The sequence below is a fragment of the Bubalus kerabau genome, chromosome 1 (genome assembly GCF_029407905.1).
Source record: "Bubalus kerabau isolate K-KA32 ecotype Philippines breed swamp buffalo chromosome 1, PCC_UOA_SB_1v2, whole genome shotgun sequence".
Lineage (NCBI taxonomy): Eukaryota > Metazoa > Chordata > Mammalia > Artiodactyla > Bovidae > Bubalus > Bubalus kerabau.
Window position 1 is genome coordinate 16,777,707 of NC_073624.1, and position 66,397 is coordinate 16,844,103.

Here is a 66,397-nt window from a genome sequence, read left to right on the forward strand (position 1 = left end):
TGCATTCGTTTCCTGGGGACTCTCCAGGGTCATGGATCACTGATTGTGTCTTACTGGTGCAGTCTTTCCTGTCCCTCCTGTTCATCCCTAGTGCTGACACCCCAGATGCCAGCCCATGGCTGCCAGAACCTCCTGACATGACAGCTGGGCAGGTGGTCATGTCACCATGGGGTGGGTGGGTGCCTGGAGAAGACTTTGAAGCCCAAGTGCCCCCACATTGCCCCAAGTGACCACTCTTGCTTGTGGACTCATTCTCCTCTCTCAGTCTCTCTCTCTTTCTCTCTCTCTCACACACACACTGGAAATGGGAATCAGGAGTGAGGCAAGATGCCGACTCCATTGTGCAGAGAAGGGGTGGCAGGCAGGAGTCCAAATGGGTTTCTATTTTGTTGCTCAAGATCTCCTGGAAAGTTCCCCAACCTCCCTCACAGAACCTCCCAAAGCCTCAGGACGCCAGGACTTGGGCAGGGCTTCCCATTTCTCTCCTCATGTAATTTGACACAGCAAACATCTCCTTTGGCCTCATTTGGACCTTCTCTTTCACACAGAAAGCTTGTTTTCCTCTTAAGTCCATTCTCTGCAGTGAAAACTGATGAGCTTCCTGGAAAGTGCATGATGGAGAGCCAGACCCTTGAGAGAAGCTGTAGAGGCAGAGACGGTAACCAAGTGATCAAGAACCAAGTGTCTGCATCCTATTACTAGACCAGAGACCTGAATGCTCACCTTTGTGTCTTCTGGGAAGGTGGACATGCACACACACACACACACCAGGGCTCTGACCACATCAGGATTCCACCACACTGCAACCTTTCCACGATCCTAAAACCTGCATTTCGGCAGCTGCCAGCCCCTGCCTTGGGGGCTTTGCTGGGACAGGTCAGGCATGACATGTCTGCTCCCAGTCTCCTAGCACCCGTGAAAGAGCTCATATTACCTTCTCTGCATGTTGTCCCCCCAAAATATGTCCTCTGGTTCCCCTCGGGGTTCCTCTAGACCAGTCGACTGGTGAATCACCTAGACCCTGGCCTTTCCTGGTAGCTCAGATGGTAAAGAATCTGCCTGCAATGCATTAGACCTGGGTTGGATCCCTGGGTTGGGAAGACCCCTTGGAGGAGGGAATGGCAACCCACTCCAGTATTCTTGTTTGGAGAATCCCATGAACAGAGGAGCCTGGTGGGCTACAGTCCATGGGGCTGCAAAGAGTTGGAGACGACTGAACGACCAACACACACACACCCCCAGACCCTAGGACCTTTCCAGGGTGCCTGTAGCATGAGCTGAGCTTGCATCCTTAGTGCTCCTCGGAGCACTGTGGGCTCCGGGCGTCTTGGACTCTGCCTCCCCGGAGGCCCGCTTCTCACCCAGCGACCTGCTGAGGCCTCCCGCTCCGGGGCGCCCCCTCCTGGAAAGACAAGGAGCGGCAGGAAGGGAGCCGGTGCGGAGGGAGATGGGTGAGTCCAGGCCGGCAGGCAGGCGCATCTGAGAGACCGGAGGAACTGGCACGCTTATTTTCATCGCGCTGGTGTCGCTGCGTCTCCCGCGGCACCACGCTGCTGTCGCTCCCTAAAATAACCTCGTTCTACAGGAAAAGGACAGATGAGGTTTAAATTTAGCAACGGTGGGTGGGAGGGGGTGGGGGAATGCAGACTCTGGGATGTGATGGGGCTGGCTTTGTCATTGAAGGAATTGGAAGCCGGTGATGCCTGCCTGAGGATTCTCACCCACAGGATAAGGGAACGTCCAGCCTGAATGTAATGTCCAGTCTCGAAGACCTGCCCTAAATATCCGAGGTTCTCACCCCAAGTCTTCAGTCCCACCCACCTCCCCAACAGACGTGATCTTTTCCCTTAAATAGCTGAGTTGGGGTTACGCTGCCATTTCTCCATGGGCTTCTGCGTGGCTGGTTCTTTGGGAAGAGGCTAAGGGCAAAAGCAGAAGTTGAGAAAACTCCTGATTTTCAGTTAGCCTAATAAAGGGAGAGGAGTCTTCCTGGCCTCAGGGCGCCACAGACAGGGAGAAGTCCAAACGGCACAGGAGCTGTGGAGAGACGGTGACGTCACTTGCAAACGACAGAAGGGCAAAGGCCCAGGGTACCAGGCCCAGGCGACTCAGCTGCCTAGTCCCCCTGCAAGTCCGGCGGCCCCCCACAGACCACCCAGCCAATGACCCTCCACCTCGGGGCCCTGCTCTTCCTGCATCATCTTGCTGTTTTGAGGAAATTCCAAAGCACAGGGGGCACTCCTGCCAGGGATTGGATGGGGAGGAGGAGTAAGGGAGGAGGGAAGAGGGATTGAGGAGCCCCTACCCCCACCCCCACCTCCCACCCCCATGTTCACATCTCAGCAACTTAGTGTTCAGTCTTGGTCTTCAGCTTCTCTAAGTGATGGCTCATTGGCTGTCAAATGAATTGCTTACTCCAAGGGTTCAGTGAGGCTTTAATAGGATCACTTTTTCTGGCCCACGCCATGAACAGCCTAGGGGAGGCTTGCACCAACATGAATCGCGTGCACCCACCAGTACTTCAGTCACTGGTTTGCCAAGAAGTTCCTCAGGGCGCACTGCTCCAGGGACCCATGCATTGACCTCTTCAAGCACTACCATCAGTGTGTTCAGATCAGAAAGCAATAAAGGAGAAGGAGATTCCTGCTGAAGGACTGGAGTTCATGGGTCATGGCAAAGAAAAGCCTGAAAGCTCTTCTTAACCTTGACAGTCACCTTGAAAATGGACATCTCAAATCAGGAAATTGAGGACTCTGGTTCTTGTCAGTTAGAACTGAAGATGGCATTGATTTGATTAATTTGGGAGGGAAGAGTTTCCTTCCCTCCTTGATATTTTTCTCTCACTTGTAAAAGATGATAAACCGTCACTCTTTGCTTTGAGATTTCTGGCTTTGGCATCTCAGCAGGAACTCGGTGTTCTAAATAATGGGATTTTGGGGGATTATGGTTGTAATACTTGGTCTGGGGTCAGTTTTAAATGTGTCTTGTATGAAAACACTCGTAACCTTGTCAGGATGTCTAAGATTGCCTGACCTTGAGTCATTCTTTGAAGGACATTACAGACACTCTCCTGGGGTTATTTTTTCTTGGAAGACACTGGTTAAGATCTCTTTTCTCTGAGGGAACTAGTGCTCCAGTAACGGTTCCCAGCATAACAGTTGTAGTCAATGCTTGGGAGCGCAGTTTTATTTTTATATACTAATTTAACTGTTAAGGTTTCTGGTGGACTGGGTTAGCCAAGAGGAAGATGGATTTCAGTCTTCCTGTTAAGACAGTTCCCTATCTTAACAAGAGGTGTCAGAGCTCATATTAAGATGCAAAAGCTTCATGAATGCTGCGTTTCACAGTTCATGGTGTAGTTCAGGAATTAAAATTCTTGAAGTGGCTATGGAGAAAGATCCTCAATTACAAAGATTTGGTGCTGCCAGCTTCCAACCTATGTCAATGAATTAAGTCAAGCCGTATATCGTAAAAATGCCAAAATGCTGCCTATGATTAAATGGGGGTGGGGTGGGATGGAAAAGAGGTTGCTTTATTTGCCTTGTTTATTCACCCTGCCCTGTGATGCCTGTAATCATGAAAATGGAATAAATTGTAATATTTAGTTTAAAAAAAAAATCACTTTTTCTGACGCAACTCAGAATCGGCATAATATACGTGAGCTATCATTATCGTTAATTATTGGGAGATGGGCAGGCGATGAAGGGGTCTTTAAAACATGGCCTCTAGGGGATGGCAGGATCGCTGAAATTCCTTGCCCCTCCTCCACTGCCCCCAGACTCTGGCAGCATGGCTTGTAGAAAAAAAACAAATGGTGATTGTATTTATTTCTAATGTGTATTTATTTATTTTTTTGACTGTGCTATGCAGCATGTGAGATCTTAGTTCCCCCGATTATGGATGGAACTCTCAACCCCTGCATTGGAAGCTCAGAGTCCTAACCACTGGACTGCCAGGGAAGTCCCCGGGCTTGTGGTTTTGAACACGTGCTTTGGAGCTAGACATGCCTGGGTTTTTCTTCACTTGGCAGCTTACAGAAGGTTATTGTGGCCAATGCCCATGGGAGAGTGGCTATTTTCATAGTTTTCAGGCTGATTTAAATAAGCACAGAGTTTTTTTTTAATAGGCAGCAGATCTTAGCCACAGGAGTGGCTAAGATCTCTATAAGCAAGAGCTCACTGGCTTTCAGGTGCTGACTTCATGGTCAGAGGTGACCTGGTACTATAGATAAGGCAAAAACAGAGGTTAGTTCACCAATAGATGGTCTTTGCTCAAAATGAGCAGGATCTTAGCTATAAATGCTTTCCAGGTAAGACTCTGGTGGATGGAATAGCTTTTTGTTCTGTAGTGGTTTTCAGTCAGAATTTAGGTTGAGCTCAGACCTCAAAAGGAGCTGAGTTTCATGTTTCACTCCTGACTGTGTGTCCGTGAGCCTTATGCAGGCCCAGGTAGGCCATACCTGTCCTTGTGAACTGTGTCAGTGAGGGACAAGGGAATGAAATGTGGAGAGTTCAATATCTCAGGTCATTAGGCTTATCCACAAGCTCTCAAGAGATACCCACAACTATCTCCAGGTAGCTCTGGAATTGTAACCTTTATCATCCTTTGGTCAAGTATATAGTCCTTGGCCAAGAATTTGAATTTTGGACTGTGGTTTTAGCTACCAAGGGTGGTATGTTTTTTTTCCAATGAAGATATCAAAAGGAGTGAAGATCGCTTATTTAACAGAGGATATGCCATTTTCATGGAGAATGTTGCTCAGATGATAAAGCGTCTGTCTACAATGCGGGAGATCTGGGTTCGATTCCTGGGTTGGGAAGATCCCCTGGAGAAGGAAATGGCAATCCACTCCAGGACTAGTGCCTGGAAAAGCCCATGGACAGAGGAGCCTGGTAGGCTACAGTCCATGAGATCGCAAAGAGTCGGACACGACTGAGCAACTTCACTCACTCACTCACTCATGCCATTTTCATGTGAACATAGAAAAATAATTGAACTTATTACCCTTATATACAAGGGCTTGTGAAGGCAATTCAAGAGGGCAGTGTCTGGAATATTCTGAGTCTAAGAAGCATGCTTGCTCAAGGAGTCAAGAAAGAACTGCTTAAAAACAGCAACAACAAAATAACAATATAGGATTTGACCTTTCTCCTGGAATAAGAAAGGTGAAACTTTTGAAGGAAAAATATTGGGTTGGCCAAAAAGTTTATTCAGAGTTTTTGTATAATGTTACAGAAAAAATTCGAATGAACTCTTTGGCCAATGCAATGCAAGGCTGATTGAGCTGGAGGAAGATGTCGATTTCTTTGGAAGAAAGGTCTGTGGTCTTTAAAGACAGGCTAGGCACATATGGGAGGAGTGTGAGGTCTTAGAGGTCAGGCAGGTTTGAAAAGGAATAGGAGGTTTATGCGGGTGGGTCTGATGACCCTTAATTAGAGGCTTAGAGAAAAGAGGCCATTGAGAGGATCAGGTTAAAAAAAAGGGTGCTCAGTTGCATCTGACTTTGCAACTCCATGGACCTCAGCCTTCCAGGCTCCTCTGTCTATGGAATTTTTTAGGCAAGAATCTTCCCCACCCAGGGATCGAACTCATGTCTCCTGCATTGCAGGCAGATTCTTTATTGCTGAGTGACTGGGAAAGCCCCCAAAAGAAAAATACAGTGGATTTAATAAGTGAAGGAAATTTGCTGACCTCTAGGTGGGAGTGTGGTAGCAGTCCATCTGCCCAAGGTGGGATAAAGATGCCCTGCTGCTGTGAATGGAGAAGGCAATGGCACCCCACTCCAGTACTCTTGCCTGGAAAATCCCATGGATGGGGGAGCCTGGTAGGCTGCAGTCCATGAGGTTGCAAAGAGTTGGACACGACTGAGCGACTTCACTTTCACTTTTCACTTTCATGCATTGGAGAAGGAAATGGCAACCCACTCCAGTATTCTTGCCTGGAGAATTCCAGTGACGGGGGAACCTGGTGGGCTGCTGTCTATGGGGTCGCAAAGAGTCGGACACGACTGAAGTGACTTAGCAGCAGCAGCTGTGAACTGTGAGCTAGTCCAGCTAAAAGCTCACCCTGCGGTCAGCAGAGGTAACTCCACCTGGAGAAGTCTCAGTAAGTTCACGGGGGTGGAGGTAGGGGGTTACTGTGACTGCCTGTAGCCCCGGAGCTCTCCTGCTCTGCTCTTCAATCTGACAGCCAATTGTTTACGGCACTAGTTTTTTGACCTACTAACCTCAGCCTTTCCAACAAGGTCAAACTGGTCTCCTGAGGAGGTGTAGAATTTAGTATAGAGACTGTGAAGTAATTGTAATATCTTGATGTTAAGGTAAGCTTTGTGTTTCCAACTTGAAATATCTGTTAATTTCAGAATTATGATTTTTAGTTGAAAGGTATAAGACACTGCTCAAGTTTATAAACAAATAAATAAATAAACAAATTTAAACAAACAAAAAAATAAACAAATAAAGTATTAGAACATTTAAGAGAAATCAAACTGTAGAACATAGTGAATTAAGTACTTAGATTTACAAGAGCTGCATATGTTATAAGAATGTTATAAGAATGATTTTGTGAGTATTTTTAAGTCTACCTTGTCATGCAATTGAAGTGCACAAGAGGGGAAAAAATCAGATATATCAAGCATATGAATATGGTGTAAAACAGTTATGGAAATTTTACTAACTTTGTAGATGAAACTAATTGCTAAAGAAGTGTAAATCTGTTCAAGTTGATTTAAACATCAATCAAAGAACAAGTAGAAGCAATTAAAAAAAATTAGTACATTTAGAAATAGAATTTCAAGATTTGTAAGTTGAATGTCAAGGTTTGAGCAAAACTGTGTTTTATACTCACAATTTTAATAAATTAAACATTAATTTAAACCCCAGGTAACTGGTAATAGACTTTTCTATGCACATCAGACATCACAAATATTCACAATTAGTGGGTATTTGTGGAGCTGGTATTAGTGATTGGGTCAGAAACTGATTGGAGAAGGCAACGGCACCCCACTTCAGTACTTTTGCCTAGAAAATCCCATGGACGGAGGAGCCTGGTAGGCTGCAGTTCATGGGGTCGCTAGAGTTGGACACGACTGAGCGACTTCATTTTCACTTTTCACTTTCCTGCATTGGAGAAGGAAATGGCAACCCACTCCACTGTTCTTGCCTGGAGAATCCCAGGGACGGGGGAGCCTGGTGGGCTGCCGTCTATGGGGTCGCACAGAGTCAGACACGACTGAAGCGACGCAGCAGCAGCAGCAGAAACTGATGGACCCAAAGAAATCTTTGGAGATGGAGAAGGCATGGCCCAGACAAGACAGGGTGTGCCAGAAGGGCGCTCCCATCCAGGACACAACTGAGTGCTGTGCTGTGCTAAGTCACTTTAGTCGTGTCTGACTGCAACTTTATGGACTGTAGCCTACCAGGCTCCTCTGTCCATGGTACTCTCCAGGCAAGAATACTGGAGTGGGTTGCCATGCCCTTCTCCAGGGGATCTTTCCCATCCAGGAGAGGGTCCCTCAGATCTGCAGTACAATTCACAAGAGAAAAACTGAAAACTAGATGATCGAAACAGCCCTACCAACCTCTTGGTTGGAAAATCCTTTCAATGGAGTTTAATTTCATCATCTCTGGTACAGCCTCACAATGGTAACCAGAAGCGTGGACTGTTGTAGAGATCGTCAACTTCTCACCAAACCTTAGTCCAACCCACTGTAGGCATCAGCTAAATTATATTTCTCAGCCTTCTCTGCTACTAAGGTGGTCAAAAGGCTGAGCCAATGGAGTGTGGGCTTGACATCACATCAGCCTCCTGATTGGAGAATCCCTTCAACAAAGTTTAATTTCATTGTCACTGGCATAGCCTGACCCTGAAATCAATATTTCCCCCATTATTTATTTTCTCTAATTACTTCTAAACCTTTATTTTACTATGGGATTTGGCTGCATAGCCACAGAGTCTCTCACCTGCAATCCTGCAATCCACAAAATTTTGAAAACCAAAAGTGTTTTTAGGTAGTCTAATGCCAAAATTCATCCTGCCCTGAACAGGTGAAACTATTTATAGGCTTCATTTCAAAGTAAATATTCATATTTTTCCAAAGAAGTATTTTAATTAATTAATTTGATGCTTTTGAACTGTGGTATTGAAGAAGACTCTTGAGAGTCCCTTGGACTGCAAGGAGATCCAACCAGTCCATCCTAAAGGAGAGTCCTGGGTGTTCATTGGAAGGACTGATGCTGAAGCTGAAACTCCAATACTTTGGCCACCGGATGCAAAGAACTGACTCATTGGAAAAAGACCCAGATGTTGGGAAAGATTGAAACCAGGAAGAGAAGGGGATGACAAAGGATGAGATGGTTGGATGGCATCACTGACTCAATGGACATGAATTTGAGCAAACTCTGGGAGATGGTGAAGGACAGGGAGGCCTGGCGTGCTGCAGTCCATGGGGTCGCAAAGAGGACACAACTGAGCGGCTGAATTAATTTGACTGCGCCAGGTCTTAGTTGTGGCAAATGTGATCTTTAGTGTTGGCATGTGGGATCTGTTTTTTTTTTTTCCTTCAGTTGAGGCATGGAAACTCTTAGTTGCCGCATGTGGGATCTAGTTCCCTGAAGGGATCAAACCTGGGCCCCCTGCATTGAGAACGAGAAGTCTTAGCCCCTGGACCACCAGGGAAGTCCCCAGAAGAAATATTAATGTGCTTGATTCTGAGAGGCTGTCCCAGAGCTGGTCAGGGAAGGTATGTAATTCACATAGACTGGTGTATAATACATAGCCTATGTTTACCTCAATAAAATCTCCAGAGATCGGGATACTGAAACATGTGCTGCGCTGTGCTTAGTCGCTCAGTCATGGCTGACTCTTTGCGACCTCATGGACTGTAGACCGCCAGGCTCCTCTGTCCATGGGATTCTCCAGGCAAAAATATTGGAGTGGATTGCCATTCCCTCCTCCAGGGGATCTTCCCAATCCAGGAATCGAACCGAGGTCTCCCGAATTGCAGGCAGATTCTTTACCATCTGAGCCACCAGGGAAGCCCTACTGAAACATAACTGGACCCAAGAGTTTAAGATGAAGGAATGTGGACCTGAGCAAATATACGTATCTGGATTGTATTATGTATTATTCCAAATTCTGAAACACTGCTTTGCTTGGTCCAGTCATTTTGAATTAGAGACCCAGGCTGTATCCATCTGTGCCTCAGCCGTTTCCAACACAGGATTTCCAAGATCACTGTGTACGGTTGGCTGTACCAAGCTGGAAAGAGCAAGTATCAGAGGATGGCACGTTGGGGGATTTCACAGACCAGGCCTGGAAGGGGTGATTATCATTCTGCTCAGTTTCCATTAGCGACTGTCCAGTCATTTGGCCACCTACACAGCTGGGGAGGCTGGGAAATGTAGTTCAGCTGTGTGGCCAGGATGAGGTGGAGTGTTTCAGTAATCAGCTGGCAGTCTCTGCAGCAGTCCATCCTCCTGGTGTTTTGGGTGCAATATCCATTTCACCCTTCTTCCCACATGGAGAATACACACCCCTCCTTCCCAAGAGACACATTCGAGTCCCATCCAGGATTTCTAGATGGTGTATAGTCTTCTCCATATGACTCTTCATTGTCTGGTGACTTATGAGCTGAAGACACAAGTGATCTGAACACTGTCTCTTCCCCACAACCTTTGCCATGACTGCATTGGAGTTCAATTTTTTTGTTTGTTTGTTTCCAATTTGGGAATATTATGGCCTTCCCAGGTGGTGCTAGTGGTAAAGAATGCACCTGCCAAGGGAGGAGATGCAAGAGACTTGGGTATGATCCCTGGGTCAGGAAGATCCCTTGGAGGAGGAAATGGCAACCCCGTCCAATATTCTTACCTGGAAAATTCCATGGACAGAGCAGCCTGGCGGGTTACAGTCTATGCGACCACAAAAAGCCAGACATGACTGAGAGACTGAGCACTACTTGAGAATACTATAGGCAATGCCATTGTGTACATTTTTATACCTGTGTACCACCAGACATATATGTGTAAGAGTGTTCCTAGGTAAGCATGATAGAAGTTTGGTCATGTATGCCTTACTGTGTAATGATAAACTGACTTTTTTTTGTTTGTTTTTTGGCCACACCATGTGGTATACAGGATCTTAGTTCCCTGACCAGGGACTGAACCTGTGCCTCTTGCAGTGGAAGTGTGGAGTTTTAACAACTGGACCGCCAGAGAAGTCCCTTGACAAACTGATTTCTGCTCAGTAAATCAATTTATCTGTTTGTCAGTACATTAATTTATCTGTTCTTGTATCAAATACCATATTGTTTATAACTCTTAATATCTGGTGAAGCAAATTCTCTCACCTTGTTCTTCCTTGTGTGTATCTTTATTACTGGTTCACAGGGTTAGAGTATGCTTAATTTTGTCTTCCAAAGTGACTATACCATTTTGCATTTCTACCAGCTATGAATGAGAGTTCTTTTTGCTCCACTACCTCAGCAGCATTTGGTGTTCTCAGAATTTTAGATGTTGGCCATTCTAATAAGTGTGTCAGTTCAGTTCAGTTCAGTTGCTCAGTCGTGTCTGACTCTTTGCGACCCCATGAATTGCAGCACACCAGGCCTCCCTGTCCATCACCAACTCCCAGAGTTTACCCAAACTCATGTCCATCGAGTCAGTGATGCCATCCAGCCATCTCATCCTCTGTTGTCCCCTTCTCCTGCCCCCAATCCCTTCCAGCATCAGAGTCTTTTCCAATGAGTCAACTCTTTGCATGAGGTGGCCAAAGTACTGGAGTTTCATAAGTGTGTAGTAGTGTATTATTGTTTCAATTTGCATTTCCGTAATGACATTTGATGTTGAGCATCTTTTCACATGCTTATATTCCATCTGTATATCATCTTTGGTAAGGTGTCTCTTCAGATCTTTTGCTCATTTTAAAATTGGGTTGTCATCTTCCTATTGAGTTTTGAGTGTTCTCATATCTTAGATGCTTCTGTTCTGCAGCTTAGTCCTGTCTGACTCTTTGAGACCCCATGGACTGTAGCCCACCAGGCTTCCCTGTCTGTAGGATTTCCCAGGCAGGAATACTGGAGTGGGTTGCCATTTCCTTCTCCAGGGGATCTTCCTGACCCAGGGATCGAATTCAAATCTCCTGCATTGACAGGGGGGTTCTTTACCACTGGATGCCACTCCTTTATCAGACATGTGTTTTGCAAATCTTTTGTTCTAGTCTGTGGCTCATCTTCTCATTTTCTTGAAGTGATACTTTTTACAATCAGTGAATGCCTTAGGGGCCTCGATGGAAGTCAGGTTGGGAAGCTGGGTGGGAGCAGACTCTTTTAGGATGCTTCTAAGGGCAGGAAGTGTTGTATGTGGTGCTGGTGGTGGGATAGGAAAGGTTAAGGCCTGGGAGCAGGATTTAAAGGTGATGTAAGTATCTGGTCAAGGCCTTTTACCAGTGTAAATAGTAAGGAATTAGGGAATTAGCATAGGGGCTTGTGTTTGATGCATATTTACTGAAGTACTGAATTAAAATGGACGATGACACTGGTTTTTACATAGGACATTTGACATTATTCACTGAATGACAGTCACAGCCTAACATCACAGATTTTCTAGATGGAGGCCTTTTAGATATCTAACGAGTTCTATCTCCCCCAGGCTGTAAATGAGAAAATGAGGGGTCAGGTCAAAGTTACTGCAGCTCATAGACAGTGAATATAACCAACCAGCAGGAGAATTGTGATTCAAATCCAGGTTTCATACTTTTAGCTAGTGCTTATTCCAAACAGCAGTGCTATAATTTTGTTTCAACTGTCAAGCACATTTTAGAAAACCCAAGCCTATTGTATTGATCCGTATTTTTGCTTAGTGTATTCTTTCTTCTTTTATGATGTTCCAAGAGTTTTTCTTAGAGAACTCCTTTTAGCCCTTCATTTAAGGCAGGTCTGTGGTGACAGATTCTCTGTAGTTTTCCTTTATTGAGGTTGTCTTGATTTTCCCTTCTTTAGAAAAAGAATGTATGTATTTATTTAGCTGCTCTGGGTCTCGGTTGTGGCCATGTGGGTCCCTTCACTGTGCTGCATGGACTCTCTAGTGGTGCCTTGGCTCAGTAGTTGCAGCACGTTGGGCTCAGCTACTCCATGGCATGTGGGATCTTAGTTTCCCGACCAAGGGATCAATCCCACGTTCCCTGCACTGCAAGGTGGATTCTTAACCTCTGGATCACCAGGGAAGTCCTGATTTTCCCTTCATTTCTGAAGGATATTTTCAATAGTGTGGTGCAGAATCATGTCTCCTGAAAGATGTCTGTGTCATAATCCCTGGAACCTATGGATATTTTAGGCAAAAGGGGAATTAAGTTTGCAGAATCATTAAAGTTGATAATCAGCTGATCCTAATATGGGGAGATTATCCTGGATTATCCAAATGAGCCCATGGCATTCACAGAGGTCTTTATAATTAGAAGAAGGAGGCAGAAAGGAGAGAAAGAGGGGTGGTAGTGTGAGAAGAACTTGGCATGAGCTTGCTGGCTGAATGGAGGATGGAGGGAGGAGGCCATGAAACAAATAATATGGGTAGCCTCTAGTGTCTTGAGAGACAGGAAACAGGCTTTCCCAAGAAGGACTAGAGCTCTGTTGCTTTTGGCTTAGTGGTAAAGAAAACACCTCCAAGGCAGGAAATACACAGAAGATGCGGGTTCTATCCCTGGGTCTGGAAGATCCTCTGGAACAGGAAATGGCAACCCACTCCAGAATTCTTGTTTGGAAAATCCCATGGATAGAGCAGCCTGGTAGGCTGCAGCCCATAGAGTCTCAAAGAGTCGGACATGACTGAGGATGCACGCACAAACATTCAGATTACCTTAATTTGATCCTGGAAAGACCCATTTCAGGCTTTTGACCTCTAGGATAGTAAGATAATTAATTTCTCGTATAGGCAAGATGTCATTTTCCTCTGGTAGTTTTTGAATAATTTTTCTTTGTCTTTGGTTTTCTGAAGGTTAATTTTGATGTATCTTGGTATATTCCTGTGGGTTAATCCTGTCAGGGCTTTGCTTAGTTTCATAATCTGTAGGATTATGTTTCTTGGCAAATTTGAGTTTTCAGCCATTATTACGTTGACTATTTTTTTCAGCCCTGCCCTCTTTATCTTCTGGGACGGTGATGATACAAACATACAAACATTAAATCTTTTGTTATAGGCTCAAAGATCCCTGAGGCTCTGGTTCTTTTGTTTTTTTCTTTCTTTTATTTTCTTTTTGGTCTGATTTTTTTCTGTTGTAATTTCTATGTTTTATCTTCCAGTTAACTGATTTTTTTCCCCCTGTGTCCTATCCATTCTACCATTGAGCTCATTTGCTCAGCTTTTAATTTGGTTACTGTATTTTTAAGTTATAAAAGTTTTCATTTGTAATTTTTATGTATTTGCTTGTTTGAGCATATTTATTATGGCTGCCTGAAAATAACTCTAATATCTCTATCATCTCAGTGTTGGCATCTATTGGTTGACATTTTTCATTCAGTTTGAGATCTGCCTGGTTCTGGATATGATGAGTGATTTCTTATTGAAACCTGGATAATTTTTGCCTTTTGTTATAGACTCTGGATCTTCACTTTTTAAAGACTGATTCATTCATTTTTAGCTGCAATGGGCCTTCATTGCTGCTCACTGGTTCTAGCTGTGCTACTCTTCTTTGCGATGTGCTGTCTTCTCACTGCAGTGGTTTCTCGTGTTGTGGAGCACAGGCTCTGGGTGTGTGAGCTTCAGTAGTTGTGGCACATCAGCTCAGTAGTTGTGGTGCAAGGGCTTAGTTGCTCTGTGGCATGTGGGGTCTTCCTGGACCAGGGATTGAACTTGTGTCCCCTACATTGGCAGGCAAATCCCCAACATTTAGTCCACCAGGGAAACCCTGTGTCTTCTGTTTGACTGGGTTTGAATGGGTTATTTTTACACCACTTTTGCAGGGAGAGGAGGGGCACTGCCTTATCATTACTGCTTGGAGATTGAAGTCCAGAGTCCCCATTTGGCCTTTGTTGACACCTGAAGGGCTGGGGCTTCTCCTACTGCTGGGCAGACCATCCCACTGGTCCCCACTGACACTGCATGGAATGGGGAAGAGCCTAATGACTGGTCTGTGGGAACAGGCTCCCCACCTGGCCTCTCTGGCATACTCCAGCATGGGCTGTCTTGTTGCAGTCTCATGAAGTTGGGAGTCTAGGTTTCCCTCTTGGCTTTTGCTGGTGTGGATGTGAGTGGCTCCACAGTTTTTCAGTGGGCATTTGGCTGGAACAGAGTGTTTGTTTTCTGTTTATTTATTTATTTATTTTTTTGTGTGTGTATGTGTGTAGACTACCCCTTTTCTGGTTTTTTGACTAGATGGCAGACTTTATCAGAGCTTATTTTTTGGTCTATGCATGCTGGTGTTTCCAGGTTGCTGACCTCCCTAGCATCGAGTCTGGGATGCACAAGGTAAAAAAAAAACCCATGGAATTCACTACCATCTTGTTTGTTAGGTCCTAGACAGTCTGCTTTCTTTTTTCCACCTTTCAGAATTCTTCTTATGTTTGTTCTACATATAATATCCAGGGTTTTCAGTTGTATTGAATGGGAGAAATAGAGAAAAGTATGTCTATGTCATCTTCTCCCAAACAGAACTCATCCTCCAAACAAACAAGTCAACATACAAACATATTATGTATCTGTGTATGCTATAGATGTTTAGGAAAAATCCTGAAAAAGGAGCAAAACCACTAATTTGGGGAAATACTCCTAAGTCAAAAAACCTTGAATTGTTTTTTCCTTCCTTCCATTCTTTGGGGGAAAAAGGATCAAAGATTTTCTAATTGGATTTTGGCAAGGGTGACAGACCTCTTGCCTGGTGGCTCAGATTATAAAGAATCTGCCTGCAATGTGGGAGACCCAGGTTCAATCTCTGGATTGGGAAGATCCTCTGGAGAAGGGAATGGAAACCCACTCCAGTATTCTTGCTTGGGAAATTCCATGGACAAAGAAACCTGGTGGGCTACGGTTTATGAGGTCACAAAGAGTTGGACATGACTGAGCAACTAACACACACACACACGGGTGACAGATTGAATCCTCCCTGTTTTGCTAAAAATCATGATTCTGCTCCAAGGAGAGATAAAGGGAATATGCACAGTCCTTATTGCTGTCTGAGAGGAATTCCCGGCTATATGTCCAGGCGATAGAGTTAGGTATCCAAATGTGCATTGGGTTTATACCCAAACTTAAATTGGTAGTGCTGGCTATATCTAGATTTCATTACTCGGAACACTTTTAAAGCAAACTGAGCTTTGTCCAGGTATATTAGATTGAGACAGATAAAGCTTAGATGAATCCAGGTTTTTGATGGCTCCATCTACACAAACAGCTTTCTTCCCTTGCCCAGTTGTCTCTACCAGTGATGTCAACTGAGGGAGAAAGGATCATGGGTAAACACACTCAATAAGCCCTTCCAACTGTACATATGTGAAGGCTGTACCTTGATTTGCAACTTCCAGAGCATGGACATTTCCATTACACTGCATCTTATGTCATCAAGCTGGTTTTAGTAAAGGTAGAGGAACCAGAGTTCAAATTGCCAACATCTGCTGGATCATCAAAAAAGCAAGAGAGTTCCAGAAAAACATCTATTTCTGCTTTATTGACTATGCCAAAGCCTTCGACTGTGTGGATCACAATAAACTGTGGGAAATTCTTCAAGAGATGGGAATACCAGACCACCTGACCTGCCTCTTGAGGAACTTGTATGGAGGTCAGGAAGCAACAGTTAGAACTGGACATGGAACAACAGACTGGTTCAAAATAGGAAAAGGAATATGTCAAGGCTGTATATTGTCACTGCTTATTTAACTTATATGCAGAGGACATCATGAGAAACGCTGGGCTGGTTGAAGCACAAGCTGGAATCAAGATTGCTGGGAGAAATATCAATAACCTCAGATATGCAGATGACTGCCCTTATGGCAGAAAGTGAAGAAGTACTAAAGAGCCTCCTGATGAAAGTGAAAGAGGAGAGTGAAAAAGTTGGCTTAAAGCTCAACATTCAGAAAACTAAGATCATGGCATCCGGTCCCATCACTTCATGGGAAACAGATGGGGAAACAGTGTCAGACTTTATTTTTCTGGGCTCCAGAATCACTGCAAATGGTGATTGCAGTCATGAAATTAAAAGACACTTGCTTCTCCTTGGAAGGAAAGTTATGACCAACCTAGACAGCATATTAAAAAGCTGAGACATTACTTTGCCAACAAAGATCCGTCTAGTCAAGGCTATGGCTTTTCCAGTGTCATGTATGGGTGTGAGAGTTGGACTAAAAAGAAAACCGAGAGCCGAAGAATTGATGCTTTTGAACTGTGGTGTTGGAGAAGACTCTTGAGAGTTCCTTGGACTGCAAGGAGATCCAACCAGTCCATCCTAAAGGAAATCAGTCCTGGGTGTTCATTGGAAGGACTGATGTTGAAGCTGAAACTCCAATACTTTGGCCACCTGATGTGAAAGCATCATTTGACGGTCATTTGAAAAGACCCTGATGCTGGGAAAGATTGAGGGCAGGAGGAGAAGGGGACGACAGAGGATGAGATGGTTGGATGGCATCACTGACTCGATGGAAATGGGTTTGGGTGGACTCTGGGAGTTGGTGATGGACAGGAAGGCCTGGCGTGCTGCGATTCATGGGGTCGAAAAGAGTTGGACATGACTGAGCAACTGAACTGAAGTGAACTATGTCATCAAAAAACCAAAGAATCAAACCAGATAAGGAAATTCCTCTTTTCCAACTTTTCTCTCAACAAAAAGCTACAAAGTAACTCAACACCTACAAAGTAAGGACATTCATATACCCAAGTGAAGTTGTGAAAGAAATTAGTTGCACAGTGAATGAGACAATAAAAACTAGATAAGAGTGTAACTTGTAACATTATCAGTCGAAGCAAATGACCTTGGGGAATCCATGACACAGGAGACAACTTCATCTTTAAAAATGGGTTGAGAGTGTTCACTTGTGACTGAAACAGCATCATCTTGGGAGTATGCAGGTCCTAAGTTTTGTCTCATCCTCTGTCGTCCCCTTATCCTTCTGCCCTCAATCTTTCCCAGCATCAGGGTCTTTTCAAATGAGTCAGCTCTTCGTATCAGGTGGCCAAAGTATTGGAGTTTCAGCTTCAACATCAGTCCTTCCAAAGAATATTCAGGATTGATTTCCTTTAGGAAGGACTGGTTGGATCTTCTTGCAGTCCAAGGGACTCTCAAGAGTCTTCTCCAACACCACAGTTCAAAAGCATCAATTCTTTGGCACTCAGCTTTCTTTATAGTCCAGCCCTCATATCCATACATGACTACTGGAAAAACCATGCCTTAACTAGACAGACCTTTGTTGGCAAAGTAATGTTTCTGCTTTTCAATATGCTGTCTAGGTTGGTCATAACTTTTCTACCAAGGAGTAAGCATCTTTTAATTTCATGGCTGCAATCACCATCTGCAGTGATTTTGGAGGCCCCCCCCTCAAAGTCTGACACTGTTTCTCCATCTATTTGCCATGAAGTGTGGGACTGGATGCCATGATCTTTGTTTTCTGCATGTTGAGCTTTAAGCCAACTTTTTCACTCTCCTCTTTCACTTTCATCAAGAGGCTCTTTAGTACTTCTTCACTTTCTGCCATAAGGGTGGTGTCATCTGCATATCTGAGGTTATTGATATTTCTCCCAGCAATCTTGATTCCAGCTTGTGCTTCAACCAGCCCAGCGTTTCTCATGATGTCCTCTGCATATAAATTAAATAAGCACAGTGACAATATATAGCCTTGACGTACTCCTTTTCCTATTTGGAACCAGTCTGTTGTTCCATGTCCAGTTCTAACTTGCTTCCTGACCTCCATACAGGTTTCTCAAGAGGCAGGTCAGGTGGTCTGGTATTCCCATCTCTTGAAGAATTTCCCACAGTTTATTGTGATCCACACAGTCGAAGGCTTTGGCATAGTCAATAAAGCAGAAATAGATGTTTTTCTGGAACTCTCTTGCTTTTTCGATGATCCAGCGGATGTTCGCAATTTGAACTCTGGTTCCTCTGCCTTTTCTAAAACCAGCTTGTACATCTGGAAGTTCACGATTCACGTATTGCTGAAGCCTGGCTTGGAGAATTTTGAGCAGTACTTTACTAGCGTGTGAGACGAGTGCAACTGTGCAGTAGTTTGAGCATTCTTTGGCATTGCCTTTCTTTGGGATTGGAATGAAAACGGACCTTTTCCAGTCCTGTGGCCACTGCTGAGTTTTCCAAATTTGCTAGCATATTGAGTGCAGCACTTTCAAAGCATCATCTTTTAGGATTTGAAATAGCTCCACTGGAATTCCATCACCTCCACTAGCTTTGTTCATAGGGACGCTTTCTAAGGCCCACTTGACTTTACATTCCAGGATGTCTGGCTCTAGGTGAGTGATCATACCTTTGTGATTATCTTGGTCGTGAAGATCTTTTTTGTACAGTTCTTCTGTGTATTCTTGCCACCTCTTCTTAATATCTTCTGCTTCCGTTAGGCCTATACCATTTCTGTCCTTTATTGACCCCATCTTTGCATGAAATGTTCCCTTGGTATCTTCTGATTTTCTTGAAGAGATCCTTAGTCTTTCCCATTCTATTGTTTTCCTCTATTTCTTTGCACTGATCACTGAGGAAGGCTTTCTTATCTCTCCTAGCTATTCTTTGGAACTCTGCATTCAAATGGGTATATCTTTCCTTTTCTCCTTCGCTTTTCACTTGTCTTCTTTTCACAGCTATTTGTAAGGCCTCCTCAGACAGCCATTTTGCTTTTTTTCATTTCTTTTTTTTTGGGGGGATGGTCTTGCTCCCTGTTTCTTGTACAATATCATGAACCTCCATCCATAGTTCATCAGGCACTCTGTCTATCAGATCTAGTCCCTTAAATCTATTTTTCATTTCCACTGTATAATCGTTAGCAATTTGATTTAGGTCATACCTGAATGATCTAGTGATTTTCCCTACTTTCTTCAATTTAAGTCTGAATTTGCCAATAAGGAGTTCATGATCTGTGCCACAGTCAGCTCCCAGTCTTGTTTTTGCTGACTGTATAGAGCTTCTCCATCTTTGGCTGCAAAGAATATAATCAATCTGATTTCGGTGTTGGCCATCTGGTGATGTCCATGTGTAGGGTCTTCTCTTGTGTTGTTGGAAGAGGGTGTTTGCTATGATCAGTGTGTTCTCTTGGCAGAACTCTATTAGCCTTTGCCCTGCTTCATTCTGTACTCCAAGGCCAAATTTACCTGTTACTGCAGGTGTTTCTTGACTTCCTACTTTTGCATCCCAGTCCCCTATAATGAAAAGGATATCTTTTTTGGGTGTTAGTTCTAGAAGGTCTTGTAGGTCTTAATAGAAACATTCAACTTCAGCTTCTTCAGCATTACTGGTTGGGGCATAGACTTGGATTACCATGCTATTGAATGGTAATAGAGATCATTCTGTCACTTTTGAGACTGCATCCAAGTACTGCATCTTGGACTTTTTGTTGACTGTGATGGCTACTCCATTTCTTCTAAGGGATTCTTGCCCACAGTAGTAGGTATAATGCCATCTGAGTTAAATTCACTCATTCCAGTCAGTTTTAATTTGCTGATTCCTAAAATGTCAACGTTCACTCTTGCCATCTCCTGTTTGACCACTTCCAATTTGCCTTGAATCATGGACCTAATATTCCAGGTTCCTATGCAATATTGCTGTTTACAGCATTGGACCTTGCTTCCATCACCAGTCACATCCACAGCTGGGTATTGTTTTTCCTTTGGCTCCATCCCTTCATTCTTTCTGGAGTTGTTTCTCCACTGATCTCCAGTAGCATATTGGGTACCTACTGACCTGGGGAGTTCCTCTTTCAGTGTCCTATCTTTTTGCCTTTTCATACTGTTCATTGGTTTGTCAAGGAAAGAGTACTGAAGTGGTTTGCCATTCCTTTCTCCAGTGGACCACATTCTGTCAGACCTCTCCACCATGATTTGTCCATCTTGGGTGGCCCTACATGGCAGAGGATGAAATCGCTGGATGGTATCACTGACTCAATGGCCATGAGTTTAAGTAAACTCCAGAGTTGGTGATGGACAGGGAGGCCTGGCATGCTGCAGTCCAGGGGGTTGCAAAGAGTCGGACACGACTTAGCGACTGAACTGAACTGACTGAATGGAACTGAAGTTTTGTCTTGGTCTCAAATCTCTGACCTTTAAGTACCTGTACAATGGTTAAAATTTAACCCAGTAATTTTGACCTACCTAAACCAGTAAATTTGCTTTACAGATATATGTATGTGACATTATGAATTTAAGTGTTTGATGTATAAGAGAAGCTAATGTATTAACCTTCAATGTGGGAAGTAAAGTTTTAGACTTGAGATTTTAAGATGACTAAGATAATTTGAAAAATGTTTATATGTGATCTATTAGACTTACAAGGTTGACTATGGATTTAGAAATTTTGCCTATAGGGTTGTGTGAGCTGTCAGGCATTTAAAGTGCTTAAAAGGGACTTGCTTGGTGGTTAAGAATCTGCCTGCTAATGCAAGGGACATTGTTTTGATACCTGGTCCAGGAAGATTTCTCATGCCTCGGGGCAACTTGGCCTTCGTGGCACAACTACTGAAGCCTTCACACCCTAGAGCCTGTACTCCGCAACAGGAGAAGCCACTGCAGTGAGAAGCCCATGCAACGCCAACTAGAGAGTAACTCCCACTTGCTGAAATTGGAGAAAGCCTGTGAGCAGCAACAAAGACCCAGAACAGCCAAAATTAAATACAAATTTTAAAAAAGTGCTTTAAAATATGTATATTAAATGCCATGTAATTTAAAATATTTAAGGAAACAATTGAATTTTTTTTCGAAAGGGTAAGTCTAGTCTAATGCTTAATAGCAGGGATTCTGGCAGGTTTGTAGGTCAGGGATCATCAAACTGTGTCCTATTGTCTGTTTCTGTACAGTCTGTAGGCTAAGAATGGTTTTGACATTTTTAAATGGTTGAGAAAAATCAAAAGAAGACTAATATCTTGTGACATTAAAAAATAATATAAAACTCAAACTTCAGTGTCCATAACAAATTTTATGGGATTATAGCCACTTGTTGTTCAGTTGCTAAGTCATGTCCAACTCTTTGCCACCCCATGAACTGCAGCACTCCAGGCCTCCCTGTCCCTCACCATCTCCCAGAGTTTGCCCAAGTTCATGTCCATTGAATCGGTGATGTCATCCAACCATCTCATCCTCTGTTGCCCTCTTCTCCTTCTGCCCTCAATCTTTCCGAGCATCAGGGTCTTTTCCAATGAGTTGGGTGTTTGCGTCAGGTGGCTGAAGTATTGGAGCTTCAGCTTCAGCATCAGTCCTACCAGAGTATTCAGGGTTGATTTCCTTTAAGATTGATTGGTTTGATCTTCTTGCAGTCCAAGGGACTCTCAAGAGTCTTCTCCAACACCACAGTTCAAAATCAATTCTTTGGTTCTCTGCCTTTGTGATGGTCCAGCTCTCATACCTGTACATGACTACTGGAAAGACTAGATGGACATTTGTCAGCACAGTGATGTCTTGGCTTTTTAATACACTGTCTGGGTTTGTCATAGCTTTCCTGCCAAGAAACAATAGTCTTTTAATTTCATGGTTGTCACCATCCATAGCCATTCCTTTATGTACTGTCAATGGCTGCTTTCATGCTACAACTGAAGAACTGAATAGCTGTGACAGAGACATACCTGCCAAGACGAATGTATTTTCTGCTTGGCCCTTTACAGATAAACTTTGATGACCCTGGTGTAGGTTCAAAGTACAGCTTTGCTGCTTACTAGTACAAGCTTGGCAGGTCACCTAACTTCTCTGTGCCTCAGTTTCCTCATCTGTAAAATGAGGATGATAATAGTCATTATTATAAGAATTAAATCAATCAGTATTTGAAAAATGCTTCAGAATAATGCCTGGTGCATAGTAAATACAATGTAAGTGTTTAAAAATTGGAGAAAATTTAGCTGTGTGTTTTTGGCCAAGTCTTATTTGTGAAGTGAGACCACAATTCTTACTTCATAGGGGTATTATGCAGATTAGAAGTGTTAATGCACATAAAATGTTTAGTGGGATGCCTGGATTTTAGTAGACATTCAGTAAACATCAGTAATTATCATTGTTACCATTCTCCTGCAAGTGGCATACATAGTGAGTTATTGCTAATTGGTTACTAAATGCCTAGCAGAGCTCAAGGTTATGTGTGTGCTATGCTTTGAATGGTACTGGGGTCTGGTTGCCTTGATTTTCTGACATTCTACTGTATCAATGTGCTTTCAGTTAAACATTGCTCTGTCCAGGGATCCTCTTTTTTTTTTTTTCTTATTTATTTTTATTGAAGTATGATGGCCTTTCCTGGTGGCTCAGTGGTAAAGAATCCACCTGCCAATGCAGGAGACATGGGTTTGATCCCTGGGTCGAGAAGATACGCTGGAGAAGGAAATGGCAACCCATTCCAGTATTCTTGCCTGGGAAATCCTGTGGACAGAGGAGCCTGGTGGGCTGCAGTCCATGTGGTCACAAAGTGTCAGACACGACTTAGTGACTAAACAACAACAGCAAGATTGAAGTATAGTTGATTTACAATGCTGTTAATTCCTGAGTGACCCTCTTTTTAAAGTATGCACTTTTCAAAGGGGCATCCCTTCCTCCTTGGCATGGTTTAGTTTATTTAGGTACAGGTATTTGCTTTACAGTGGCAGCCTGAGAACAGAGTCCAGGCAAGGGTTGGAATCTCTGGTAAAAAGGTAAGGAAAAGGAGAAATTTCTCAGTCTCAGATTTTCCCTGCCATTCTGTTTCCCTGAGGTGTCAGAGCAGCTTCTCTACCATCAGGGCCATGTTTACACAGCCTTGCCCTTACGGTCCCTTGGGACTTCCACCTTTGAAATCTACGGAGAAGGCAATGGCACCCCACTCCAGTACTCTTGCCTGGAGAGTCCCATGGACGGAGGAGCCTGGTGGGCTGCAGTCCCTGGGGTCGCTAAAAGTCGGACACGACTGAGTGACTTCACTTTCACTTTTCACTTTCATGCATTGGAGAAAGCAATAGCAACCCACTCCAGTGTTCTTGCCTGGAGAATCCCGGGGACGGGGAAGCCTGGTGGGCTGCCGTCTATGGGGTCGCACAGAGTCGGACACGACTGAAGCGACTTAGCAGCAGCAGCAGCACAGCCAGGAAGCAAGCCTGGCCCAGGGCGCCACCTGCTGATAACCTTCCTCTCCTGCACCCTAAGCTGGGATGGTACTCTTTTTTTCCTTTTGGCACAAACTTGTCCTTGCTCAACTGCCCACAGCCCTGAGCACCTCCTGCCCTTCTTCATGACGTCAGGACACCCTGGGACTTGGAAGCCGGTGAGATTTCAAGGTTTGTCTTCCAGTGTCCTTGAGGTTTTGACACCAGGGTCAATTTTGTGGCAGATGGTGGGACCTAAGGTTTATTCTGTGATTAAAAATCGTTTCTTGCATTGATAGTTGTGCTTTCCCAGTCTGGGACCGTGGGAATAGGGTCACCACGGCGACCTTGACAGGTGGCGACGGAGGAAGGAGGGGAGAGAAGTGACTCACTGTGCACCTTCCCTGTAGGTTACCAGCTTGAAGTCTCAGGATGTGTTGGACCCTATTTTAGTCACCGGAATTTGTCATTTTGTGCTATTTTCCCCAATACGTAGATGTGGCTGAGGGATTCGGGAGCAGGCCTCTGTCACCATGGAAACTGTGACGCTGTCCTGCTAGGGGCAGTTTGGAAGCGGGGAGGCCTGGAAGGCTGGGGAAGGCCTGGAAAGCTGGGGAAGGCCCCGGATTTGACCTCAACTATTCCTGCGTTAGGGCCTTTCTCTAAAACCGAGACCTAGAAAGGGAGGGAACATGTCGGGGTCACAGTGCGCCCCCCGGGAAGAGGCAGAACGATCTGAGTCCACGATCCGCGTGCTCGGCTTCCCCACAAAGACCAGGAAGCCCGCCTAGCTCCATTCTTCTTTGAGATTTACATCAAATATGTCCTAGCGTCCACGATCTTTTCGAACGCTCGCCTAGTCGACGCTCCAAGACTTCCCCTTTAAGACCCATGACTCCGCCCATTACGCTGCGCCGCATACTTAAAGCCCCGCCCACTCCAACAGCTTCCGCAGGGCAGCGGCAGCCGCGCGACGGTCACTGCCCCTTTAAGCCCTAGCCCCGCCCTTGGCTCCCCGCCCCCTCCGCTCCAGTCCTCTCCGGCCAGCACCAGGTGCCGGGCCTGATCGTGCGGCTCCGCGCGCGGCGGTGAGCTCTGGGCCCCGAGGGGCGCGAGGACACCTTCCTGGTCTTCCCCCCGCCCTTGCGGTGTCCTCGCAGGGAGCGGGGGCGGGGCTTGAGCTGCTACCGGGGCGGGAGAGATGGGGTGCTAGGAGCGCTGGAGGGGGGGGCCACGACCGGCCGAACAGGGGGTGGGGCCCAGGTGACTTAAGGGGCGGGAATGGGCCCCCTGTGGTGCTCGCCGGGCGACAGGGGTGTGGGGGCCTGGACTGACTGCCCCGCGGCGTGCCCCCTCTTCCTTCCCCGGCCAGTGTCCGCGTACAGCTCAGCTGCGGAATGGTCCCCCTTGGTTCCTTGGGGTCCCGGCCCGTCTGTGGGGGGCGGTCGCCGTCTGTCCCACTGCCTGAGACCGCAGTCGTGGAGGCCGCTGGAGAGGCCCCGGCGGAGCGCGGTAGCCTTTGAGGGGGGCGGCAGGAGGGCACCGGCCCCCCGACTCCTGGCAGAGGTGGGGGCAAGCCGAGAAGGCGCAGTGGTCCGCGGCCAATCACCTGGGACGGACGTCTGCCTGCCTCCCCCAGATCTGGGCAGAGTTGTGGGCTGGGGAAGGGTTTGGCTCTTGGACCTCAGTTCCAAACCTCTGCCCATCAGAGAGCCGGCGGTCACCATGGCAATGCGGGAGCTGGTGGAGGCGGAATGTGGGGGTGCTAACCCACTCATGAAGCTGGCCGGGCACTTCACCCAGGACAAGGCCCTTCGACAGGAGGGCTTGAGGCCCGGCCCCTGGCCTCCAGGAGCCCCAGCCTCGGAAGCGGTGAGTGCTTTTGAGGTGGAAACCTGGGATGGAGGGTCCAGATGCACGCTTTGGGATAACTGCTTGCTTTATTGTGTTTCAAATAATAGCAGTTTCTGATGAGTCAGCTTTACTGTATTAGGCATTGAACGACTTTGTATAGAGGAAGGCTATGGATGTGAATGAAGAAACTGAGGCTCAGAGAAGTTCTGTCACTTGCCCAAGGTCATGTGAATGGAAGAGCTGGAATTTTTACCCAGGGCTGAGTTAGGGTCTGTGGTCTTCACTACTTTACCATATCATCTCTTTCTTTTGTCTTAGGTCTCTAAGCCTTTGGGGGTAGCTTCTGAAGATGAGGTAAATATACCAGTCTCTCCTGTCTCATTTTTTGTTTGCTCATACTTTAAACTCGGCTCACGCATTTTTCAGTCTGCAGACTTCCCTGATCCAATGAGAGTTGCCTCAGCTTTCTTGTTTGTTTTTTTTTTTAATTTATGTATTTTTTAATTGAAGGATAATTGCTTTACAGAATTTTGTTGCTTTACGTATTCTTTGAGCGTTTCCAAATCTATGGGTTCTGGGTTTCCCTTTCCTTGTGTTTGACGTTTGTGTCCCTCATGGAATGGGCCCCTGTTTCTTGCTGGGTTCGCTTTACCATCTCTCTTCTGACAGTTGGTGGCTGAGTTCCTCCAGGACCAGAATGCACCTCTTGTGTCCCGTGCCCCTCAGACCTTCAAGATGGATGACCTCCTGGCCGAGATGCAGGAGATTGAACAGTCAAACTTCCGCCAGGCACCCCAGAGAGGTGGGTCCAGGGTCTGGTGTTAGGGAGGGGAATCACCGTTTTCTGGGCAGATGGAGACAAGGGGATTTTGTATTTGGAAGCCGCTGATATTGGGGAACTGAGTTATAGAAGGAGACAAATAGAGTGTTTTCACATGTACTCAGGGCTTCCCTGGTGGCTCAGACAGTTAAGAATGTGCCTGCCAATGCAGGAGACGCGGGTTTGATTCCTGGATCTGGAAGATCCCCTGGAGGAGGAAATGGCAACCCACTCCAATATTCTTGCCTGGAGAATCCCATGGACAGAGGAGCCTGGGGGGCTACAGTCCACGGGGTTGCAAAGAGTCGGACATGACCTAGAGACTAAACAAGAGCAACAACAGGGTTCCTGAGGCCTGATGGAATGATGTATATTTTCCTCAGTTCTCTCTCTCTCTATCTCTGAAGCCCCTGGTGTGGCAGACTTGGCCTTGTCCGAGAACTGGGCCCAGGAGTTTCTCGCAGCTGGAGATGCTGTGGATGTCACTCAGGAGTATAATGAGACTGACTGGTCCCAAGAGTTCATCTCTGAGGTTACAGGTGAGGCTTGTCATGGGAAAATCTAAAATGGTTCCTATGGGGCAGAGTTCTACACTGTTATCCTCATTCATGTTTTTTTTTTTTTTTTAAACCCTCATCTATATAGAGTGATTTCAGCTGCTTATGACCTTTCTGAACTCTTGACTCTCTTCTATAGGGCACTGAACCAGGTTTCTTTTAGATGGTAAAAGGGAATTGAAACTTATATTATGCAGAGGAGTGGGTTTGAACTGGTTAAGAGACTGGGAGGAGAGAGAGAACACGAGGAGTTAGGTTTTCTTCTTTGTTACCTGGAACTTTATTATTGTAGTTTGGTGGAGAGGATCCACGGATTGGATGGGTGGCAGCGTTGCCTAGGAAGAAAGAGCTGCTCACGGCATCCCTGGGGATTCTGGCATTAAGTCGTCCTGAGCAGGGTTGGAGCCTTGGAAAGTGGAATTGTAGAGTTCAAAGGCTTGAAGTATACGGTCTTGGTGATGATAATAAAAATTAATAATATGAGCTAATGTTTACTTCACCATGAGCTAGGCTTTGTTTTAGTGCTTTAAATGCATTGTCCATTTAATCTCCCTGAAAACCCTTGAGGTTGTTACTGTTTTTATTCTTAGTACATAGATAAGAAAACTGAGGCTGAGGGATTAAGTAGTTTGCCCAGGGAATCATGGCTTTGTAAGTGGTGGAGTTGGAATTTGACTCTGGGTTTGAATGATTCCAGAGTTGGTGGGCTTAGCCATTATGCTGTACTGCCAGGCCTGCATCTTAAGCTCTTCAGGGTCCCAGCCTAACTTTCCATCTTTGAGTTGTCCAAGGTCATCGCACCCTGTGGGACTGCTGCTTCTCCCCTCAGCCTGTCTGAGGATAGGCCTGAGCAAGGGCCTTCTCTTCAGCTTTGCTTTTCCTGATTGCTCTCAAAGTGAGCACTCTTAGGCTATTTCCACTTAAGAAATCAAGATAACAAGAGAGATAAAGGGAGAAAGTCACAAAGATTCTGGCCTCTCAGGGTCCTCCTGTCATCATAGTTACTGAATTTTCATGACATGATTAATGACCTAATGGGTACCTCCCGCCCCCAATCATTTTTATTGTCCTAAAGATAGGCCTTCCTCTACACACAGGAGAAAACCCCCAAAATCTAGCAACTAAAATAAAATAAAGCTGCTGGTCTCTTTTATCATGACTCCCTTTCCCTCTTTTAAATTGGAGTTTAAGGAAGAACAGTGAGTGTTCTTGGTTTCTGGGCACTTCATATTCTCAAAGCCAGTTGAGCTTCAGTGACAAAAGGTAGATATTCTGCCCGCATTTTATAGACACGGAAATTGAGTTTTGTCTGATTATCATTCAGTAACAGAGATGATATTCAAACTTATGTCTGACTCCAGGCTCCGTACTTAAAACCATTACACTATCATTGAGAATCTTCTTTGAAATTGCCTCAACTGGAAAATCTGAGCTTTAACCACAAAGTTCCCTCCACCAGACTAGTACTCACCTTTTTGTACAAACTTTAGCTTTAAGTGCTCTTATTACAGAGATACTTCTGTTATAACTCATGAGCATCAGTCATTTTTGATAACTCAGGATGAGTTTTTAGTTATTATTGATGAGATTTTTGTTATTACAATTACTCAAGTGCTTGGAGCCATTGAAATCTTCCTTATCCTGTAAATGAAGAGCTACTTTAGAAAAATGTACTGGACCTGTCTTACATGTTAAATTCTCTTTGGGAGATCTCTCTCTTCCTCCTCTTGTTTCCTGGAGGCAAGGATGTGGAAAACTGGAAAGGAAAGTTGAGCTGTGTGGGATCTATCTTCGTATAAATGCTCTGTTGCAGTAATATATTGCTTTGTATGTAGTGGCCTTTCAGGATTTATTGAATGAAAGAGTTGAGATCTGGCAGAAAGAACTAGAGGGAACTGACTTCCTAGTACAGTCCTTTGTGGTATCTGCAGAGATTTGGTTTCAGGACCCCTGTGGATGCTCAAGTCCTTTATTATAAAATTGCGTCATATTTGCATAGAACCTAACCTCCCATATGCTTTAAATCTCTGGATTAATTATAATATCTAATACAGTGCCAATGCTTTGTAAATAGTCGCCAGCATGCTCACAAACTCACGTTTTGCTTTTTGGAACTTTTTGGAATTCCCCTCCCCCACCCCCTCTGAATATTTTCCATCTGTAATTGGTTGAATCCGTGGACGTGGAATCCGTGGACGTGGAATCCCTGGACACTAACCTCATAGCATTTATGGCTGATATTTTCAGAGTAGTGACATAGCCTGTTTCTTTGTGGATAAGTAGACTTCAAGTTGAGAGAAGGTTATATTCTTTAAATCTTTAATATTTTTAAGTCTCCATTGTAAGGATTCCAGAATCTAGTAAGAAACCATTTTTTCTTGTTTTAATGTTGTATTTGGAAATATAGTTCCTATGGAAGTTGCAAAAAACATGTACAGAAAGTTTCTATGTGTCTTTCCCTCTGTTTTCACCATTGGTCATATTTTGCATTTGTTCGTTATGTACAATATAAAAATCAGAAAATTGCCATGATCCATGTTTTGAATTGTGGTGTTGAAGAAGACTCTTGAGAGTCCCTTGGACTGCAAGGAGATCCAACCAGTCCATTCTGAAGGAGATCAGCCCTGGGATTTCTTTGGAAGGAATGATGCTAAAGCTGAAACTCCAGTACTTTGGCCACCTCATGTGAAGAGTTGACTCATTGGAAAAGACTCTGGTGCTGGGAGGGATTGGGGGCAGGAGGAGAAGGGGACGACAGAGGATGAGATGGCTGGATGGCATCACTGACTCGATGGACGTGAGTCTGAGTGAACTCCGGGAGTTGGTGATGGACAGGGAGGCCTGGCGTGCTGCGATTCATGGGGTCGCAAAGAGTCGGACACGACTGAGCGACTGATCTGATCTGATGTATCTTATTAGATTTCACCAGTTGTACGTACTTTTATTCGTGTGTTTATAGTTTCATGTAGTTTCATCACATGCAGATTTGTGTAACTGTCACTGCAATCAAGATTCAGAATTATTCCATTACCACATGAAGCTCATTTTTGAGTCTGATGTATTTCCTGACGGAACTCCAACCCTCCCCCTTTATTTGGCAATCTTCTGGGCCAAATAACTATCCATCTTGTGATTGCTCAGCTCTAGAGAAGAGAAACATCTTTAAGGGGTTTTGAGTTTAGACCGCCTCAGGTAACATGGTGTGTGGGGTTTACATGACAGTCATGAGAGATAAACCTGCTCTTCCATAGGAAGACCAGTGGCCAGAATTAGCAGATGGTGATTGGCGATAGATCTCCCCTTAATGGCAGCAGAAAGGCTGTGGAATAAAAGGAATAACAATCTCATTGTGATGTTTCCACTTTTGTATGGCTTTGCCTTGAGCAGACAGGAATGATGATAGTAGCTAATACTTGTTACTCTGTGCTTTACACTGGCATTATCCCATCCAGTCTTCACAAGAATCCTGGTGAGGTAGCTATTATTATCTCCATTTCACAGATAAGGACTTAGAAACTTAGGGGGTTGACTGATTCGTGGGGAGGGAGACTTGGGGCAGGAGACGCACAGTGAGTCAGTGATAGAGTTGGGATCCGAGTGCAGGTAGGCTGACCCTAGAACCTGCCTTCTTTCTCTTTTTTTATTTTTTAAATGTAAGGAATTAATTTGGCTGTGTCAGGTCTTAGTTGCGGCACACGGGCTTCTCTCTGGCCATATCGGGAGGGTGCGGGCTCTGTAGTTGTGGCATGTGGGCTTAGTTGCTGCGCAGCGTGTGGGATCTTCGTTTCCCGAATCAGGGATCAAACCTGTGTCTCCCGCATTGGAAGGCGGATTCTTAATGGACCACCAGGGAAGGCCCTAGAACCTGCCTCTAGACCACTGTGTTATTTAGCAGATGTGGAAACTTCCACAGATAGAGGTAGGAAATTCTGAGTTTTTGACTGTTGGTGTTCATGTTTCTAGATGAGATGAACACACACTGAGAATTGAAGTGAGGTGGAGGCTCTGAGTCAGATGTCTGGTATCTAGGTTAGGTTGCTGGGTATCACTCTAGGATCTCCTGACTTTGGATAGTCCCTCCCACTCAGCAGGCCTTAGTTCCTTCAATCTCACAGGCAAGCACATGGATCTGGTTTTTTATAAGATTTTCTCAAAAAGCATTGAAGGCCAGGTAGTATTCTTTTGATTATTTTACTTTACATCCTTTGTTGGAGTAGATTCCCAATGCCAGAAAATCCTGAATCTCATGGCCAATATGGTTAAATACCAAATTATGGCTCTTTGATGATGATGCATCTCTGGGATTTTTTTTTTTTTTTCCCCTAAACTACTTCTTGTCCATTGTAGAGTCTGGGTCATTTCGTACTTTTTCTGTCACTTCTTGTCCTGTAAAGGAGGATTGCACAGAACTGGTGTTCTCTGTAATTCAAGGGGTATTTGTGGCCAGAATATGCTTTTGCGAAACATTCCAGCTGAAGGCATGACTGGAGGGTGAGGAGAAAGGACTGGTTATTTTTCAACAGAACAGGATAGGGGTATTAGGCATTTCCTTATTAGGTCTCCAGACTTGAGCCAACAGTCTAGCTGGGGCAAAGGAAAGAGAAATGTTGCCTGTAAAAGCCAGTGAGGGAAATCAGGATATAATTGTTAGGAGCTCTTGAAATTAAGAGACCAAGTCCATGATCAAAAGAGTTGTCAACCGTATCTTTCATTTTATTGCTAATAAGTCACTCATTATTTATGATTAGGTGATATCTGTGAGTCTTGATTTTTTTTTTTCTTTTTCAGATTTTGGCATTGTTTTCTCAGATGTTGAGATTAGCTTGTTGAAATTATTCAGACAGAGTGTCAGTTCAATGGAATAGAAAGTTCTGTTATAAATCAACTGAGAAAGTCAACTTGCCTCCTTGGTGTTAAAAGTAGTGACAGAGCTTCAAAAGACAGGATGACCACGTGTAAGGGCAAGAGGGCCGAGCAGGAAGGAAAGAAGGCCACAAGCCCGCCCTTCACTTCGTGTACTAATTCCTTAGGGCCCCTTTAAATCCTTTAATTTGTCTCTCTCTCTTTTTATTTCTGGCCTCAGAATAGTAAAGAGCAAAGTCCTGCAGGTTGAGGAAAGTTCAGCAGCCTCATTTGTTATGTTTATTCTGAGATTGCCTTGGTGCAACCTTTGTCACGAGAGCTTCTAAGACAATTTCTGGAATTAGACTGAAAAACGTAGCTCTCAAAACCAGTCAGACGTGACAGAAGTCAGAATAGTGTTTATCCCGGGGAGGGGTGGTGGTGGGGGCCTGCGAGAACCCGTGAGGGAACTGGAGACGGTCCATGCCGTGGTCTGGAGTGTGTTCATAGGTAGAAATTAATGAAGCAGCACACCTAAGTCTGGCCCACTCTACATACTTTTGTGTTTGTATGTTACATCTCAAAAAAAAAAAGACCCAGTGGGCAGAGTGGGCCCATACATCTCTAGGTCTGGCTCAGCATTCTGCTCCTCAGATTCTCTTGGTGGTACATTATGTTAGGATGAAATACGAGCCTCCTGTGGCCTGGAGGGCGTGAACTGTATAGACAGGACAGACAGGCTTGATTAAGGAGTGGGAGCGCCCATGTCTCCCTGGTCCCCTGAGGTCCCCGCATCACCTCTGAGGAAGCTGGAGGCCCGGTGCCTGCTGTCTTAGTGAGCACTCTTGTATTTCAAACAAAAAGGGTTTGGTTCATACCCCTCTCCTGAGCCACCTCATTTGGTCTCCTGTCCCCAGCTCAGTACACTTGTCCCCCAGGCCCCTGGGGAGTAAGTTGGATATTGAAAACTTGGTAGTGTTTTCTTTTGACCAGGGGTGTCTGTGGGATTCTGCCTTGACTTGGTTCATATTCTCCCCTCCCTACTCCCTTGCTGACTGCCCACCTCTCTGCTCCTTGCAGACCCTTTGTCTGTGTCTCCGGCCCGCTGGGCTGAGGAGTACCTGGAGCAGTCAGAGGAGAAGCTGTGGCTGGGAGAGCCGGAGGGAACGGCTGCCGCTGATCGCTGGTGAGTCCAGCCTCTTCTCTCTGGATGGGCCCCGTGGAATGAGCACTGGACAGTCCCCTCCCTCAACCCCCTGTCTGCTCCTGTGCCCCCCAAGCTCCTCCATCAACATCCTCAAACCTACTTGCAGCCCCTTCATTACCTACTCTAAGGCTTCCACTTGTACCATTATCCCAGTTCATTTATGTTTCAAATGTAACTGAATCAAGAACCCTAACTATTGTACCAAGAATTCATAGCTTTATCTGACGCACCTGTTTCCCTTTAATTTGGAGCCTGCTACTGTCTGTTCCTTCTCTCTGTCCCAAAGATGGTTTGGGGAAGAGAGAGGTAGAAGCGCGTAGCTAGTGCTCTGCCCCTCCTGCCCAGAGGTCCTTCTTTAATGTAAAGTGGAATTCGTGGGAGTGTGGACACCCTCTCTGTTCCCCGATGAGAACTCTAACTACTGCAGGCGAGGAGTGGGGAACGGCGAGGGCAAGGTAGTGGCAGACCCGCGTGTACAGTTGGCGCATCCTTGCCTGTTCCAGGCATGATGAATACCAGCCCGAGGAGGACCTGCAGCACGCAGCCAGCGACTTTGTGGCCAAGGTGGATGACCCCAAGCTGGCTGGCTCTGAGGTGAGCTCCATCTCACCACTGCCGCTTCATCTGAGAAGTCAGGGGAGCCCTTCCTTTACCCCGTTTAGTTTAAAGAGAAAGAGCTGGGACCCGGGGTCCACTCCTTCCTCTCTGGGGAGCAGAGACTTAGGGCCCTGCCTCTTCCCCCAGTCTTCTTGCCCGCACTTCCTTGCCTGCTAACCCTCTGTCTTTTCTGTGTCTTCTACCATCTTTAGAGCCAGAGATCCCCCTCTCTTTGCTCTCCGCTTTTTCCAGGGTCCTTAGCGTACCTTGTCTGAAGCTAGAGGTGGTCCTCAGGGGGAGGGGTCAGTGCAGGCTCCTCTGGGCATGGTCGAGAGGGCACACCTGCAAGTCCTCTCCCAAGTGGCCTGTGTGTATCTCTGTGCCCCAGTTCCTGAAATTCGTGCGGCAGATTGGCGAGGGGCAGGTGTCCCTGGAGTCCGGCGCAGGGTCAGGCCGAGCTCAGGCAGAGCAGTGGGCGGCAGAGTTTATTCAGCAGCAGGTAGGCTCCTGTCACCTCCCAGCCCCACCCCAGAGCTGCTGGTGCCCCCGGCCGTGGGCTCAGGGGTCCCAGAGGGTGAAGGGAACCTATTGCCAGCTTGTTTGGTAGCATCCAGGTCCTGAGTGGGCGGGAAAGAGATTCTGAGAATGTTCTTCTCAGAAGTGCCCAGGCTGGTGGTGTCTAATGGGTGTTCACTGGGTGTTTAGTGGGTAGAAAATTGGTGGTGGTGCTATGACCAGCCTGCTTTGTTACAGGGTACGTCAGAGGCCTGGGTTGACCAGTTCACAAGACCAGTAAACACGTCTGCCCTCGATATGGAGTTTGAACGAGCCAAGTCGGCCATAGAGGTGAGAATAGCTGGTGAAGTGTGACCAAGCCAGGAGGAAATGCTCCTATGGAGAGAGTGGGTGTCCCAAAATTAGAGATGACGGAGAAGGCAATGGCACCCCACTCCAGTACTTTTGCTTACAAAATCCCATGGACGGAGGAGCCTGGTAGGCTGCAGTGCATGGGGTTGCTAGAGTCGGACACGACTGAGCGACTTCACTTTCACTTTTCACTTTCATGCATTGGAGAAGGAAATGGCAACCCACTCCAGTGTTCTTGCCTGGAGAATCCCAGGGACGGGGAAGCCTGGTGGGCTGCCGTCTATGGGGTTGCACAGAGTCGGACACGACTCAAGCGACTTAGCAGCAGCAGCAGTAGCAGTATTTCATAATATTCTGGATCATCTGTGTCAGAGTTACTTGGGGTGGGATGTGAGTGTGAGTGATAGTCACTCAGTCGTGTCTGACTCTTTGCGACTACATGGAATATAGCCTGCCATGCTTCTCAGTCAATGGAATTCTCCAGGCAGGAATACTGGAGTGGGTTGCCATTTCCTTTGCCATGGGATGGTGTGGGTGCCTGTCGAAAACAGCAGTTCCTGGGCCTCCCAGCCCACTGAGTCAGGATCTGGGAACAGCATCTGGGAAGAGCAGCAAAGGAAAGCTTTCCCGTGATCTGAGACACGTGGGAAAGGAAGAGTTACTGCATAGGGAGATACGTGGGAAAGGAAGAGGTACTGCACTGAGAGCAGTGCGGGGCCGTCACAATGGACCTTCTTCCCTATCTGCCCTCCCTCCCTTACAGTCTGATGTCGACTTCTGGGACAAGTTGCAGGCAGAGTTGGAGGAGATGGCAAAGCGTGACGCTGAGGCCCACCCCTGGCTCTCTGACCATGACGACCTCACGTCTGCTTCCTATGACAAGGTGAAAAGTGGCTGTTTTCACGTTGCGAGGTTTCCTTCTTTTATTGTCTCTCCTTTAATCCTGAATTTGAAGGGTACCCACATTTAAATAATCATTTTCTTGAGCCCGCTTCCATGAAAAGGAAGCCTGGATTACTCCCTAGTGTGCTAAGTCACTTCAGTGGTGTCCAACTCTTTGCAGCCCCATGGACTATAGCCTGCCAGGCACCTCTGTCCATGGGATTCTCCAGGCAAGAATACTGGAGTGGGTAGCCATTCCCTTCTCAGGGATCGAACCTGTGTCTTTTAAATCTCCTGCATTGGCAGGTGGATTCTTTACCATTAGGATCACTCCGTGTTCTTCTCCAATCATTGAAAGTATTCTTTATTCTTGGGATATAAAAATTAATAGCAGTAATAAGTGACATAGTACCTGAAATAGAGGTTTGCACATGATGCGTTAAGAGCTCAGAAGAAGGAGCTCTGCTTTGGAGGTTGGTTGAAAGCATTTTAAGAACATTGATAGCTCCTTTGGTAGAAAATGTTAGGTAGTAGGCCATCTCTGCCCTCTAACTTAGTATCTATTTACTTATTGTTTTAAAAATTAATTTATTCTTTTGGCCATGCTGCAGGGCATGTGGGATCTTATTCCCCGACCAGGTGGTCCCCTGCACTGGAAGGCAGACTCTCCACCTCTGGACTGCCAGGGAAGTCCCTGTTTTTAGATTCTTGAACCCTGTTTTGACATCATTGATACCTTGGGTGGGATATTGCAAAATTAGGATTAGAAGCATTTGAATTAATGTTCCACAAAAATATGCTAAGCTTTGTTATCACATATGAACAATCCGGATTTTATCTGCCTTTTGCTGTTATTGAATTATACGTCAGTAGTAGTGTTTTTTTCTTTTTTTTTTCAGATGTTGCTCTGACTCTGTCAAGTAAATTCATGGGTCTGTGAATGTAAATTTTTTTATTTATGGTCCTTAAATTTGCAAGACTGCAGCCATACCTTGAGCAGCTATTGTAGACTGTTAAAATGAAGGAGAAAATTCTGTGATGGGATACACTCTACTTAGTAGTGATCCTGTTTTTGCAGTATGATCCTCTGAAAGTTTGAGCAGACCAGACAGTGGATCAGGCCTAATGATTAGACTTTTTAGGCTGTAACAGTGATCCCAAGCTTATCCTGCATCTTGTAGGTTGTTATGGGCTTCCCTGGTGGCTCAGACAGTAAAGAATCTGCCTGGAATGCAGAACCAGGCTCGATCCCTGAGTACGAAAGATCCCTGGAGAAGGAAATGGCTGCCCACTCCAATTCTTGTCCATGGGAGAATCCCATGGACAGAGGAGCCTGGCGGGCTACCGTCCATGGGGTCACACAGAGTCGGACATAACTTAGTGACTGAGAACAACAACATCCCAAGTCCATCTCCCGTATGTCGCGTTTCTTAAATCTCCATTGTAATTATTTAATTTTTATCTGTCACAAATAATTTGCATCTGATGGCTTATAACTTTGCTGGCAGGATTTAAGCATTTCTGGTTCTTGATCTCTTTCACAATTATAATGAAGAAGGGCCTCATCTATGTTCTTATTTCGTAGTTCTATTCTGGTTTGTCCTTAACTGTATTCAGAAAGGGCCTTGCCCTGTGTCTTGTATCTTGTTTTCATTCTCGTGTGTTGTTTTGTGGTGGTGACCCCTGCTCTCCTCAAAGGAGCGTTTTGTTCCCTTGTCACAGTCACATGCTTACCAGGAATCCAGTTTACTTAACACCTCTCTGCTGCGTGGATGGCCCCGGGACAGAACTCAGCACAATAGCATCCTAACCCCTCAAATGAGAACACCTCCACTAGAACAGGACGTGACTCTGAAGCCTTTTCTGCCTGCAGGATTTTGGAATTTAGCTTTCATTTACAACAGATACAGATTAATACTAATAACTTTTAAGAATGAAACTGGAGAATAAATTAAGTTTTTCAAAGTGCTTGAATACTATCCTGTCAGTGCGCACAGGACTCTGCGAGCTGGGTGAGAGTTGCAATTGAATAGCAGAGCCTCAAATCACATTTCCTTTATATATTATCTCACTATTGCAAGATAACAAGAAATGCCCTTTGAATAGCTAAAGAGAGCTTATCTCATACCCTAAGCAGATCCTGTTAAGAAATGTGCTCTGTCCAGTGCTGAGGAGTCAAGGATGTGGAAATATCAGCCGATAAAGACTTCCTAAAAATAAGTTTAATTGCAGTGTGGATCAGAGTTTGCCAGGCTTTCCAGCTGCTGGGAGCAGGGTAGCAGCATGGGCTGACTTCACTGTGGTTGCGGACAGTCTCCTTCATGACATGAAGGGTTTGCCAGCATTTTTCCACATCCCTTTGTGGAGGCCCTCCACTTCCTCTCCGCCTCTTGCCTGTCTTGGTTGTCGTCTCTCATTCCCACTGCTCCATAGCGGCTCCCTCTGAGATTCCTCCTTCTGAGACCGGGTCTCACCTGGCTCCTCTTCCTTGTAGGGGTACCACTTTGAGGAAGAGAACCCCCTGCGGGACCACCCCCAGCCTTTCGAGGAGGGGCTGCGGCGGCTCCAGGAGGGGGACCTGCCCAACGCCGTGCTGCTCTTCGAGGCAGCCGTGCAGCAGGACCCCAAGCACATGGAAGTGAGTGGCTCCTCCTTCTAACCTGATTAGAGAGGGCTCCGCCAGTCTTGAGGGAGGCCCCGAAGCAAATAGTGCATAAGGGTTAGGGTCTGGGTGACGGCCTGGGGTGGGGGCCTGGGAGTGAGATGGTGAGTCTTTGGGGAGCCAGAGGAAGGGAGGATGACTACACGGGTGATGAAATCTGGCACCTTCTCTCTAGGCTTGGCAGTATCTGGGGACCACCCAGGCAGAGAACGAGCAAGAACTTTTAGCCATCAGTGCGCTGCGGAAGTGAGTACTCTGAAGAGGGGGCACGGGTCGGGGAGGGGTGAGGTGGTCTTGGAGCTCTGCAAACAGCGTTTAGAACGACATGTCCTGGTCTTCTTTCTGGCCACTAACAAGTGTTTTCTCATGATGAAACTCTAAGGTTTGGAGTGAACTTGGGAATGACTGTCTCCATACCCTGGCTGATTCCTCAGCTGCTGAAATGTCCCCTTTCTCAGATCTGTGACTTTATTAATGACCCACCAGTAGGGAATTCCTCTGTATCTGGATGGAGGGAGTTGGCAGGTAACTCTCGGGTTGGATTGCAGGGTGCTGCTGCTGAGACCAGCCCTGTCCCTCTCGGTCCAAACAGGTGCCTGGAGCTAAAGCCAGACAACCGGACGGCCCTGATGGCACTGGCTGTGAGCTTCACCAATGAGTCCCTGCAGCGGCAGGCCTGTGAGACCCTGCGAGACTGGCTACGCTACACGCCGGCCTATGCCCACCTGGTGGCACCCGGGGAAGAGGGGGCCGGTGGGGTGGGCCTGGGCTCCAGCAAGCGCATCCTGGGGTCCCTATTGTCCGAGTGAGTCAGGGGCTCCTGGGGTGGCGGGTGGTGACCAGGGAGAGGGAGGACCAGAACAGAGGAAGTTGGGGTAGATTGCCGCTCAGTTCCAGAGGGTTGGGAGACTCAGGGTTGGAAGGAAGGAAGGGTGCAGGTGGACGGATGCATGGTGGGTTAGTGAAGGGAGTACTGGGAATATAGACATATCCATCCACCTGCCTTTCTGCATCTTTGTCTTCCTCACCCAGCTCCCTGTTTCTTGAAGTAAAAGAGCTCTTCCTGGCGGCTGTGCGCCTGGACCCGACATCCATCGACCCTGACGTGCAGTGTGGCCTGGGGGTCCTCTTCAACCTGAGTGGGGAGTATGACAAGGCGGTGGACTGCTTCACCGCTGCACTCAGCGTCCGCCCTGACGTGAGCATCTGGGGAGGAGGGGAGAGAGGCCCCGACTCCATGTCCCGGGGAGAAGTCATTTGATGGGACCTTCAGTGTCACGGGGTGTTTCCTTCCAGTTCTGCGTCCTGGTTTCCTTGGGAGAATTGGGACGGAAAGGGCGGGAGTCCAAGCTCATCTGGGCTTAGGGGAGTCTGCGAGGGTGAGTGGTAATATCGTGACCTGTGGAGACAGGAATGGGATCGTAACATGCTAGAGAAATAGAGTGGGGAACCAGGGGAGATGGGGCAGAGTTGGATGTGAGCCTGGCTGGTGTTTCTAACCCTTGGCCATCTCTGTCTTAGGACTATTTGCTGTGGAATAAGCTAGGGGCCACCCTGGCCAATGGAAACCAGAGTGAAGAAGCAGTAGCTGCGTACCGCCGGGCCCTTGAGCTCCAGCCTGGCTATATCCGGTCTCGCTACAACCTGGGCATCAGCTGTATCAACCTTGGGGCCCACCGGTAAGAGTGTCTGCCGAGGAGGGAATGAATGAATGAATGAATGAATGAGTGAATGAACAAATGAATGAATGAGTGAACAAATGAATGAGTGACTGAGTAAATGAATGAATGAGTGAACAAGTGAATGAATGAATGAATGAACTCCCTGCCGCGGGCCCTGGCTTCTCCTCTGATCTGTTACTTGACCACCAGGCCCAGCTGCTTTCTCCCCTCGCCCACTGACTTGCCTTCTTCCCTGGGTGTCCTCTCACCAGCTCTCATGCTTCTGCCCTGCAGGGAGGCTGTGGAGCACTTTCTGGAGGCCCTGAACATGCAGAGGAAGAGTCGGGGCCCTCGGGGTGAAGGGGGCGCCATGTCAGAGAATATCTGGAGCACCCTGCGTCTGGCCTTGTCCATGTTAGGCCAGAGTGATGCCTATGGGGCAGCCGATGCCCGGGACCTGCCCACCCTCCTGGCGATGTTCGGCCTGCCCCAGTGACAGTGGGATGAGCTGCCCTGCGAGTGTCTGCTTGGAGGGGTCCCTGTGCTGGACATGATTCCCTCTCCCCAAATGGGCCTACCAAGGGGGCGGGCTGATGACCACAAGCGGTACTGCCTCTCAGGGGCCACCTCCGCGTAGGGGTGGGTAGTCTGCATTCTAGTTCCTGCATAATTGTAGGAAAAGGAGCCGTGTCATCGGAGCCCTTGGTAATTCAAGGGCTGTCCGTCCAGCTCCCTATCTCTGCTCATCATGCCCTTTCTTGGTGCTGCTTTTTGGTTAGGACCCAAAGATAGAGGGTAACTGTTGTCATCAGCTGCCGTTTCTGATGGGTCTGCCACGTTTGTAACATCTGTCCTCCCCCGACCTTTCCCAGGAATTGATAATCACGCAGCCTCCTCAGGCAGTGGTGTGGGGCAGGTCCTACCAAGCACCTCTTTGATGACCGTGTCTAGGGTAGCATGTAAGATTGAAGTGTTGATCTGGCTCAGTGGAGCCAGGTTTTTAGGGGTACTTGTGATTCTGTTATCCTTGGACCTCCCCTGGCTGCAGCTTGGGTTTCCTGGTTGCTGCTGCACACAGTGATGGGCATCATTGCAGGAGGGGTCTTCAGGGGCTACCGGGGTCAGTTGCTGCAGAGTGTTTGGGTGGGGGGAGTGGGGAGGAAGGCTTGTTGTGGACTGAGCCTCGAAGGGACCAGATGGGCTCAGGTCCAGGGCTCTGGTCTGGGGCCTGTGGAGGGAGTACAGACCAGGGACGAGGACTGTCCTGAGTGCGGCCATCCCCCTCCGCTTAGAACGACCTGCGAGTTCTTCTGGAAAGCCGGTTCAGAAATTGCCACCATGCCAGATCCCCAACAAAGAGGGGGTTCAGCTTTACCTTGAGCCTCTGCCTTCCTTCTTCCCCCTCACCACCTCCACAGGGGGAGGGTGAGCATGGATTCTGCCAAGAGACACACTCACCCCCAAAATGCCTGAGGTGGCCACGAAGCCGCTTGCCTTGTCTTCAGTAGCTAATGACCAGAGAGATTTTTTTTTTTAAACTACCATGCTCCCAAGGTTCCATCCTGAAATTTATTTTTCTTTGTATGAATATGTGTAAATGATTTAAAAAATAAAGCTGTAAAATATTTGTATGAAGAATAAATGAAACTGACATGGCTTTGAGTCCTGCTATTGGGTGTGCATTTGGTGTGCTGGGAAGGGAGTTGCTGTTTGGAAGTTGGTGTTCAAGTTTTTCTCTCTTTATCTTTCAAATTCGCACTGGAACATCAATTACCCAGCATCTACCCAGTAATTATTCAGCACCTAGTACACGGGAGGTACACGAATGAGATGGTCAGGGTCCTTGTGTTTGTGGCGCTGATGTTTAGCAGGGGAGTCAGGTGGTTAGCAATTTTTTACTTGTGTTACTTCAATACAGAAAAATATGGGGTGCAATATAATTGCTTGGTATTTTTTATTACAAATTATCACATGGAAAGACTTCAGTAGTCTTTTTCAATGCTTAGGGCATTGAGATGCCAGCATTTCAATGCTGGCTCTGCCGGGTTTTATCAGAAACTAGAGACATATCAAGATGGTTCTCTATCCTAGGGAAAAATTTTAAAATATGCATATTTATATTTGGAGGTAAATGTCTATGGCCATGTTAGAATTTGAAATGTCTAAAAGAGAACTGGTTCAGCAATCCAGACAGTGAAATATTATTTAGCTATTTAGTTATATTTAGGGAACAATATCCAATGACAAAGCTAACAATATAATGAGAAAAGGTTAGCAAACATTTTACAAGTTATCTCAAGAAGAAAATGCATTGAAAAGAAGAAATTCCCAGTATGTTAAATGTGTCAAGATTGTGAGCAACTTTTGCCCTGCTTTGTCATACTTCTCTGTAATTTACAAATTTCTTTAGTGCGTGTGTAATACTTTTATAGAAAAAAAAAAAACCAGACAACATAATGGGGAGGAGAGCATCTGTTGCTGGCACCTGGGTCTCTGAAGGGCAGTGGTGCAGGGCCCACAGTCCTGGGAGTGGGCTGGGCAGGCTGATGCAGGAGTTTGTGGTGTGGAGATAAGGAGAAATGTCTGGCAGAGTAAATAGCCTAGGAGTTGAGTTGACTTCTGGTTTAAGTAAAATCTCCAGGTTGATCTGCTCTGCCTTGTGTTTGGCAGCATGAAGATGTCCAAGTGGATGCTTTTATCATCAGGGCCAGATGCCTGAGGCCATGTCAAATTCAGCCAGTATGTATTGAACCCCCATCATGAACCAGATGCTTTTGGGTACCAGGGATGCAATTCACAAGGCAGACAAGGTCCCTGCTCTCATGGCTAATGTACTAGTTGAAGGAGCAACAGAATAAACAAGTAAATAAAACCTCAGGGACCTCTCTGGTGGTTCGGTGGCTAAGACTATGCTTCCAGTGCAGAGGTCTTGGGTTTGGTCCTTGGTCAATGAACTAGATCCCACAGGTTGCAACTAAAGATTTCTCATGCTGCAGCTAAGACCCAGGGCAGCCTAATACAATGCGCAAATAAAAAGAAAACCTCAGTCAATGTGCTTTGAAGAAATAAAATCGCACATTGCACTAGAGAGTACAGTGGAGGGTTTGTGGGGGCAATGTGTGGTCAGAAAAGGCCTTTGTCGTGAGGTGGTCTGAGTGGGAGGAGCCAGTGGTATGAGGGGTTCTGGTGGGAGCCTGGTGAGGTCCCAGGGGGAATGACAAAGTCTCTGATCTGAGGCTAGAAGAGCCTGTGCAGTCCAAGGGGAAGGAGCTGGAGTACAGGGAGAGGAGGAGTAGCAGACAGGGTGGAGGTGGTCAGGAGCATGATAGCTGGGCTCTTTTTAATTATGGTGGAGAATTTCAATTTTATTCTAAATTCCACAAGAAAATGCTAGAGAGTTTTAAGCAGAAAAGTGACATGGTATGATTTAGTTTTAAAATCTGGGAGCTTCCATGGTGGCTCAGTGGTAAAGAATCCGCTTGCCAATGCAGGGGACACAGGTTTGGTCCCTAATCTGAGAAGATGCCACATGCTGCAGAGCAACTAAGTCCCTGCGCCACACCTGTTGAGCTGGTGCTCTAGAGCCCAGGAGCGGCAACTACTGAGTCCACGTGCAGCAACTACTGAAGGCTGTGTGCCCTACAGCCCATGCTCCCCAATAAGAGAAGCCACAGCAATGAGAAGCCCGAGCACCACAGTTAGAAAGTAGCTCCTGCTCACCACAACTAGAGAAACCCCGTGCCGCAATGAAGACCCAACACAACCAAAAATAGTAAATAAATAAAAAAGACAGCTCTGGTTGCAGGGTCTAGGCTGGAGATGGTGTGAGGATAGGGATGGGTGGCAGAGATATGCAGGAAACAGGACGGATTTTGTAGGTACAGCTGTTAGAACTTGCTGCTGGACTGGATGTAGAGGGTGAGGGCAGGAAGTGAAGGCTGACTCCTTGGCTTTTGGCCTCAACAACTGCAGGAATGGTGTTGCCCTCAACAGAGAAAGGGGAAACTGGGTGGAGCAGGTTTGGGAAGGAAAATAGGTTCTATATGGAATACGTGAGATGGGAGGCAGAGATCGCTTCAAGTATAGACATCAAGTATTGATAGATGAATTGTATATGTAAGTCTTGGGAAAAGTCAGGGCTTGGTATATAAATTTGAGAGTCTTATTTATATAGATGGTGTTTAAAGCCCCAAGACTGGATACGTTTGCCTAAAAAATTAATCTAATTTCTCCCTCCCTACTGGCTCTTTTAGGCTTTTCTGGTGGCTCAGTTGTAAAGAATCATCTGCCAATGCAGGAGATGTGGGTTCAGTCCCTGGTCCAGGAAGATCCCCTGGAGAAGGAAGTGGTGACCCACTCTGGTATTCTTGCCTGGGAAATCCCATGGACAGAGAAGCCTTGAGGGCTAAAGTCCATGGGGTTGCAAAAGAATCAGACAAGACTGAGCAACTGAACAACAACTGGCTCTTTCATTTCATTAAATAAGCATGCACAATTATTTCTCATGCTAAATGGGACAAAAGTCGAACCGATCCCTGGATCAATCAGCCAAACAAAATAATCTTTTCTCAGCCATGAATACCCCCACCCCAAGCCTGGCCCCTATCTCAAGAAGCCAAGCTCCTTCAGGATCCATGCTGAATCTGATGGAGCAGGGTTTGCCTTGACCATCAAAGGTGTTGCAGAGGACACTGACAGATGATGAGTTGCTCCCTGGTGACTGGGGGTGTTGCATGCTTGTTGGCCCTGCTTTCATTTACATGGGCTAGGAGGAAGGGGGAGAGTATTGGAACAGAGCTCGTCCATGGCCAATTGATAAGAGATTCAGAAGAGAACTTCACAAACCACACACAGGATTCTCAAGAAAATGTCAATAGAGCACAAAAGACTTCTTTGGACTAATAAACATTATTTTTTTTTAAATTATTGAGGTATAGTTGATTTACAACGTTGCCTTAGTTTCTGCTGTACAGCAAAGGGAATCATTTATACATATATGTATATGCATTCGTTTCTTTTCCCATGCAGGTCATTACAGATTATCTAGTAGAGTTCCTTGTGCTATTCAGTTGTTGTTTAGTTGCTCAGTCATGTCTGACTCTTTTGCAAACCCATGGACTGTATCCTGCCAGGCTCCTCTGGCCATGGGATTCTCCAGGCAAGAATACTGGAGTGGGTTGCCATTTCCTCCTCCAGGGGATCTTCCTGACCTAGGGCTTGCACTCATGTTTCCTACATTGGTAGGCAGATCATTAACCACTGAGCCACCAGGGGAGCCCAAATACAGTAGGTGCTTATTACTTAACTATTTTGTATATTATATGGTAGTGTGTACATGAAGATCATGGCATCCGGTCCCATCACTTCATGGGAAATAGATGGGGAAACAGTGGAAACAGTGTCAGACTTTATTTTTCTGGGCTCCAAAATCACTGCAGATGGTGACTGCAGCCATGAAATTAAAAGACGCTTACTCCTTGGAAGGAAAGTTATGACCAACCTAGAAAGCATTTTCAAAAGCAGAGACATTACTTTGCCAACAAAGGTCTGTCTAGTCAAGGTTATGGTTTTTTCTGTGGTCATGTATGGATGTGAGAGTTGGACTGTGAAGAAGGCTGAGCACCGAAGAATTGATGCTTTTGAACTGTGGTGTTGGAGAAGGCTCTTGAGAGTCCCCTGGACTGCAAGGAGATCCAACCAGTCCATTCTGAAGGAGATCAGCCCTGGGATTTCTTTGGAAGGAATGATGCTAAAGCTGAAACTCCAGTACTTTGGCCACCTCATGCGAAGAGTTGACTCATTGGAAAAGACTCTGATGTTGGGAGGGATTGGGGGCAAGAGGAGAAGGGGATGACAAAGGATGAGATGGCTGGATGGCATCACTGACTCGATGGACGTGAGTCTGGGTGAACTCCGGGAGTTGGTGATGGACAGGGAGGCCTGGTGTGCTGCGATTCATGGGGTCGCAAAGAGTCGGACACGACTGACAGTGACTGATCTGATCTGATCTGACATGTCCATCCCAATCTCCCCATTTATCCTCCCCCTTTGCCCCTGGTAACCATAAGATTAATAACACTATTTTCTAAGTGAAAATGCAATAGAGAAACAAAGGAGGACAATCACTACTGAGAACCAAACTGATGATCTGAAAAGCAAGCAAAGACGGTAGAAAGTTATAGAAAAGCGGACATAATAATGAGGGGAAAGACAAGGGATTGGGATGACAGATCTAGGAAATCTAATGTGTAAAACTTAGAAATTGCAAAAGAAGAATAAATGAATAAGTAAATTAAATGAATAATGAAAATTGTCCTGGGGCTCATGGCGCAATTAAAAAGCTCTTACAGCATCCTACCAACCCAGCTGAGACCAGGAAGCACAATTTTTAATTAATCTTAAAAGCTCTACTGAGCCCCATATAAGATTAATTGAAAATTGTGCTTCCTAGCGTCAGTTGGGATGATGGTAGGATTCTGAATAGCAGAGGCTGTTTGGAAACAGTTAATCATAAGAGCAAGGCAGCCATAATCACTGTAATAGATGGCAAGGTTGGAGTGGAAATCAGATGACCCTGACCCATAGGAAACTAGGGCAATGACTAACAGACTGTAGCATTCCATGGAGTGAGTGGTGGATAGTCCAAGAGAGAATTGCAACGTGCTGATGTCAGTTGCTGCGATGGAAAAGCATGATCCTGTGACCAGGTTCAAGGTCTTAGTTATTGATTGAAAGGAAAGCTACTTTCTTTTGAAAGGAATCCTGCAATGCTACCACAAATATATTCAATAAATATTATCCAAATCCTCTCTGAAGAGACCTATGTCTGTATATCAGAGTACTCAATACTAGACAAAGGAGAACAGCCAGATTTTCAAGGGACCTACAATGCCATCAGTGACCTTGCCTGGTAAACTGAAGAGTGAATGGAAGCTGGGAGTAAATGGAGTTGGGACCCAAATCTTCCTCCTAGTGGGTCTAATGTATTTCTTTCAGCATCTAGCTTTTCCTGACTAATGCAATTAGGTAATAACTAAAACCATCCTCCCCTCTAGTTTCCCAGATTGGAAACCTTTCTTCCCAACTCTCCCTCACTCCCACATCCCATCAGTTACTAAATTGTAACTGAGCCTTCCTTATTCATTGTTTAAAATGATCAGTTATGTATCTCTTGCTACAAAGACTTCATTCAATTTAACATATAATTTATGAACACAATCAAGAAATTCCTTTTAACTTCACAAGAATGTTATCAATGACATTGAAACTCTGTGCCTCCCTCTGTTTTATCTCCCTGCCTTTTCCTCCAAAGTAACCACTATTCTACTTTTTACAAAATACTTTTATCACACATTTATGCTTCTCTAAACAATAATGTGTTTATTTTAGAGTTTTCTAAAAATGATATTCTGTTGTAGTTTTCTGAGATTAGCTTGCCTTCATTCAACATTGTATTTTGCAAGCATTCTTATTTTGGTGCAGAGCTGCAGTTCACAAATATTACTTAAGTTCCTTGTTCATCCTTCTGTTGAATATTTCAGTTGTTTCCACTTTGGGCTATAATGAATGAATTATTGCTATAAAATATTCTTGTTGCTGCCTCCTGGTGCACATGGGCAAGAGATTTTTGAGTATATCCCAAGGAGTAGAATTATGAATGTTTAATCTACAGGACAATGCTTAATTGTTTCAAAATTAAGTGTGCCAACTTCCATTACCGCCGGCAGTGTGTAAGAATTCCCACTGATCTGTATCACCCACATACTCAGTGTTGCTGGATTCCGACTTGTTCTCTAACTTGGTATTAACCCTTGTTGTTCAGTTGTTAAATGGTGTCCAGCTTTTTGTGACTCCAAATGTAGCATCTTAAAGTTTTACTCAGGTTGTGCAAATGGGCTAAGTTAGTAGTCTATGGAATTTATACTAATGACTAAGATTAAGAAAATCATTTTAAAAGACATTATTTGAATTATTAAATTTAAATATTAATAGAATAAACTTATTTAAACATCCATGTGCCCACCTACATACTTTTATATGCTCTTAATAATGACAAAGGTAATAACTTACTTTATCTCTAAAGCAAGTATAAGTAATTTAGGATGTTTCATTTAATCTAGGCTTTTAGAAAGAAAAGTTCAAAGTCTTACATAAGGGTTAATGCCATATTTGCATTTTTATTTTACAATGTGGGAAAAGTCAGAACAAAAATATACAGAAATCTTGTATGTCCAAAGTTCATATACCAATTTACTTCAATTTGAGTGAATTTGGATTAAAATTTAATTCTCATTTATTTTTGCTATTGTAACTTCTATTTTTTGATTTTAAGATCTAAGGACAAGAAGATTTAAAAATATCTTTCAATTTGCAACAATACATTTGAAGGGAATTTAGACCTGAAATCTTCTGTATTCATTTTTATTTTCTCTTCAGCCTTTTATGGGCTGATTACCCATTAGCTTATTGTCCATTTGTATTTCTTTTGAACTTTTTTTTGGGAACAGTGTGGGAACCCTGAGATCATAAAACCAAAGTAACATTTCTTTATTTTCATTCAAAAGCCCTTTAAAGGATTTTTTTTCCTTAGATAATTATTAAGAATTTGTTAGTTTATATACACTCGTCCATATGTATCTAGTTTTTTCTTCATGTCAATGTAGTATTTACTTCTAGTCAAAGAATTTAAAATTGAAAGCATTTCAATGTTTCCTTTGAAAAATTCTTTTCCAAGTAGAAAATCTCATCATTTTAAGATTTAGTTCTATGGGAATTCCCTGGCAGTCCAATGGTTAGAACTTGATGCTTTCACTACCAGGGTCTGGTCTGGGTTCTATCCCTGGTTGGGGAACTTAAGATTTAAAAAAAAGAGTTAGTCTTATGAACTATTAGTTCATAGGAGACACTAATATATTTAATATATTTGGCAAACTGGAGTGTAGCAATGTAGACTGTACTTTCATTTTCCAACTAGAAAGTGAGTGAAAGTGAAAGTCGCTCAGTCATGCCTGACTGTGATTCTCTAGGCCAGAATATTGGAGTGGGTAGCCTTTCCCTTTTCCAGGGGATCTTCCCAATCCAGGGATCGAATCCATGTCTTCTAGCATTGCAGGAAGATTCTTTACCAGATGAGCCACAAGCGAAGCCCAAGAATACTGGAGTGGGTAGCCTATCCCTTCTACAGGGCATGTTGCTGACCCAGGAATCGAACCGGGGTCTCCTGCATTGCAGGCGGATTTTTTTACCAGCTGAGCTATCAAGGAAGCCCTTTAAACTAGGAAACTTCTCAAAGAGCCAGTGTACTTAAAGTTTGGCTGGATATTTAGATTTTGTTCAGGTCAGTTCAGTTCAGTTCAGTTGCTCAGTCATGTCAGACTCCAATCCCAAAGAAAGGCAATGCCAAAGAATGCTCAAACTGCTGCACAATTGCACTCATCTCACATGCTAGTAAAGTAATGCTCAAAGTTCTCCAAGCCAGGCTTCAACAGCACATGAACCGTGAACTTCCAGATGTTCAAGCTGGAATTAGAAAAGGCAGAGGAACCAGAGATCAAATTGCCAACATCCATTGGATCACTGAAAAAGGAAGAGAGTTCCAGAAAAATATCTACTTCTGCTTTATTGACTATGCCAAAGCCTTTGACTATGTGGACCAAAACAAACTCTGGAAAAGATGTATTAATTTTCTCTTGCTGCAAAAAAAAACCCCAAACCAAAAAAGCATCCCAAAACTTAGTGGCTTAAAACAACAGCAATGCTTGATTTCTTCTTCTTTTTTTCTTTTTAACATATGTCTCCTCCCTCTTGAACCTGCCTCCCACCTCCCACCCCACCCCACCCCTCTAAAATCAGGTGCTCTGCGCTTGATTATTTCTCATGATCTTGGGGTTGGCAGCCCAGGTAGTTCTGCTGTACTTACTTGGGTCCCTTTATGGGGCTGCCCACAGTCATCTGATGGTTCATGCAGGGCCCATGATTGTTTAGGGTGTCAAAAGGGAGCCAATAGGAGTTACAAGACCTTTTATGACCAAGTCTCTGGGGCTTACACAGTCTGACTTCTGTCACTTTTTACTGGTCAAGGCAAATCACTTATTTTACAAAATTATATGTGAAATGTCAATTCAAGGGTGTGAAGAAATAGACTTTGTCTCTTGATGAGAAGAGGTGACACATTACAGAGATGTAGATACAGGAAGTGTGAGTTCTTTTCTGTTTTTCAATATAACTCATTTTATTATGAGCCAAACTCATGAATGGAGAAGGCAATGGCACCACACTCCAGTACTCTTGCCTGGAAAATCCCATGGATGGAGGAGCCTGGTAGGCTGCAGTCCATGGGGTCGCTAAGAGTCGGACCTGACTGAGCGACTTCACTTTCACTTTTCACTTTCATGCCTTGGAGAAGGAAATGGCAGCCCACTCCAGTGTTCTTGCCTGGAGAATCTCAGGGACGGGGGAGCCTGGTGGGCTGCCGTCTATGGGGTCGCACGGAGTTGGACATGACTCAAGCGACTTAGCAGTAGCAGCAGCAAACCCATGAGTAAACTTTCATTATACCTTAGCTGTGTTGGGAGGCGCAGTGCAAAATAGCCTTGAAGGAGAAGGTCCTCGGGGAAATGCCGAAGGGCCAGAAGTACCCAGGCATTGTGTACTGATCGCTGAAGAACATTTCCTGCCTTTGGCTATGCTCGGCGCCAAGATTTAACAATTAAACATAAAAGACGTTGCTTGAGAAAATGGGTCATAGATAAATACATGGGTCGTTAAGAATGCACTGTTCCTTGAAGTATCTTTTACTGATTATATCTTAGTCTTGTACGTGTTCTGCTGGCCGTATGCTCTAAGCTCTTTGTTCCTTGCTCCTATAAAAAGGCTTGACTGCAGAAATAAACTTGTCAGTCCTTGCAGAGACTGTCCAAGTGTTGTTCTTTCAGGTTTGCCGTTTCCAAGTCCCGGGGAAAAATCCCCACAAGTAGCGCCAGGAACAGGGACTTGAAGGAAGACTGAACAAAGTGGCGAGCCCTGCAGCAAGAGGTAAGCAGGATGGGACAACATAGCAGTAAGATTCCTTTCATTTCTATAATGCATTAAAAAAAAACAAAATGGTGTTAATGTTTTAAGAGATCAGTTGAATGACTGCTATCATATTTTACTGGAACATAATCCGTGGTTCCCAGAGGAGGGGACGCTCGATCTAGACATATGGAAAATGTTTTGTGAGCATATCGGCAAGGTTACATGGTCACTCATACGGGTTGTCATAGAACAAATTGAAGGGCAAAATGTTGATTTGGAAGTAGAGACTATTCGGTCTTCACATGAATATGAGTTTAAGGAACAAGATATGCAAGGTGCTTTGAAGTATAAGAATGTTATGCTCAATCAGACACAATCCCTGGAAAAACAGCTTGGAGATGTATGTATACAGGATATGTCAAAACTTAAACCACTTAGAGCAAAGGTCATTTCATTCAGCGAACAGCCCAAACCTGAGGTTTTTCCTTCTGCTCCGCCTGTAACAGCAGTTGCTAACTTTGCTCGTACTAATCATTTCACTCCTCCTTGGGAGATGCCTGCTTGCGCTTTTGCTTTCCCCATACAGTTTGATCAGCTTGCCCAAGGCCAGAATGCTTGGGCTGGTCTAGATTTTGGTATGTTGTCCAGCTTTAAGAAAGCATGCACTCTGTATGGACCTACTTCTCCTTACTGTGTAGAATTCCTTGGAGGATGGGCTGATCATTGGAGGCCATATGATTTTTTTTCAAGTAGCAAAGATGGTTCTAAATCCTCCACAATTGCTTCAATGGCAAATGTAGGTTAATGATGAGGCCCAACAAATGATGACTGACCAGCAATCTCATGGTAACCCTGCCAATATGACCTATAATATACTTACTGGAATGGGAGCCATAGCCGATGTGACTGCACAATTAGCTAATCTTACCCCTCAGATATTGCATTGCATTAAAGAAATTTCTTGCAGAGCATGGGCAAAGGTTAATAGTGTTAACTCTGATGGTTCATTTGTCAAAAGAGGAATATACCCAATTTATAGAAAAATTAAAAGATGCCATCCAAAAGTCTATCAAATATTATTTTAAAACAACTTGCCTTTGAAAATGCTAATGAGGAATGTCGATCCGTGCTTAGGCCAATTCGAGAAACCAGTTCTCTTATGGAGTATTTGAAAGCTTGTAGAGATATCAGATCTATGTCCCATAGAGCAAAATTAGCGGCACTAGAAATTTTAATGTGCAAAAGGCTGCTAATGCTAAATGTTTTAACTGTGGGAAGGCTGGCCATATGAAAAAACAATGCCACATGCCAATGCAGACAGCTAAAAATAATAATACTTCTAATAAAAAAAAGGCCCCCGGGAGTTTGCCCAAAATGTAAAAGGGGATTCCATTGGTTGAATGAGTGTCATTCCAAATTCGATAAGGATGGAAATGCATTGACACCAGAGGCACAACAAAAACAACAGGGAAACTAATAAAGGGGCCATCCTCTAGCCCCACTACAAAAGGAGGACCCAACATTATGACACTGCAAGCAGCTACATCTAAGAGTGCTTGCATTGATATACCTAGTCCTTATGATATGGAATTAATAGAGTTATACAATCCTCATAAAATCCCCACTGGATATTATGGTCTGATCCCACCCGGAACAGTTGGGCTAATTTTGGGACGTAGCAGCTGTACAATGAAAGGTTTAGTAGTATTGACTGGAGTTGTGGATGAAGATTATGAAGGAGAGATACGTGTCATGGTGAATGTCGTAAAATTAGGAAATGTATATCTACAAAAAGGGGAACGCTTTGCACAATTATTACTTTTGCCATATGTCAAACCAATGAGGGCATCTGATAAAATTAGGCAGGGAGGTTTTGGTAGCACCAATCTTAACCGCTGCACTATCTACCTTATTAAAGGAACATCAAAAGCCTATGCTTACTCTAAAGATACGGGGCAAAAATTACACAGGTATGTTGGATACAGGAGCCAACATTTCCATTATTAGAACTGAAGAATGGCCCCTTGAATGGGGTAAGACTATGGCTCCTTCCAGACTATGCAGATAAATAAGGCTGATGCTACACAAACTTTCGTCAGTACATCCTATTTACAAGCTTATGGTCCTAATCAAATTGTAGCTTATATCAAACCATATATTACAAATATCCCTATTAATTTGTGGGGAAGGGATTTTCTCAAACAAAATTCACAATTTCTTTAAATGAGCCTTTTTGGTGGGGGCCATTGAGTTAATACTGCTGCCTCTAGATTGGGAATCTAATGCCCCAGTATGGACACCTCAATGGCCCCTGACTAAAGAAAAGTTGGCAGCTCTCACACAATTAGTAAATGAGCAATTACAGAAAAATCATATAGAGCCTTAATTTTCCCCAGAAATTCTCCTTTTTTTGTAACAAAAAAGAAATCAGGAAAATGGTGAATGTTGGTAGATTTAAGAAATGTTAATAATACTATGATTCCTATGGGGCCATTACAACCTGGATTGCCCTCCCCTTCCATGGTACCAAAAGGCTAATCTGTAATTATTATTGATTCACAAGACTGCTTTTTTACTATACCTTTGCATCCTAAAGATAGAAAATGTTTTGCTTTTTCAGCTCCTTCTATAAATCACATGGCTCCTGTTAAAAGATTTCAATGGAAGGTTTTACCTCAGGGAATGATGAACTCTCCTACCATTTGCCAATATCTCATATCTGTTTTATTACAACCCATTAGAGATAAATATCCTACTGCCTTCATAATTCATTATATGGATGACATACTCCTTTCCATGGAATCTGAACTCTGTTTACAACAGCTATATGACAAAGTCACCACCACTCTTCAAAATCATGGCCTACTTGTTGCACCAGATAAAATTCAATTGAAAGCACCCTTTAATTACCTAGGACATGTTATGGAAGAATCTAAGATAAAACCTCAAAAAACTCAAATCTCTGTGCATTCTCTACACATGTTAAACGATTTTCAAAAATTAATAGGAGATATTAATTGGCTTTGGTCATCTATTGGCATTCCCACCTATGCATTACAAAATTTATTTAAGATTTTAGAGGGACCTCCTGACCCTAATAGTCCTAGACAGCTAACAAAAAAAGCAAAAGAAGAATTAAAATTTGTTGAAAAACACATTCAACAATCTTTCTCAATTCGGCTGGACCATACCCAACTGGTCTATTTATATATATTTCCCACCAAACATTCACCTACTGCAATGATAGCTCAAAACAGCCCGATAGAATGGTTATATCTACATACTAAACAATCAAAGAAAATTGTATTATACATTGAGAAAATAGGACAGCTAATTGTATCAGGATGGAGCCGTGTACAAACCTTAACTGGATTTGATCCATATGCAATACATGTCCCCTTGACAAAAAAGGAATTACAAATTGCCTTACAGTATAACACGACCATGCAAATAGCATTAAGTGATTTTCAGAATGTTATCTCATTCCATTTGCCGAAAAGAAAATTATGGGACTTCTTACAATTTACTAAATTTATAGTAACTAATATCATTGCCCCCCAGCCTATTTCAAATGCACCTACCTATTTTATTGATGGCAACAAGAAAGGCATAGCTGGGATTGTCGACCCTGATATCAAAGAGAAATTACCTACTACCTATTCTTCAGTATGAAGAATTGAATTATATGCTTTATATGCTCTTTTGTCTCTTCAACCATTATCCTTCAATGTCTATACTGATTCCAAATACCTTGCTTCCCTTTTCCCCAATTTTGTTACCGCCTTTTTATACAACCTAGATGAAGAATTATATATTCTCTTTTCAAAGACTCAAGCCTTAATTCGATCACGTACGGAACCTTTCTTCATTGCACATATACGTGCTCATTCAGGTTTACCTGGCCCCCTGGCAGCAGGAAATGCTGCTGTTGATAGGTTCATAGCTCCTGTATTTATGTCTGCTATGGATGAACACTCTAATCTTCATGCCAATGCTAAAAGATTGCACTCTAGATACCATATTCCCCTCACTGAAGCGAGATATCATTAAATCCTGTGGCATCTGCACTCCTCTGCACTTACATACCACAGTTTCAGGAGTTAATCCTTGTGGGCAACAGCCTAACTCCCTTTGGCAATCTGACTTCACTCATTGCTCCTTAGGAAAGTTCTCTTTGCTTTTTGTCTCAATTGATACGTTTTCAGGTTTTATATGGGCAGTGCCTGTCTCTTCAGAATCCAGCAAACATGCCATTTCCACACTTTTACTCACCTTCCCTGTTAAGGGAATACCTTCAGTCTTAAAAACAGATAATGGGCCTGCATTTACCTCTCACTCGTTTCGTTCATTTCTAGTGGAATGGAGTACAACACACATCACAGGGATACCCTATAACCCCCAGGATCAAACAATTATCGAAAGAGCCCATTGTACTCTTGAAACTCATTTATTAAAACAGAAAGGGGGAATATGGAAGAGGAGATACACTTCTTATCCTATGAACCCTCAATTGTTATTATCTTTAACTCTTTATTCCTTAAATTTTTAAAATTTACTAAAAGATAGTTCTGATACTCGTGCAGACAGACATTTTGTAGAGGAAAACAGTAAGAAACCATTAGAAGCCAACACACCAATATGGTATAAGCAGTTTAATCAATGGTTTCCAGGAATCTTACGACTCCTAGGCAGAGGTTACGGTCTTGTCATTGCAGATGGAGAAGAAATCTGGGTTCCACTTCGCCATGTCTGTTACCGAGAAGGACCCCGAGACTGGACTCCCCCGACAGGTGACACAGCTGACGTGAAGGGTCTCGTCAATGACCATAGAGAAGCCGAAGAGAAAAGGTCAACGTCTGAACCCCTACCGTAGGACCTGAGCAATGGCATGTGTGGAAGGTTCCTGCTGCATTGGAGTGCTTTGCCAGTGTGTATGGGACTGCGAAAATCTTAAAACCTCAAAACTATACCTTTTTATACAATAGTACAGGTTATACCCAATCTTGTGTGCACCTCCCGTACATGTTTATTGTAGGTAACTTCAATATAGATCTTTCTGCTAAGATTGTTAACTGTATAGCATATGCCTTGCATATGTGTTTAAACCATACTATTTCATATCATTATGTCAACATTGCAATAGTCAAGCAAAGATCTGAATTGCGGCTTCCTGTTAATCTCACAGAACCAGGGACCGACTCTGTATTTCTCTCAGTTTTGCTCAAATATGGCTTAAGGAGGTCAAAGCGCAGAATAGGATGGATTATTGCTGGCATTCTTAGTCTAATATCTATTGTTACAGTAGGAACCCTATCTGGTATGGCACTACACAATTCTATACAGATGTCTCTACTCAAGACTCCGTGCCTCCTACGATGGAGTCCAACTAGCAGCTGCCGTGCTAAAACTAAAAGCAAAAGGAGGGTATGTTGGGAGGCACAGTGCAAAATAGCCTTGAAGGAGAAGGTCCTTGGGAATGGTGAAGGGCCAGAAGTACCCAGGCATTGTGTACTGATTGCTGAAGAACATTTCCTGCCTTTGGCTATGCTCGGCGCCAAGATTTAACAATTAAACATAAAAGACATTGCTTGAGAAAATGGGTCATAGATAAATACATGGGTCGTTAAGAATGCGTTGTTCCTTGAAGTATCTTTTACTGATTATATCTTAGTCTTGTACGTGTTCTGCTGGCCGTATGCTCTAAGCTCTTTGTTCCTTGCTCCTATAAAAAGGCTTGACTGCAGAAATAAACTTGTCAGTCCTTGCAGAGACTGTCCAAGTGTTGTTCTTTCAGGTTTGCCATTTCCAAGTCCCGGGGAAAAATCCCCACAAGCTGCTTCATTTACTCCACAATAGTTTAATAGATGCTATTCAGAAAAAAATAGTTCTTGAGTAAGCATGACATTTTTTTGTCCTCAAATATATAGTCAGACAGTTTGGAAAAAATATGAGTAAAATGAACATTTATTGTAAATCAAACATGTCTTTTATAATTGCCAGAGAAGAAACTCCAGAAAAAATATTATTCACCCATTGCTAGACAAAAAAAATCCAAACTAATCAGAAGAATGACATTTTAGCTATGAAAACATTTAAGACAATTAAGTTTCAAGTTTGTATTCTAAATTTTTTACAAAGGATGAAATATAAACACAGATTTAAGATAGTAATTGCAATTACTATCACATGTGAATCCTCAGGAAGTGTGATTTCTTTGAGGACTGTGTTACAATGATCTACCACAGTAGCCTTTGAGATTTCTTCCAGGATATATGTAGAATGCTTAATGGGCTTTCTTATATCATCCATAGCAATTGAGGCATTTGCTGGCCTTTAAATTTAAAAATATTCTGCTGCTGCTAAGTTGCTTCAGTTGTGTCCGACACTGTGCAACCCCATAGACGGCAGCCCCCCAGGCTCCCCTGTCCCTGGGATTCTCCAGGCAAGAACACTGGAGTGGGTTGCCATTTCCTTCTTCTAGAGACAGGCAAATGAATCTTGATCAGATTTTCCTTTAGTGGAGAATATACAAATGGTTTTTTTTTTTTTTTTTTCAATTTATCATTTCTTCTTTTTTTAAATTGTTGCTGTTCAATTATTAAGTCATGTCCAACTCTTTGTGACTCCATGGACTACAGCATGCCAGGGCTCCATGTCCTTCACCATCTCCTGGAATTTGCTCAAACTCATGTCCATTGAGCTCGTGATGCCACCAGAAAAAAAATTAAATTGAAGTGGTAGTTGAGTACTGGAGTGAGTTGCCATTGCCTTCTCCAATCTTTTATTAGTTTCAGGTATATTGTACAACAGAGTGATTCAATCTTTTTGCAGATTATACTCTATTAAACGTTATCACAAAATAATAGCTATATTTCCCTGTGTTGTACAAAATATCCTTGCTGCTTATCTATTTCATACAGTGTAGTTTTATCTCTGAATCCATTCAGTTCAGTTCAGTCACTCAGTCGTGTCCGACTCTTTGCGACCCCATGAATCGCAGCATGCCAGGCCTCCCTGTCCATCACCAACTCCTGGACTTCACTCAGACTCACGTCCATCGAGTCAGTGATGCCATCCAGCCATCTCATCCTCTGTCGTCCCCTTCTCCTCCTGCCTCCATTTCCTCCCAGCATCAGAGTCTTTTCCAATGAGTCAGCTCTTCGCATGAGGTGGTCAAAGTACTGGAGTTTCAGCTTTAGCATCATTCCTTCCAAAGAAATCCCAGGGCTGATCTCCTTTAGAATAGACTGGTTGGATCTCCTTGCAGTCCAAGGGACTCTCAAGAGTCTTCTCCAACACCACAGTTCCAAAGCATGAATTCTTCGGTGCTCAGCCTTCTTCACAGTCCAACTCTCACATCCATACATGACCACAGGAAAAACCATAGCCTTGACTAGACGAACCTTTGTTGGCAAAGTAATGTCTCTGCTTTTGAATATGCTATCTAGGTTGGTCATAACTTTCCTTCCAAGGAGTAAGCGTCTTTTAATTTCATGGCTGCAGTCACCATCTGCAGTGATTTTGGAGCCCAGAAAAATAAAGTCTGACACTGTTTCCACTGTTTCCCCATCTATTTCCCATGAAGTGATGGGACCAAGATGCCATGATCTTCGTTTTCTGAATGTTGAGCCTTAAGCCAAACTTTTCACTCTCCTCTTTCACTTTCATCAAGAGGCTTTTTAGTTCCTCTTCACTTTCTGCCATAAGGGTGGTGTCATCTGCATATCTGAGGTTATTTATATTTCTCCCAGCAATCTTGATTCCAGCTTGTGTTTCTTCAAGTCCAGTGTTTCTCATGATGTACTCTGCATATAAGTTAAATAAGCAGGGTGACAATATACAGCCTTGACATACTCCTTTTCCTATTTGGAATCAGTCTGTTGTTCCATGTCCAGTTCTAACTGTTGCTTCCTGACCTGCATACAGATTTCTCAAGAGGCAGGTCAGGTGGTCTGGTATTCCCATCTCTTTCAGAATTTTCCAGAGTTTATTGTGATCCACACAGCCAAAGGCTTTGGCATAGTCAATAAAGCAGAAATAGATGTTTTTCTGGAACTCTCTTGCTTTTTCGATGATCCAGCAGATGTTGGCAATATGATCTCTGCTTCCTCTGCCTTACCCCTATCTTAATTTCCTATATCTGTGATTCAGTTTCTGTTTTCAATTTACCCATTTCTTTTCTCCAGAAATATATCACTGTTGCAGATGCTGCTTTTGAGTCCAAAGTCTGGGGTTCCCTTGCAGTCCTGAAATTGCGGTTTTCTGCTCACTGTCTTTCAATGTTCCCAGGCACTTATATAGGGAAACCAACTCCCAGTTGTTCAAACATTAGATGAAAATTATTAAAGTTTGGTCACATTGGCCATTACAGGGAGTCTTGTGTTTCAAAGCAAAAAGAAATAGTCCAATCAGGGGGAAAATCCTTGCCCCTAATCTCAGGAAAAAAATACTTAAACAGAGTGTCCTAGGATTTCTAGTAAATCACACATTTATCCCACACTTTAAGGCAGTGGGGCCCTTGTCTTGAGAAAAGGCTGTCATCTAAATCTGTATCTTTTGTTCTCCTTTAAGTTCTATTTTGGACTTCCCAGGTGGCTCACTGGTAAAGAATCTGCCTACCAATGTAGAAGATGTGTTCGATCCCTGGGTTGGGAGATCCCCTGGAGGAGGAAATGATGACCCACACCAGTATTCTTGCCTAGAGAATCCCATGGACAAAGGAGTCTGGTGGGCTACAGTCCATGGGGTTGCAAAAGAGTCGGACACAACTTAGTGACTAAAGAACAACAGCAACAAATTCCATTAATATTCCAGTAAAAGTTTCCTAGCAGTTTGGGAACACTCACACCTCGTTCCTGCTGGGCAACTTAAATGCAAATGTAACAAAGAAAGAAATTATTTGTCTCAAGTTGAATAAATGTGTATCTAACTTGATAGCATCTTCAAATAATTTTGAAAAAATTCAAGAGGACAGAGCTTAGATCACTTTTCCTCTAAACTTGACTCCACAGGCTTCATCGGTTCAAAATATTTATTTGCTGATGCCACTAACAACATCTGGGAACCACCACTGTGCAGAAAAAACTATGATTGCCACCACTGTTATATATCTGAAGTCCTCTTACGTGCCGATGGTTCTGAAAGCCAAAGTAATTTCAAGTTCTTTGGACCAGGTTAAGGTAAGCGCAAGTCAGACCAGCTCCAAAACTCACAGAGGAAAACTCATTTTGGAATCATCATCTTCTGCCTTTCAATCCTTCCCAGTTTAATCAACCAGTTCAAGGCATCACAGGTTAAATGAGAACCAGTTAATCCCAGTCTCTTTATTTGAATAGATGATCCAAACATAAGAAGAAAACATCACATGTATATGATTCAGTAAGAGGAAGACAAAACCATTAGAGGAAATCCAGACCGTTTGCTAGTGCCAACCCCGAATCAACAGTAGATGGCGCCAGAGGACCTTAGTAGGAGCCAATCGCTTTGCTACCATCTCCAAGATTACCTTTTATTTCCCACACCATTTACCCAGGATTTCTAGGGAAGGAGTCATGGTTCAGACCATAGATTCTGGAGTCAGACTGCCTGGCTTCACAATACCGCATTTGCTAGCTGGGTGATCTTGGACGAGTCTTGAACTTGATTTTCCTCTTTGTAGAATAGGGATGTTAAAAGCTCTATCTTGCAGGATTGCTGTGAAGATAATGTGAATTCTTACATATAATCATAGGCAATGGCTTCTTGTACACAATAATCTTTCAAAGTGTTATTTGTTAGTGGACACACAATATAAAAAGAAGTTCTGTGGTGAGAGCAAAAGCATAATATTTAGGAGGGTGAGAAAAAGGGTAAATTTTGTGGAGGATTGAAATTAAGTTGCTATCAGAATAAAATTGACTGTCAGTTCTGTCTGTAAAGTGTCTTTTGTAAGCTTCTTGAAAACCAAAAAGTAAAAACCTACAGTAGACATGCAAAAGGTAGAGAGAAGGACATCAAAGCACACTGTCATCAATTCACAAAATTATCAATTCACAAAGGAAGATCACAAGTAAGGAAGAAGCAAGGAACTAAAATGTGGGGGCAAGAAACCAATAGGATGACATTAGTAATTCCTTACCTATCAGTAATTATTTTAAATGTAAATGGATTCAATTCTCCAATCAAAATAGAGTGGCTGAATGAATAAAACAACAAAGCCCAGCTATATGTTGCTACAAGAGAGTCACTTCACTTTTAAGGATACATATGGGCTCATTAAATAGATGGAAAATGATATTCCACGAAAATAGAAAGCAAAAGAGAGCCGAGGTCCTATACTTATATAAGACAAAATAGACCTTAATTCAAAAGCTGTAAAAAGAGACAAAGATGGCTATTATATTAGAATAAAGGGCTCAATTTATCAAGGATAATCAATCATCATTATATATATACATCCAACATCAGAACACCTAAATATAAAAGCAAGTACTAACATCTCTAAAAGGAGAAATAGATTAAACTACAGTCAGGAGGCTAAGAATAGTCAATGGGGAAAGGATAGTCTTTTCAACAGAAGGTATTGGGAAAATGGATAACCATGTGCAGAATAAAATTGGATCCCTATCTTACTCAACACATGCACATCGACTTGAAATGTATTAATATTAAAGACTGAAATGTAAGATCTGAATCTATAAAATCCTAAAAGAAAACATAGAGGAAAATCCCATGACATTGGTTTTAGCAATGATTTTCTGGAAATGACACCAAAAGCAAAAATCAAGTGGGACTACTTCCAGCTAAAAAGCTTCTGCTTTTAAATGAAAACGAAAAGGCAGCCTGTGGAAAGGAGGAATATATTTTCAGACCATATATCTGACAACAGGTTATTATCCAAAATACATGAGGAGCTAATATGATTGCATGGCAAAATAGTAAATAACCCGATTAAAAGATCTGAATAGACATTTTTTTCCCCCAGAAAATATACAAATAGACATACAAATAGCCAAGAGATACACAAAAGGATGCTCAACATCACTAATCATCAGGGAAATATACATTAAATCACAGTAAGATATCATTTCACATTGTCAGAATACCTGTCATCAAAAAATTAGGAGGTAAGTGTTGGTGAGAATTTGGAGACAGGGGACCCCTTAAGCACTTTTGGTGAAAAAGTAAACTGTTGCAGCCACTATGGAAAATGGTTTGCAGGTTCCTCAAAAAATAAAAGCAGAATTACCATGTGATTCAGCAATCTCACTTCTGGATATATATTCAAAGGAAATGAAATTATTATTTTGCAGAGGTATTTGCAACTCCATGTTCATTGCAGCATAGTTCATAATAGGCAAGACGGGGAAACAACTTGCGTGTATATCACTGGAAGAATTTTAAGGACAATATATACATGTACATATATACATGTGTGTGTACATACACACAGAGTGGAAGATTATGCAGCCATAGAAAAGGAAATCTTGCCATTTGGGACAACGTGGTGGGACCTTGAGGGCATTATGCTAATGTAATAAGTCAGATCAAGAAATAAAAAAAGCTTTTTTTTCACTTGTTCTCTGCTGGCTATACTTCTGCTCCCCAGGTTGTTCTAGCATCTGGGCCCTGGTCGCTCAGTACCTTCCACCACACCCAGCAACTCGCTCCGCATCTTGAATCTCTCAGAGGCTCGGAGCATCTCGGCGGCGCGTCTTCGTGGTACCACCCCAGCCGAGGCCTGCAGCGCGCAATGAGTCAGTGCAGACCCACCCCGCGTCCCCGCAGCTCCGTTGGGGCCACCGTCTCGGGATGCCCCGCGCAATGCTGGGTGGCCGCCCTGGGCCGTTGGTACTGTAGGCTGCTCCTGCTGCTGCTGTTCCTGGTGCCAGGCTCCGGCAGCACCTGCGAGAGCACCTTCGAGCTGCCTGACAATGCCAAGCAGTGTTTCCACAAGGACATCACGCAGGGCACCAAGTGCACCCTCCAGTTCCAGGTAATTACTGGTGGTCACTGTGGTCGACTAGAAGATCCTGATGGTAATGTGTTGTACAAGGAGATGAAGAAACAGTATGATAATTATACCTTCACAGCCTCCAAAAACGGGACATACAAATTTTGCTTCAGCAAAGAATTTTTTACTTTCACACATAAAAATGTATATTTTGATTTTCAAGTTGGAGAAGATCCACCTTTGTTCCCTGGTGAGAACCGAGTCAGGACTCTTACCCAGAGGCAATCTGTCTGTGTTTCAATTCACGAAGCTCTGAAATCTGTCATTGACTGTCAGACTCACTGACTGAGAGAAGCTCAAGGCCGAAGCAGCGCTGAGGATCTAAATACAAGAGTGGCCTACTGGTTAGTAAGAGAAGCCCTCATTCTTCTGGTGGTTAGCATAGGGCAGGTATTTCTTTTGAAAAGCTTTTTCTCAGATAAAAGAACCAGGACAACTTGTGTTGAATCTTAACTACATTTTGAGAATTGATGCACCATTGCCACTGTAATATTGCTGTCCTCTAATTAACTTTAGGTACAGAAGAACTTAATATTGGCAACATTTTTAGAATCTTACTCATACACCTGTGGGGGTGGGGGGAGGGATGTACAATGCATATCCCCAAGCTGTGGAAAGGACACCTTTTTTTTATTTGTAAAGGTAGAAAAACTTCGGGGCTTATTTTGGGCTATTCAAAAATACTCAACACAATGATCTACACTTTTCTGGATTGTTACTATCTACTCTTTGCACACTAAACTTTAGTCATTTTGATACCTTTTAACTATTTAAAAGTACTTTTCTTGTACGTTGTGGATATTTTAAAAGCTTTTAGTTTAATGTCAACGTGTTGTGGAGGAAGAAAGTTACCTTTTAGTTGTTTATAGTAAATAAAGTTTTGTTTTTAAGAAAACCAAATGTGATTAACTGTAGCCCAAGCCCTATTCTGCACTGTTTAATTTTATGAGGAAACAAATCTACCATAGAAATGTTAGTTAATATTGATAAAATTTTGAATTGACACATCACGGTTTAATTTTTTTCTCAGTAGCTTGGAAAATGTCATTTTTGTTCTTTGGATTTATTCTATGATCTATATAACCAGTTATGTTATTTTTTTTTTTCATAAATATATTCTGATCTCACAGGAGCAAGCATGTTTCAGTAACATAATAGAGTTTACACAAACCTTAAAAATCAGATTATTGTTAACAGGTAGAATAATTACAGAATAATTTAAGACACTACAATGGGGAGCAAATGATGTGAGAAAACTCTTAGTGAGTTATTAGCACATGTTACATTTTCAGTGCTTTTACAAAGAAAAAAGGTGATCTGTTTCATTGTAAACACTTGAATTGACTAGTTCTTGCTCTAATGTGGCTTTAAGGTCTGGAGTCATTCCCAGCTTAAATTGACGGTTGTTAATATGAAAGTTATGAAAGTAGTGGAGAAGGCAATGGCACCCCACTCCAGTACTCTTGCCTGGAAAATCCCATGGACGGAGGAGCCTGGTAGGCTGCAGTCCATGGGGTCGTGAAGAGTTGGATACGACTGAGCGACTTCACTTTCACTTTTCACTTTCATGCATTGGAGGAGGAAATGGCAACCCACTCCAGTGTACTTGTCTGGAGAATCCCAGGGACGGCGGGGCCTGGTGGGCTGCCGTCTATGGGGTCACACAGAGTGGGACACGACTGAAGTGACTTAGTAGTAGTAGTAATATGAAAGTAAAAGTGTAAAAGTGCCATACATTTTATTCTAGTGGGTGTGACACACTGAGAAGTTAGTTTCTGTGGTTTTTTCTTTCTTTTTCTTTTTGTTGTTATTGTTTTTTGTCTTGCACATGTAATTCATACAATTTCTGATTTAGCAGCCGTGTGGCAGAAAGTGAAGAAGAACTAAAGAGCCTCTTGATGAAAGTGAAAGAGAAGAGTTAAAAATGTTGGCTTAAAGCTCAACATTAGAAAACTAAAATCATGGCATCCGGTCCCATCACTTCATGGCAAATAGATGGGGAAACAGTGGAAACAGTGTCAGACTTTATTTTTCTGGGCTCCAAAATCACTGCAGATGGTGACTGCAGCCATGAAATTAAAAGACCCTTGCTCCTTGGAAGGAAAGTTATGACCAACCTAGACAGCATATTCAAAAGCGGAGACATTACTTTGCCAACAAAGGTCCGTCTAGTCAAGGCTATGGTTTTTCCAGTAGTCGTGTATGGATATGAGAGTTGGACTATAAAGAAAGCTGAGTGCCGAAGAATTGATGCTTTTGAACTGTGATGTTCGAGAAGACTCCTGAGAAGACTCCTTGGACGCAAGGAGATCCAACCAGTCCATCCTAAAGGAGATCAGTCCTGGGTGTTCATTGGAGGGACTGATGTTGAAGCTGAAACTCCAATACTTCGGCCACCTGATGCGGAGAGCTGACTCATTTGCAAAAACCCTGATTCTGGGAAAGATTGAGGGCAGGAGAAGAAGGGGATGACAGAGGATGAGATGGTTGGATGGCATCACTGACACAATGGACATGGGTTTGGGTGGACTCCAGGAGTTCGTGATTGACAAGGAGGCCCTGGTGTGCTGTGGTTCATGTGGTCACAAAGAGTCAGACAAGACTGAGTGACTGAACTGAAGATGATTTAAAAATTTAGAATGTTGTGTGTGTTTTTCTTATTTGATAATCTTCATTGGGTTCATTGGGTTGTACTGCATTTAATGAGTATTAAATGGTGCATTTTCTGTACACCACAGGGTTTAGTCTGTGTTTGTATTTTATAACTTGTATAGATTGAGCTGACTGAAATAAGATTTTGCTCCAAGTATTCTAGGATAGAATACAAGATGATGAAGAATTGTGTTTAAAGCTCTTATGCTGTTAAAAAAAAATTATGACTGCTTTTTCCATGTTTCTCTTCCCCACCTAAAAGTGATGAGTGCTGGCAATATGAATGGCATATTGTTAGGACTTTGATATGTGGTACCACAGAACACTGATTGGACAGCAATTTTAGTCACTTATCACCATGGACTAGAAGTTAGCTCTTAATTCTTAGTTGTCTTAAAATGCACATACACTTCTGCATGTAAGAGCAAGATGAATTCAGGTTGTCCTGCTTGCTAATTTAAAATGCTATGGTGTAGCAAAGGATGAACATATTTTCAACCCTTTAATTCTAAAATGTTTGAAGACCAAATAGCTACTCCTTCAACAATATTTATCAATGGATTAAGAACTGAAGTTTAAGATTTTGCAGATTTCTCTGTTGGGGTTCTTATATTGGAGTTGTCCTACAGCTTTTTAAGTGTCCCTCTATATTTAGATCTGAAAATTTTAAACGGTAATGTTAAAATGATAAACCTGAGAGTATATTAAATGTCCTTTTCTGGTTGCCTACCTACTCTATTGTGTTCAGATAGTTACACCATAATTAAGCAGAGGTGGGTATCATCAAAGTGCTGAGTTTGGCATAGATAATGCATTTATTTAATCTGTGCCTATCAAAACTTCATGATATTTAAAGACTATCACCACAAATAACCTGTGATGAAACTATTGAGGTATATTAAAAAGTTTTAAATCACCACTGTTACTTGTTGTAGAAAATAATACTGACTTAATCTAGTCTGTAACTTGTTAAAGTTTGATGGCTTGTCTATACTTAATAGGTATGTATATAAAAATTAGAAAATATGTATCTACCTGCATATGATTACTATGTAAACTTTTCCTTCTCCTATATAATTTGTAGCTCATCTTTTTTCTTTAGTCCTCTCATAACTTGTTGCAACAGTTTGAATTTCTCAAATGTTTATATTTGGACACGTGGCTGAGAATACTTATTTAAACATCATTAGCTGTATATATTTTTAAAGTAGAATAAATAATGGGAAGTATCAAGTATAAACTTGATATGCAAGTTTATACTAAAATTCCACCTGTGTGAAGATACATTTAAAGATATTCAGATCAGATCAGTTGCTCAGTCATGTCCGACTCTTTGCAACCCCTTGAATCGCAGCATTCCAGGCCTCCCTGTCCATCACCAACTCCCGGAGTTCACTGAGACTCACGTCCTTTGCTAATAATCTAAACATTCTTTTTATTAAAGGAGCAGATGGTCTGGGGTTCACAGCTTTTTTCCCGGTTTGATGATAATCAACTTTGAAAACACAGTGGACTGAAAAGCAATTTTATTCTTTTAAAGGTTTTCTTTAAATCTCTGTACTATCCATTT

At 43.8% G+C, this 66,397-nt stretch overlaps 2 protein-coding genes and 1 pseudogene across 4 annotated transcripts; all 3 read left to right on the top strand.

Annotated features, from left to right (window-relative positions):
* Positions 1-2,465: 2,465 nt before the first annotated feature.
* On the top strand, positions 2,466-2,702 carry LOC129641363 (TP53-regulated inhibitor of apoptosis 1-like; annotated as a pseudogene).
* A 20,561-nt stretch (positions 2,703-23,263) lies between these two features.
* PEX5 (peroxisomal biogenesis factor 5) lies at positions 23,264-40,829 on the top strand. 3 transcript variants are annotated; one of them, XM_055569501.1, is made up of 16 exons: positions 23,264-23,410; positions 24,928-25,090; positions 25,391-25,426; positions 25,742-25,874; positions 26,300-26,431; positions 32,372-32,477; positions 33,002-33,092; positions 33,484-33,594; positions 33,849-33,941; positions 34,726-34,845; positions 37,339-37,482; positions 37,682-37,752; positions 38,099-38,311; positions 38,539-38,704; positions 39,028-39,185; positions 39,462-40,829. In XM_055569501.1, exons 2-16 carry the CDS (start codon positions 24,944-24,946, stop codon positions 39,661-39,663), a joined length of 1,923 nt encoding a protein of 640 aa, XP_055425476.1. In that variant the 5' UTR covers positions 23,264-23,410; positions 24,928-24,943; the 3' UTR covers positions 39,664-40,829. The 3 variants fall into 3 exon arrangements, with proteins under 3 accessions (XP_055425476.1, XP_055425468.1, XP_055425487.1); XM_055569493.1 differs by lacking the exon at positions 23,264-23,410 and adding an exon at positions 24,155-24,306; XM_055569512.1 differs by lacking the exons at positions 23,264-23,410; positions 33,484-33,594 and adding an exon at positions 24,155-24,306.
* A 21,085-nt stretch (positions 40,830-61,914) lies between these two features.
* LOC129655640 (transmembrane emp24 domain-containing protein 7-like) lies at positions 61,915-62,628 on the top strand. Its single transcript, XM_055586666.1, is given in 1 exon segment — positions 61,915-62,628. A coding segment is annotated over 1 exon segment (714 nt).
* The last annotated feature ends 3,769 nt before the right edge of the window (positions 62,629-66,397 follow it).

Bases quoted from the DNA above. Each gene is read 5' to 3' on its own strand.
- PEX5 (XM_055569501.1), top strand. From the start codon at position 24,944: ATGGCAATGCGGGAGCTGGTGGAGGCGGAATGTGGGGGTGCTAACCCA. The intron at 33,595-33,848 runs GTAGGCTCCTGT...GCTTTGTTACAG, and splicing joins CAGAGTTTATTCAGCAGCAG to GGTACGTCAGAGGCCTGGGT. The intron at 37,753-38,098 runs GTGAGTACTCTG...CGGTCCAAACAG, and splicing joins GCCATCAGTGCGCTGCGGAA to GTGCCTGGAGCTAAAGCCAG.